General features: G+C 50.8%; 2 protein-coding genes and 1 long non-coding RNA gene across 8 annotated transcripts; 1 reads left to right on the forward strand and 2 right to left on the reverse strand.

Moving 5' to 3' along the window:
- Window positions 1-1,778: 1,778 nt before the first annotated feature.
- On the reverse strand, window positions 1,779-12,998 carry LOC123388654. The gene is made up of 2 exons (XR_006603123.1): window positions 12,951-12,998; window positions 1,779-1,924 (listed from the first exon to the last, which is right to left on the reverse strand). It is a non-coding gene; the product is annotated as an uncharacterized LOC123388654 (long non-coding RNA).
- Window positions 12,988-51,845, reverse strand: ZFYVE27 (zinc finger FYVE-type containing 27). 6 transcript variants are annotated; one of them, XR_006603122.1, is made up of 15 exons: window positions 51,635-51,845; window positions 50,227-50,424; window positions 45,894-45,964; window positions 44,271-44,457; window positions 41,384-41,479; window positions 40,930-41,042; window positions 40,053-40,192; window positions 39,416-39,487; window positions 38,025-38,045; window positions 37,717-37,861; window positions 32,671-32,717; window positions 32,289-32,370; window positions 14,723-16,567; window positions 13,823-13,903; window positions 12,988-13,030 (listed from the first exon to the last, which is right to left on the reverse strand). XR_006603122.1 is itself a non-coding variant. In XM_045068470.1 (14 exons), the coding sequence occupies exons 2-13, from the start codon at window positions 50,421-50,423 to the stop codon at window positions 16,401-16,403; spliced, it is 1,338 nt and encodes a 445-aa protein (XP_044924405.1). In that variant the 5' UTR covers window position 50,424; window positions 51,635-51,845; the 3' UTR covers window positions 13,823-13,903; window positions 16,385-16,400. The 6 variants fall into 6 exon arrangements, 5 of the variants coding, with proteins under 5 accessions (XP_044924405.1, XP_012910115.1, XP_012910117.1 ...); XM_045068470.1 differs by lacking the exon at window positions 12,988-13,030 and having other exon boundaries at window positions 16,385-16,567; XM_013054661.2 differs by lacking the exons at window positions 12,988-13,030; window positions 13,823-13,903 and having other exon boundaries at window positions 13,918-16,567.
- SFRP5 (secreted frizzled related protein 5) lies at window positions 16,756-22,357 on the forward strand. The gene is made up of 3 exons (XM_004749751.3): window positions 16,756-17,624; window positions 19,694-19,771; window positions 21,251-22,357. The coding sequence occupies exons 1-3, from the start codon at window positions 17,102-17,104 to the stop codon at window positions 21,595-21,597; spliced, it is 948 nt and encodes a 315-aa protein (XP_004749808.2). The 5' UTR covers window positions 16,756-17,101; the 3' UTR covers window positions 21,598-22,357.
- Window positions 51,846-60,743: the final 8,898 nt, after the last annotated feature.

Here is a 60,743-nt window from a genome sequence, read left to right on the forward strand (position 1 = left end):
CAGGCACAGGGAGACGCGGGTCCCCACTCACAGCCTGGCCCAGCGCCCCCTGGCCCAACCCTCTCCGCAGCACACTTGCTGTGACCCTTCTGTACCGCTGGCCTTGGCCCGGCCTTCCCACCGGCACTGTGACAGTCTGCATCTGACGCGGGCTCCCAGTGCCTGCCGGGGCTCTGGGCACACAGGAGGCACTCACTCCAGGACACTGGTTGAGTGGATCAGAGTGAAAAATGGTAACTTCTCTTCCTCCTCCAGATCCCAGGGGCCACAGGTGCTGAGATACATTCTGAGGCCCAGGAAACTCCATCCTTTCTCCTCCTCTCCCACGGCCTCATCTCCTGGGCTCCAGGGCCCCAGACACTGCTCCCTTGCGGGGGATACGGGGAGATGAAGCCCACTCTTCCCAGCTGTGCTGCGAATCACCGCATTCCACCCCACTGAGACCTTCCCAGACAGAAGCAGCACCTGCCCGGCGGCCTGGCGCCTCCCACATTCCCAGACACTACACCTGCTCCCTCTGCTGGCAGAAGTGGGCAAGTGCATGGAGAGCCGCGCTCTGGGGAGATGCTGGCAAGGCAGGGAGGGCAGAAGAAACCTCTGAACCTAGAAAGACCCAGGGTAGGAAGGTGTTAGGGGAGGTCAGGAGCCTGCCTGAGTCAGGCCCGTGGGCTTGGGAGCCCGCTGGCTCGGGAGCCTGGAGTACATTACCTCCACTCCACTCGCAGGGCTGGCGAAGCAGCATCAGGCGGCAGGTGCTCTCTGCTGAGCATGGGCTGGTTGGGAAACTCCAGACCAGGAAGGAGACATTGCTTCCACCCGGAGAGCACATGACTCACAGGGGAGGCAGCCCTCGAGCTACCTGGTTTTATCCCGCGATCGTAACACCTAGTGCTGCATATACGCCTACTACACATGCCCCTCGTCTATGCCTGCCGCAGTCACGCCGGGTGGATGCTATTACTTCTGCCACAGGATTGAGGAAACTGAAGCACAAAGTAAGCAGCAGAGGCAGAATTCGAACCCCAGTCAGGGCATCTCTACAAGTCCTTGTTCTTCGTGTGACCTGTGCACGCGTGCCTCATATACTCTTTCTAGTCCTAATCCAAGAAGGCCTCACTACTCTTGATGGTCACGTGGGGCTTCAAAGCCAAGGCTGGCTCAGGTGCAGCTGAAACTAGGGGTAGCACCTGGGGTGGGGAATGGCGGAGTCCCAAGATAAAGCAGCACGATGGGCACCTCCTGGCTGTGTGACCTTGGGCAAATCACTTAACCTCTCTGAACCAATACATTTTCATCTGCAAAAGAAACATCATTCCTGACTTAGAAAGCAGTTGTGGGGATTAGAGATTCCTGGTGTCCAGTTCCCAGCACGGAACACCTGGGCCCAGAAGAGCTGTTGCTGTTCGTGGTTACAACAGCGTCACCATGGGTTCTGATATTCCTCCCTTCCCTCGAATGGGGGCCAGCCTTGCTGCTGATGAATGGAGTCAAGTGCAAGTGAGGGTGGGTGCTTCAGAGAGCAGGCAGTAAAAGGTACATTCCCTCCATGTCTGCTTCTAGATCAGTCGCTCCAGGGAAGCCAGCTGCCATGTTGTGGGGACACTCGGGCTGTCCATATGGCTTCCGTCTCGCAGCCACATGCGTGAACTTGGAAGCAGTCTTCCAGCCCCAGCCAACAGCTTGACTGCAACCTCATCAGAGATCCTGGGTCAGAACTACCCTCCATTCCACTCCTGAGTTCCGAACCCACAGCCGCCGGGGAGATCATAAACGTTTGCTGTTTTAAGTTTGTCGTTTATTAGTTATAAAAATAGAAGCAACATCCTTTAGAATCAGCATCGTTGGACAGCCGCTGCTGGGGAGTCAAACTGCCCCAGGCTCCTTCACAGCTGTGATCACAGGGACATCTGCATGGAAGAGGTTCCTGGCCATGAAAGAAAGAAGGATAACTAATACTTACTGAGCACTTGCCATCAGCCAGACATGGAGCCAAGCACTTTCCATTTATCCTCCCAACACCACCCTCAAGAGGGAAATACTATCACCTTCATTGCACAGATGGGGAAACTGAGGTACCAAAGGTTGAATTACCTACTGAAGACCACACAGGGCAGGACCTGCATCAAACTCCAACTTCTTAACCGGTATGCGGTGGGGCCTCCTGAAGGGCATAGAGGCTCAAAGGCCATTCCCCGTTCCTGTCCCACACAGGCCCCCGCCACTGTCACCACACGCTTGCTCTCTCCGGTGAGCGTGGCTAACACGGGCTCCAGGACAAATCCCACCCAGCCTGCGTGCGTCCCTTAGCCAAGCCAGTGCTTGTGTCCTCTCTCTCCTGTCAGGAGAGCCCATCCTCCCTCAGTGCTGTCACGGAGCATGTTCACGGTGAAAGAGCCCCCGTCCCCAAGGCATCTAGTCCAGCACCCCCTGCCATTTGTCCAGACATAGAAAGGGGTCCAGAGAGGTGCAGTGGCTCATGTAAGGACACAGAGGCAATCAGGAAGCCCTGAGCGGGGCTCAGGTCTCCTGGCTTCTCTCAATCCAGCCTGCACACAGGGGTTGCCTTTCTCAGCGACACCTGCCCCAGGGTCCGCTGTGGGCACCATCCACCCACCCAGACACCCAGGGCTGGAACCAGAGGCCAAACTTCCCAGCACCCTCCGTGGTCCCAGCCCCTGAGGGAGCCAGGAGGAGGGGGCTTATCTCTACCTGTGAGGCGGTGTTGTCTCACCCCACCCCCGCCCTCCCTGCCCGGCTGTCTTGATTAATGAGCTGGTGCTATCTTATCTCCCAGCTGCCGCAGTTAGGGATTACTGGGTAGTGGCAGGGCCCCAGGAGGACACATTCTGCCCCTCAGATCAACCTGAGAGGTCCGCAGGAGGGCGGGGAGCGGGAGGAGAGGGCACCGAGGGGTCTGTTCTCCAGCTGCCATCTTGCTCTCCTACTTGAACTGAGTCACTGCAGAATGTGTAAACCACTCGAGACCACGCCTAACGTGTAATAGGAGCTCAGGAAATGGTAACCACTGTTACTTGGGGCTAGTGTCAACTCTGGGAGTTCTTGGGCCTGTGCCTACTCTGGGGCTGACCTGCCCCACTTGGCTAGCCAAAGTCTCGACCACCCACCAGTCCATGCGCGAACTAGGAAGGGACCTCCCACTCCAGCTTCAGATGCACCATCTATAAAATGGGCCTAAATTTGGGGTTTAGAAACAGGGTTGCAGGTCTGATAGTATTTTATTGAGTGACCTGACAGCGGGTTTAGGGATTTATTTATCCAGCTATAAAGCTTTAGAAAATCCCTTCCCACTCAGCCTCAATTTCTTTGTGAACATGCTGTTATGATCTCTGGCCTCCCCACAGCTGGGCTAGGATGAAACTTCTGGAAAGCTGTTGGGATGGCTCCACGTCTATTGGGAGTGTGGGCTTTGGGTTCCCAGAGAGGGTGAGACACCATACTCTGACCACAGGGTTCAAGTTGATGCATGTGGCTGCTCCCAGAACCAATCCCCAAATCTAGGCTGTGCTCTGGGAGAGGAAGGCCTCCCGAGTCACGGACTGCCAGGCTACGGCTGATCTGCTGTGCCCAGCTTACTCCACTGCCTAGGTGTGATTGCTCGCGCTCCCCAGGTGCCCGCCTTGGGTAATCAGTCATGTGGCCCCGAGGCCGAAAGAACAAGGTTCTCTTCTCCCCGAGGGATGGAGAGACTCCAATCTAACCTTGAGCCAGTGGCCAGCACATCTGAAGTCAGGCAGTTAACTCCACCAGGCGCATGTGGGGCCTGCACCCAGAACCCCATGGCTCAGGGGACTCCCACCGACCTCTTCCCTAGCTTTCTCAAGGAGCACATGGTCGCTCTGTAGGAGGCAGGAGGGATGTGAAGATGAGTGAGGGCTGGGAGGGGAGGGGGGAGTGAGGGGGAGGGACTTTCAGATGAGTAGATAGGATAAGGGGAAATGGATGAATGAAGGGGAGGAGGAAAGAAAAGCAGCTGAATAAAAGGGAAGAGTGGACCAATGTAGGAAAGGAAGGAAGGATGCTGTAAGAGAGGCACGAAGAGATGGATAGATGGACAGAGGGATGGATGGATGGAGGGATAAGGGGTAGGATGAAGAAAGATGGATGTCAGAGTCTCACTGGACCCCAAACCCCACTGCTTTACTGGGTACAGCAAATAAGAAGCCCAGCAGAGGACTTTATTTCCAGAAGGGCATACAGATGAACTCTCTGGGGCCCCACAGCCAGTCTTCCCTCCCCCACTCCAAAGACATTCCTAGGACCACTCCTTTCCCCTGATTCTCTGCCTCTTCCCACTGTCCCTTCCCAAAGGGCAAAGGGCAGCACAGCCAAGGAAAGCTATCTGCTATCAGCCCCATTTATCCCAGCGCTGTTTACTCTGGGTCTGCAATTAACAGAGTCTCTTTCCCAGATCAATTAATAGTGGGGGGCCCAAAGAGGGCACTGGGAGCCCCGACAGGCCAGGTTACTTATGGATGAACAATGGGGAATGGATGGAGCCTACTCCCTCATCTTGTTCTGATGTGTCCCGTCAGCCACCCCTTCCTGACTCTCAATGAGGCAGTTCTCAGCTCAAAAAGGCTGACAGGGGATGGTGCTAGAAAGCCCTGCCTCCAGTTATGTGGGTGCAGCTGGGGTCCCAGATCTGCCTTCATCTAGGCAGCTCCCAGGATCAGGGTGAAAAGACCAGACAGCCTGTGGTGAAGATCTGGGCCTAGGAAGGGACCAGACCTGGGTTCAGAGACTCATTTCTTCCCACTTAGCAGCCTGTGTGAACTTGAGCAAGTGACTTAATCACTCTGAACCTCTGTCTTCCCCTCCATGAAATGGGAATGATGGAAAGACAGAGCTATGTCAAGGTCAAGGGTGCTGTGAGGATGGAATGAGTTCACAGAACATGTTCGTCATTGGCCACAGCTTTGAGCTCCTCTGGGGACCCTGGGGCACATGTCCCCACCTCTTTATCCTCCTAGCTCCTTCTACTCTCCCCCAGGGTCCTATCAGGGACCAGCAAACACCTGCAGGTTCTGTCTCGTCACTTGCCCGGCAGGACTCGAGAAGTTCCTGGCTGTCCAGTACAGTAGCCACCAGCCCCACGAGACAATTTAAATTAAAATTAACTAAAATTAATGATCCAGCCATTAGAAAGGACTGCAGCACTGACACACACTGCAACACAGATGCACCATGAAAACAATCTGCTCAAGCGAGAGAAGCTGGCGTGAAAGGTCACATGCTGTAGGATTTCATTTACATGCAATGCCCAGAATCGCCAAATCCACAGGGACAGAGAGGGGCTGGCTGGCTTCCAGGGGCTGCGGGCAGGGGGCACGGGTGCTTCACATGGACAGAGTGATGAAAATATTCTAGAACTAGACGCAGTGGCTGCCGTACACTGTGAATGTGCTATCTGCCCCTGAACTGTTCACGTCAATAAATGGCTGATTTTATCTTATGTGAATTTCATCTAGCTAAAAATGTTCAATTAACTTAAAAGTTCAGCTCCTTGGTAGCACAAGCCACATCTCCAATGCCCAGGAGCGACACACAGCCAGTGGCTACCACACTGAAGAGCACAGATAGAACAAATTTCTACCACTGCAGGTTTTTAAACAAATGTGATTCTAGGGGCACCCGGGTGGCTCAATCAGTTAAGTGTCTGCCTTTGGCTCAGGTCATGATCTCAGGGTGCTGGGATCGAGCCCAGTGTCAGGCTCCCTAATCATGCTCTTTCTTGTTTTCTCGATCTCTCTCTCTCTCTCAAATAAATAAATAAAATCTTTAAGAAAAACAAAAACAGGGGCACCTGGGTGGCTCAGTAGGTTAAAGCCTCTGTCTTCAGCTTAGGTCATGATCCCAGGGTCCTGTGATTGAGCCCGGCATCAGGCTCTCTGCTCAGCAGGGAGCCTGCTTCCTCCTCTCTCTCTGCCTGCCTGTCTGCCTACTTGTGATCTCTATCTGTCAAATAAGTAAATAAAATCTTTTAAAAAATAAAAATAAATAAACAAAAACAACCCTGATCTCCAGGTAGTCAAATGATAATAGTGATAAGACTTCTTCACGTCCATTACCTTCTCCGACCCTCTCACCAGCATGGCATCATTATTTTCCTTTAAGAGGTGGGGAAACCCAGAAAGGGGATGTCCAAGCCTGAGCTTGCACAGGAAGTGATGGGACAGGGATTTGGTCTAGGGCCTACAGGTATCAGGTCCGGGGACCTCTCTGCCTCCCTCAGAGCTGGGCCCAGAAGTGACGACTCAAGTCCCTGACCATCTGGCTGTCCTGCTCACATACCAGACTTGGTTTTGCCTCCCGTCTGCTTTGTCCTGAATGGGCACTGGCACCAGACTCAAATGGAAAAGGGTGTGAACGGGTGCAATCTGGAAGGTGAAGGGTGTTTAGTTCCTGTTTGCAAAAAATGTGGGGAAGAGGACTGACTTATTGCCAAGTGATTTGGAATTTTCACAAAAATTCCAGGAAGCCAGAGGCTGGGTAATGCGAGTGGAGGAAAGAATGCACCTTTCCCTGACCCCAAGCTGCCGGGCCACAGAACCCGGTCAAGAGGGCACAGACCCCTGTCTCTAGTGGACCCTGAGCTGTCTTCAGAGTCCTTGGGGTGGCTGGCTGGGGAGTCGGGGAGGGGCACACTTCAGGCTAAAAAGGCCTAGAAATGTTCCTGACCTTGGCACAATCCAGACCCGTGGGGCAGCAAAAAACACGGAATGTCGGGGGGAGTCAGAGCTCTGCTGGGTTCCATTCGTCACTGTACTGCCTGAGTGACCCAGACATCGTTCCTCAGCTCTCTGAGCCTCAATTTCCTCCTCTGCAAAACGGGGACTGATCACACAGACCTCCTTCAGTCACTGAAGGATGAAGCAAGATATCAGATGTGACTCCCAAACCTGGTAAAGGAGAATTATCCTGCCGGGACACCCACAGCTCTCAGCCACTGTCCTCATGAGGACCTCCCAGGAAGTGCAAACCTCTGGAAAGTCTTCAGACCAAGTCCCTGCTGATAATAATACTAACAGCAGCACTGTGCCAGGCTCACTGAAGCAGGATTATGAAATCCCAGACGGAGGGACAGACTGGCTGCCCAGTCGGTGTGCAAATGTGTGTAGTGCCTCCGGAAGATTCCCAGCTGTGTGACCGCAGGCAAGTTCCTCAATCACCTTTGATTTCTCATCTGTAAACAGCAGTGATAAGAACATCTGCCTGTTGGCATTGCTGAGAGGTTTAAATGAGATGATAAAGCACTCCTGCCCGGCCCAGCCTGGGATGCACAATGTCTGCTAACACCGGTGTTAATCAGCTGGGTGCTGCGGAAGGTGAGAGGGACAAGTACCTCCCTAAGCTGACCCCCAGGCACAGGAAGCAGGTTGTAAGGAGCCTCTAGAAGGGAGAGTTCTTTCATTTCAGCCTCAAGGAGGCCCATGAGCCTTGGAGAATGGCTGCAAGCAGCTGGGGGAGGACCCCTCCAAGGCCAGCGTTTCTCATCCTGGTCCCCAGGCCACTGCCTCAGATCCACCTGGGATGACATGTGTTCAACTAGAATCTGCAGGTGACCCAGCAGCAATCCGAATGTGGGAACCTCTCTCCTCCCCTGGCTGTCGGGTGTGCCGTGCGATGGCCCACGTCGGCCAGCCCAGTGCAGGGAGCCCAAGGAGGCCAGGACAATTCACAGGTAACCCCAAACCTCATCGACCCATTGCACCTCTAACAATCCAACAAAAACAGAACCACCACGGGGCATACGCAGCGGTGAGGTCTAACACCAGGTACAGCGCACGGACGGGAACAGATGCCCACCAGTCAGAACACCCAGAGTAGCGGAATCGGGCCCCACCAGCGGCATGAGCCCCAGGGAGAGTTCACGCTGGACGGGCGCACTGCGGGCTCTGGGAACGCCCCCTGGGTTGGGCTCTGGGCCCAGCCCCAGTCCTAACCACACTTGCCCCCTCTCATCTATTTTATCTGAGGGGTTCCCACAAGCCACATCATTTGAAAACAGGATCGCCTTACTTTAAAAACACCAGTGGTGAAAAGCACTGATTTATGAGTGCTTCTCCACAGGGTCTCTCTCTCAGCCTTTGGGACAGGACGACTCTTGGTCGTGCAGGGCTGGGCTGGAGTTAGGCATCCCTGGCCCCTGCCAATAAATGCCAACATCAGCCCCAGGCTCCCTCACCACCCTACACAGGCAGGGTGGGGCCGGCTATCCATGCAGCTGAGAACTAGCCCAATGCTCCCCAGCTTTATAGCTGAAACAACTGGGCCCTGAGAAGTCAAGCAACCAGCCCAAGGCCACAGTGCGGCAGGCGACTGGAGAAGAGGAAAACCACAAATAGTAGCTTGAGACCAACCCCACCAGGACCTCAGGTTCCCAGAGGTGGGGAGGAGGCAAGTAGGGACCCCTTTTCAGAGAGGCTTGTATGAACCCCGACACCCTAACCCGCCAGCCGGAAGAACAAGGGCCAGGTAGCCCCTGCCTTGGCCTGAACCCTCAGCACAGAAGAGCCATTCTGAATCCAGGAAAAGAGCTGAGACCACCTCAATGGCCCTCAGGGCAAGCGTCCAGCAGTTCCCAGGCTCAGGCCCCAGCTCCCTCCCAGCAGAAGACAATTGCTCCATTGGGTAGGGTAGGGGACTGGAGATTCCCTGGCCCTGCTGGGCTCCTCCCCACCAGCACCCTCTCCTTAATGAGGCCATTGTTTGCCCAGGGTTCCCCCAACAGCTGGCCCCCACTCCTACCACTCGTGCCCTGGGTTTCCCCTCTGCTGTCCTGCCCTCCAGCACCTCCTGGGGGCTTCCTGACTTCCTCCCCTAAACCCTGAGCACAAAGGCCCCCTGGGGCCTCTCTGACCTACAGTTCCCCTTGCCAGGCCGCTCATGTCCCTCACCCAGCCTCTGTTTTCCAAAGTAATCAAAGATGCATGGGCTGCCAATCTACTCCTGTTCAGCATGAGAGAAGGAGCTCCATCCTGAGAGCATGTAATTCCAGCCAAAAGCAAAGAAATCTGTTGTTTTATTTACAGGCAAATGAACCGTTCTGTGTTGATTTGGGGAAACATGGAGAATAGTTTATGAACCTTTATTAGTGCCTTCACACACCTGGGTGGTCAGGAACCACCGGAATAGCGAATAGCTTTCAAAGGAAACATCTTAGAAATCTGGGGTCCTAAGGGCCCACACAGCCGTAGCTGGGCTGGAAGAGTGGAGGCTGTGCACACGTGCCTTACCCGCGCCCCCCCACACCCCGTGACGACACAAAACTCCAAACACTTAGGCCGCAGCACTTTTAAGCATCTTCAGGTATTTCTCATTTAATCTCCCCCCACAAGCCTGCAGCAGAAAGTGCCTGCTTTGCCAACAGAAAAACTAAAGCACAAGGAACTGTGTCTGACCTGAGTTCCCACAGCCCACAAGTGGTGGAAGCAAAGCATGATACGAGGTACCTTTGACTCTGTGTCCAGTGCTTATTCTCCTTTCCACAGAGATGAGGCTTTGGGGGCACCTCTCTACTTCCCCACAGGGATGTTGTGCTAGTGTTCATGTACTTGTGCGTTGCATAGCTGCCCCTCTAGATCTTGAGCTCCCTCAGGGGCAGTGGCCTGGCCAACCAGGGTCAAACCTGCTGACAGCCTCGGTCACTTGAGTCCCATGGAAGTCTCTGGCCCTAGGACCCTCCTTTTCTGCAAGAGAGTTGGGGTCAGGGCTCAGTAGGATGGAACCTCTAGCCACTTCTCACATGTAGGCAGGAATACACAAGCCACAGAGGGAACTCCAAGTTCTGGTTCTGGTTTGTAGCTGTGTGATTATAGTAAGTTACAGAACCTCTCTGGGTCTCAGTTTTCTCCTATTAAATGGGGGTAATAATACCTATTGAGATCATGAAAGGAAAGCACAGATACCAGGCATGATGCCGGGCACCTAGGATGTCCTAAACACATGTCGGAGAGAGGGGAGGGAAAGAGGGAGAGAAGTCAACATGAGCCTTGGGGGCTTGTCCCTCACCCCCAATCCCTGAACAAGCATGAAATACTCCACAACTGGACTTCCCTTGGTCCCCACCTCTCCTCACAGTCACCCTATAACCCTCCTGATCTTCCTTGGGCCTCCCAAGAATTCCAACAGAGACCAAAAAAAGGTTAGCGGAAGCTAGCTCCAGCCTGAACCTGGCTCGCTCCAAAGTCTCCTTTCTTCTGACACTTCCTCCCACCAAACAGTTGTCCACCCATTCAGTCATTCATTCATACAGCATTTATTGAGCACCTGTTATGTGCCTGGCAGTGCGCTAGGAGCAAGAGAAATGGAGCTCTTGCCCTTGTGGAGCTCTCTGTCTACAGGGATGCCAGAAATTAAGACAATAGACCCAATGCCATGATGACCAACATGAGGAGGCCACAAAGGGGAGTTCAGGTTCCATGAGCAAGCCCAGTGAAGAGGTCTAGCCTTCCAGAGTCTTGGGAAGAACTTGACACTACAAACAACCAGAGCATCTGAGGGACCAGAGCTGAAGGGAGAGGCTAACAGGTCAGCAGTGTGAAGTGACCGGTTCCCTCCTACAGAGCAGAAAATGATGAGACCAGAGAGCAGCCCTGAGCAGTGAGGAAGGACAAGTGGGAGGAGGGAGAGCACAGGTGGATTTAAGAGAAACTTAGGAGCAAGGAGCAATGGAATTTTGGTGTCTAAAGACCACTGTCAGCCAGTCTCAATAGTATTAACTAGCAACTGTGTGTAGATAGCTTTTCCTGTCTGCACTGCCATAAGCAATTGTTAAATGAACTCTAATCCTCTAAATAATCCTAAAAGGAATTACCATTATTATCCTCATTTTGCAGATGAGAAAGCTGAAGCACAGAGAGGTTCAATAACCTGCCCAAGGTCAAGTAGCATTGCTGAAATTAGAATTCAGTCCTACTTCAGAGTTCTTGGCCTTAGCCAAAACATTTAGCTGCCTCTCTGATATGCTTCTAGCTGCGGTTGCCTACTAGCCAGACCCTGGGGGCCCCAGGTATGCTGGGAACCCAGGGCAAAAGCCTCCTCTACACCCCCAGCCCTGGCCAGAGAATACCAGCAGTGCCCATCCACACCCCTCCTGCTGCACTTCAGATAGGCTTCCTTAAGCTAAGATATGCCCCAGTCCAAGACAAGCTTGCCTCTGCTTTGGTTCCAGTGAGACTCACCGATGATATCCAGTGAGTGTGCCTGCCAGTGTCCAGGGTCATAGAAGGGAGGACCGTGACTTGCCTCCCTGGCCACTTAATTCAATGACAGTGAGCCCAGCTCCAGCCTCTCTGTGAGCAGGACCCCATGGCTACCAGGGCACTCAGAGATCCTTGAAACATGCCCCCCCCCAAAACTGCTTCCCAGAGCACAGTCTGCACAGCAGGAAGGCTCTGTGGGTGGGGCTGGGGACCTCTGGGGCAGATGCTGACTTTACAATCAACAAACCTAAATGATGGAAAGCGAAACAGTGCTGTAGTAAGAGGACTGGACTGAGAGTCAGGAAGGCCAAGTTCTAGTTTCCTCTTACAGACAATGGTTGGGATGGGGGACGTTGAAGGGCAATAGCAATGGGGCCCTGCTCGCTCTGTGAGTTCTCCTAATTACATAGGCCACTCAGGCTGGACTTCTTGCTGAGCACTCAGGAGCCCCTGCTGTGAAGACAGGTATTCCCAAGGGGGAGCACTGAGATCATAAAAGGCAGATAATTCCCGAAGACTCTGAAATAAGGACAAGATTCTGTCTCATCACCTTGGGCATCACAGCCCTCCTGGGAGGCAGGTGAACCTGGGCCGGTGGACCGTGCTCACAGGCTAGGACCGAAGAGGCCCCACCTTGGGCAGGCAACAAAGCCAGCCTCACCCCCGTCATCCTCTCCACCTCCTCCTTCTTCCTTATTTCATTTGCTCCTCAGGATGGCCCAGAAAATGTGAGCAGAGGTGGTCCTCCCCATCTCACCAATAAGGAAACTGACACTGAGCATTTGGGGCTGGGAGGACTTGCTATTAAGTTGAAAACACACAACTGAGATCTTTTAAGTCCAAGCTTGGTACACTCCCCACTGCCATGCACTGCCCCTCCCGGTGGGGCCTTGGGAGGCATGAATGGGGCAGATCTCCCACTCATGGCTCCATTACCATGCTAATCACAATGCTCCCATATGCCAGGCACTCTGCTGGGTGCTCCTCTCTTCCCTTGCTTCCGTAAATCTTAACTAACACCCAGTAAAAAAATGTTCTTCACCTCAGTCTACACATGAAGAAAACAAGGTTCAAAGTTCAACAGACATACGTCCAAGGATGCACAGCCAGCAAGTGGCCAGAATTCGCCACCAGTCAGTCTGACGCAAAGCCCAGACACTTCCTGCCACACTACCTTGCCTTTGTGTGTCCATGTCCTCCACAGGATGGGAACCAAGACTGTTTCATGCATATGCCTGGCCCGCAGCAGGCTCTAGTTTAATGTTCGTGCATGGAATGATTATTCCCAAGACAAAGCATTAAAAGGAACGAAGAAAGCTATTTCATACAGATAGAAATTATAATCCAACCAGAACAGATAATGGTCATGAACCCTTATGCTCGTAACAACATAGCTTCAGAGTATATAGAGCAAAACTGATTCAAAAAAAGGAAAAAATAGGGGCGCCTGGGTGGCTCAGTGGGTGAAGCCTCTGCCTTTGGCTCAGGTCAAGATCTCAGGGTCCTGGGATCGAGTCCCACATCGGGCTCTCTGCTCAGCTGCTCAGCAGGGAGCCTGTTTCCCTCTCTCTCTCTCTCTCTGCCAGCCTCTCTATCTACCTGTGATCTCTCTCTGTCAAATAAATAAATAAAATCTTTAAAAAAAAAAAAAAAAGGAAAAATAGTAAACCCACAATCAAAGTAGATTTTATACACCTCTATCGAAAATGAATAGAATAGGGGCACCTGGCTGGCTCAGTCAGTGCAGTATGCAACTCTTGATCTCGCGGTTCTGAGTTTCAGCCCCATGCTGGGTGTAGGGATTACTTTAAAAAAAAAAGAAAGAAAGAAAGAAAAGAAATGAACACAATAAGTAAACCAGCAGTTCTTAAACTTTCTGGTCTCAGGAACCCTTTACACTCTTAAAAATGAGTGAGGTTTTAGGGCATCTGGGTGGCTCAGTCACTAAGTGTCTGCCTTCAGCTCAGGTCATGATTCGAGGATCCTGGGATCCAGCCCCGCATTGGGCTCCCTGCTCAGTAGGAAGCCTGCTTCTCCCTCTCCTAGTACCCCTGTTTGTATTAACTCTCTCACTGCCTCTCTCTCTCTCTCTGTAAAATAAATAAAACCTTTAAAAAAAAAAAAAAGATTCAAGTGTTTAAATTACAGACCTTTCATTTAGGTGTTTTTTTTTTTTAAGATTTTATTTATTTATTTGACAGAGATCACAAGTAGGCAGAGAGGTAGGCAGAGAGGCAGGCAGAGAGAGAGGAAGGGAAGCAGGCTCCCCCTTGAGCAGAGAATCTGACGTGGGGCTCGATCCCAGGACCCTGGGATCAAGACCTGAGCTGAAGGCAGAGGCTTTAACCCACTGAGCCACCCAGGTGCCCCTCGTTTAGGTGTTTTTACACTTAGCATGTTTAAAATTAAAACTGAGCAAAAGTAACAAAAATAAGTAACAAAGTAAGAAAAATAAACCAGTTATATGTGAAGATAAATAACAAATTCTGTGAAAAATAAGTATATTTCACAAAACAAAAAATAGTGAAAAGAGTGGCATTCTCTTGATTTTTGCAAATCTCTTTCACATTTGGCTTACTAGACTCAGAATTTCATACCTCCTTCTGCATTCGATCTGTTGTTGCATGTTGTTTTGGTCACAGTATATGAAGAAAATTTGGCCTCACACGGAAATGTAGCTGCAAAAGAGAATAATATTTTAAAGCCTTTTCAAACACTGTAAATACTCTTCTTTGATACTACTAAAAAATTGCCATGTGGCCATTCCTTAAATGTTGGTTGTAATGTAGAACCTGAACCTGAATTGTAACGTAGAACCATAAACTTTTCTTACTCTGTTACCTTAAGTTCCATTGATCTATCTTGTACTTAGAGTGACTCTTTAAATCGCATACAATTATGACCTTGTAGACTCCCTGAAAATGACTTGGGGACCCTCTGGTGAACCCTGACCACATCTGGAGAATCGCTAAAGCAGGCAATAAAAAGGCAGAAAAATGTAGGACTGGATTACATGATTAGCAAGGTTGACCTAAGAAGTATCTATGTAAAACTTTGCTCACAACAAACCACAAATACACATTTTTTTTTTTAACAGACTGTCCCTTCTATCACCTGGGGGCAATGTGCACCTGGACAGACCGCAGAAGCTCCATGATGGAGAGAGGCCCAGCTTGCCAGGTGCTCCACACAGCTGCCCAGGCCCTGGAACAGCCTCATCAGGAAGAGGCATCACATCAGAGTGCAGAGCCAAGGTCACCCACTGGCTCGGCCGCAGCGGGAGTTCTTTCCAAATGAGTGCCTCATGGCACAGCTCCCACCTGGGCTGCATTCCCATGAAGGCCTTCCCTCCTTAATCTCACCGTGTCAGGGAGTTGTCAGGCAAAGACGGCCCAGCCTCCTTTTCCCCACAGCTTCCAGACTGGCACCCCTGCCCTTAGGAGCCCCCAGAGCTGCCAGGTACAACTCACCTGGCTCTTCCCCTGTGCGGTTCTTACCTCACCAACAGCAGGAACAACGCCTCCTGCTGTCCGGGCCAGGCACTGCGCTGCTGAGACCAGCAGAGGCCCACCAGCTGCCTAGGGAGCCATCACCTTGCCAGTCACCTGGGGAGCGCCAACACCCCCTACCAGTGCCCAAGACCACATGTTCCCCCGCAGAAGCCCTGCCAAGCCTGAAGCAGGGATAAGAGTCAGCTGGAGCACAGGGAACAGAATTACTGCTCAGGGGCCCAAACCACAGCCAGGACCAAGGTATCCCAGGGAGCCTGCAGAACACACATCACATTTTCACTCCCAAGGCATACATCCCTTGGAGATCTTCCATTCCTAGGTGCCTACCATGTGCTGGCACTGTAAGGGGGGCTTTCCTTCCATGAATCATTTTGTTTGCCCCCCACAATACCTGTTGAGCAAATGGATGGTCAGAATAGCTAAGTACTTACCCAAGGTCACTCAGGGAATATGCACTCGGACTTCAACCTGGTCTGCAAAGTCCAGGCTCTTGTACCATCACTACACTCTGCTGCCTGTGCCGACAGGGAGGGGTCCTTTACCTTCTGGCAGGTCATCCAAAGAACCTCTTCATGCTCTTTTGCCTGAACCCACCCTGGGCTCTGTCTGCTGGATGTCCTTCTGTGTCCTCTGCCCTGCCTTTTGTCTTTTTCTCATGCTAGAGCAGATGAAGCAGACTTCTGCATTTCTGGATCCCTACCTGTGGTGTATATATACATCACACCTCCACACCTGCACTCGGTAGGTGCTTCGTGTGTGTCTGCTGAATATTAAGAGGAGTACTCCCTCACCTCCCTCCGTTACCACTGCAAGGACAGATCCATGGAAGGCAGGAGCCTTGGAAACATTCAGGAGGATAGGGGGTAGGAGGTGTAACAGCAGAAGTGGAGTGGGGGCAGACCCAACTCCCAGAGTGCCCCAAGCCCTCCTGCAAGATGCCTTTCCAGAGGACCCTCCCCCCCACCAAAGACTGGGGAGGTCAGGTCTCAGGTTGGGCTCTCAACAAGAAGCTCCCCTACCCTCAAGTATTCCTCCAAAGCTGCTCCCACAGGAAAGCCAACGGAAGGCAGGCCCCAGACAGGAGGAAAAGACCCCGAATATGGGGTTCCTGAATACTCCTCTCCAGTGCCTCCCTGGATAGCCTCAATTCCTTCCTCCTTCCACAGCCTTTCGTGGCCTGGGCTGGAATTTATCTTCCGGCAATGTAGTTAAGTCCTGGTGTTTGGAGCCCAAACCTGGATTCAAATCCTGACTCCCTCACCCTTTGTGACTAAGGGCCAGTGACATCACCTGAAGGCCCTCAAAGCCAGCCAGACTGCAGATTCAGAATCCAGACTTCCCGAGGTTACCCGGGTTCTGACTGTGGAAGCAGACCACCAGGGGTCAAGTCCTGACCCCTATCCTCACTTCACTTTTCTTTGCCTGGGTACCTTTATCTGCAAAGTGAAGATAATAACAGTACCCACTTGCCTTATTAGAGCATTACTGTGAGAATTAAATGGGGTAACTTATGCAATGTGCTTCGAACAGACACTCTTAAGTACCCAAGAAGTATTAGCTATCACTAGAAATAGTCGGCGATAAGGCTGTGAAGGGCTGCACAGTGTCCGCGGCACCTAGAGCTCACTGAATGGCAGTTACGATTACCTTCGCCCCCACTAGGCTACAGTGTCCCTGGAGGCAGGGGTCCTGAGTCAGATGCATCTTTGATTCCCCCGCAGCCAGCAGCACAGTGCCCGGCACCAGACAGGAGCTCAAACACAGGCTTGAGGGCGGTCGGGTGAAGAACTGCCCTCCTGGAACAGGAGGGTGTGGGCAGCCAGGAGCCTCCTGCCAGGAGAAGGGAGAACCGAGGTGTCAGGGAAGAGAAAGCAGAGCGGAGGGGGAAAGGCCGAGCCGGGCAGATAAGCAAGGGAAGTGAGTGAGAAAAGGAACAGGAGAGGCTGTGGCGGAGGGAGATAAGGAGGAAGGATGGAGAACGCGATCCGCGAGGAAATGCCCAGGGAGGTGAGGGAGCCCCCCGGAGCGGCGCAAGGCGAGCCCCGCGCTGGTAGCGGAGCCGGTGCGCCGGAGAGGGGCGCATGAGCCGGCGCGGGGCGGGACTCGCGAGCGCCGGCGGGAGGGGCCGTGGGGGCTCCACCTAGCCTCCTCGCCTGGGCCCGGGGGCCGGGCGGCCGGAGATTGGCTGGGGCGCGCGGTGAGGCCGGGGCCGGAGCCCCGAGGTGGGAGGTGCCAGGATCACTCGGAGCGCCGGGGAGCGGAGCGAAGGCTGCCACCACTCGGGCCACCTCGGCGGTGGCGGCGGTTGCAGGGGAGCTGCGGGGCGGCGGGTGCACTCCGGGCCAGCTGGGGACGCCGCGCACCATGCGGGCGGCGGCGGGGGGCGCGCGGGCGGCCGCTCTGGCGCTGCTGCTGGGGGCGCTGCACGGAGCGCCGGCGCGCGCCCAGGAGTACGACTACTACGGCTGGCAGACGGAGCCGCTGCACGGGCGCTCGTACTCCAAACCACCGCAGTGCCTCGACATCCCCGCCGACCTCCCGCTCTGCCACACCGTGGGCTACAAGCGCATGCGGCTGCCCAACCTGTTGGAGCACGAGAGCCTGGCCGAGGTGAAGCAGCAGGCGAGCAGCTGGCTGCCGCTGCTGGCCAAGCGCTGCCACTCGGACACGCAGGTCTTCCTCTGCTCTCTCTTCGCGCCCGTCTGCCTCGACCGGCCCATCTACCCGTGCCGCTCTCTGTGCGAGGCGGTGCGCGCCGGCTGCGCGCCACTCATGGAGGCCTACGGCTTCCCCTGGCCCGAGATGCTGCACTGCCACAAGTTTCCCCTGGACAACGACCTCTGCATCACTATGCAGTTCGGACACCTGCCTGCCACCGCGCCTCCAGGTAGCGCCGCCGCCACCGCCCCCGCGCGCTCCGACAGCCCCGTGCGACTCGGAGGGGCCACCCCCTTACACACACACACACCCGCCTTCTCTCGCCCTGCATGCCCCAGGAATTGCACCTCCGCCCCCTGTCCCCCCCACCCCACCAATCTTGCAGCCTTCTCAGACTCCCAGAGTAGTGCCTCCCCGCAGCTCTGGCCATGCTCACTGGTTCTCCCCATTCCGATTCCGTTCCTGAAGACGCCCCTGGCATCCCTCCCAACGCTCACCTTCCAAAGACGCTGGAATCCCTGCGTAGCCCCAATACTGTCCCCCTATCCAGAGGCGTCCCCATAAATGTCTTATGGCCTCTCTCAGCCTAAGAATGCCTAGAGTCGCTACACAATGCCCAGGCCCGTTCACCTCCCAACACAGCTCTGGACCCCAAGGCACCAAAACAAGACTCACCAACCCCTCCTCATGCAGGGGGCCTGGCGGGGGAGGAGGGCTGAGGGAAAGGATATGGGGGGAACTGTGGGCTAAGCGCATTTTCCTGCTATACCCACCCCCCACACACCATTTTCCATGCCTGGGAACCCTAAATTCTCCCACTCTCCCCCCTAATCCCCCAGGCTAGGAGACCTTGGGGTAAAGCTCAGTGCAGAAGAAAGAGCAGATTGCCAGACTCTGCCACTAACAAGCAGCCCTTAGGAGTTGCCTAAACTTTGAGCCTCAGTTTTTCCATAAGTAATATAGGAAGTGAGCTCAGGTTCCAAAAACTGTGAGCTCCTAAGTGCCACCTCCCACCCACCCCAAGTCCCTAATTACCCCTAATTCCTCCCTGGTCTCAGCCTCCCTTCACTGTGCACCTCCCACCCCCAAAACTCCTTGCAAGCAGAGTAAGGCTGGATTGGGCACCAGACAGGAGAACCAGCAGTGGCACTGAGCAGAAGACAGAAGACTGGGCAGTTGACTCGAGAGCCTAAGGAGTCCTTGATGCTTGGACTCCCCCAAGGGGCAGTATTGCTTTCCCATCTTCTTATCTGATGCAACAAAAGGCAACTGGACTCCACCACACCCTATTCCCCCTCTCCCCCGCCGCCAGGGCTAACTTCATCCACGTAGTCCTTGGTCCTACACCCCCATGTCCCTCCTGAGAGTCACAGTTGGGTAGGGGTCCTATCACGGGGGAGTGTTGAGAGGGAAAACCTCTATTCTTAGGTTGGAAATGGGACCAGGAAGCAGGGGAGAGCGAGCCAGCTCAAGCACGGATAGCGCAGTCCCTACAGGGATCCCGGTCTGGTTCCTTTTCTGGTTTCCTTGGAAGCCATGCATTAACAGCCTGGAAGACAGGGAAGTCCTGGGCTCAGGCTCAGAATCCTACCAGGGCCTGCCCTCTCTGAAGCCTGCCTTCCCCTGTGATGGGGCACCCAGTTGGAGGCAGAGACATAGGACAGAGGGCAGGTGCCATGTGGGCCTGAGAACCAGAGGCAGCCTGAAGGGTTTATGTGGCCCACAATAAAACTGAAACTATTTCATATAAAAATTAAGACCTTGGGCTTCCTTTGAGACCCCAGAAGTCCTGGCAATGCTAAGGTGCCCACCTTAGAGGGTGATGCTCCTCAGTTTACCACAGGCCTTGTCCTGCCCGTGTCACTTGTTTCCCCTCCTGCCCAGACCCTGTGTTCCTAGGAAGACCCTGTAGACAACCCCCATCCTGAGTTACAAGCTCAGTTCGCAATAGTATTGCAGACTTGGGTACCCACTCTGGACCTCAGTTTTCTTTTCTTTAATAGGAATACTTCAGAGGCTGAGGATTAAATGAAACAAAGTTTAGAAGAAGACAATGCACATTGTGGTGGCAGGTGCCAGGGTCACAGAGCAATTGTGCCCACCGGGGCAGTTTTGTCCCCCAGCAACCTTGTCTCTTTTGAACCTCACAACTACCCAGTGAGCACCCTTACCATCATCCCATTTCCTGATGAGAGTGGAGGCTTGGCAGGGGGCGGTGGCTCCTCAGGTGGCGAATGGCTTTTGGGCTCCGATCCCCTCATCAGCCTCCCTCGACCCCACCCCTGCTTCTCTCTTCAGTGACCAAGATCTGTGCCCAGTGTGAGATGGAGCACAGTGCCGACGGCCTCATGGAGCAGATGTGTTCCAGCGATTTTGGTGAGTGTGGAGCCCATGTGCCCACTGCCCCAATTCTTTTCCTCCTTGACACACGCACCCACACACGAACACCCATGTCCATACCCATCATAGTGAATACTAACAGTTTTTGCATCCTGGGTCCCTTTTAGAATCTGATGAAGACCATGAACTGTCTGGCCAAAGAAATGCACCTCATTTTGTAGGTCATCCCAGAGGCTTCAGAAGCCCCTCAAGGCCATGGTCCATGGGCCCCAAACCCCACCCCCGACCAAGCCTCCTGCAGCCCTCCCTTGGCACCTGGCCGCAGAGGGCCCTCCAGGGCTGGATTCTCTTTAGGAAAAGCAAGATAAGCCTGGAGATGGCTGGGGGCAGCAGGGAAAGAGCTGGGCCCCAGGATGGAAGTGAAGCACCCTCGCCCCTGGGCGCCTCTGCATGGTACCCAATGCACCTCTGGCCAGGGGAACCGTGGTCACTTGTCCCACGCCTTCATCCTGGAGCCTCTCCGTTCCTGGGACAGTGAGCCAAGTCTAGTCAGGACCACACGACCCGGCATGTGGCCTTTGCCAAGTTGGCTGCTGTTTTGTGTCTTAGCCTCCCTGTCTGTAAAAAAGAGATAGCAATGAAATCCTTACTTCAGTCTTCTAGGTCATTAGTCCGTTTGGAAAGAAAATACTCCTATTGCAAGGCGTGAGTGTGTGTGTGAGTGTGTGTGTGTGTGTGTGTGTGTGTGTGTGTGTTCAAGAGAGAACAAGAGAGTGGTTAAGGAAAGAAAGAGAAAGATTGAAAGAGATTTTACAAGTTTCCTTCCCGGGGTGAACAGAGTCATTCTCGGGCATCTCCCTGGCTGCTCACAGAGATGGGGGTCCAGGGGCGTGAAGAAGTGGGAGATGAGCCTAAGTGACCTTCCCAAGTTCCAGACTCCCAACCCCTAACTATGTTAGGCTCTCTACAGCCACCGTGTGTACCCTGGATGGTCACCCCGACCACCCTCTTGCCTTCAAACATCTCCCCCTCCCCCACCCTGCAGACACACCACAGACATACTGTCCAATATCAGACACACTGCCCCAGACACCACACTCCCACCCGTACCATACAGTCTCACAAAGGTCACAGTGGTGTGTTCACACCAGCAAGAGCTGGTCATGTGCACGCTGCTCAATCCAGCACCCCATGATGTGGTGGGCCCCAGTGGCAGGGCACAGACCTCATGGAAACCAGCCCATGCTACAGAGCAGGACCCCTCCCCAGGGCCAGCTGTCAAACATTTACCAGCCCACCCACCATGACTACATACACACACACACACACACACACACACACACACAGAGCCAGAAATCCCATCTGGAAGTTAGCCCAGGGATCATGAAGTCCACCTCCCCGAGGCCCAGGGGCGGAACTTCAGGCACAGGCACCCACTGGGGGCCTGAGAGCAGCCTGAGCGAACCCACCCGTCCTCACCCTGCCCCTCCGTCTACCCTCTCTGCACACACACAGTGGTTAAAATGCGCATCAAGGAGATCAAGATAGAGAATGGGGACCGGAAGCTGATTGGAGCCCAGAAAAAGAAGAAGCTGCTCAAGCCAGGCCCCCTGAAGCGGAAGGACACCAAGCGGCTGGTGCTGCACATGAAGAATGGCGCCAGCTGCCCCTGCCCGCAGCTGGACAGCCTGGCCGGCAGCTTCCTGGTCATGGGCCGCAAGGTGGACGGGCAGCTGCTGCTCATGGCCGTCTACCGCTGGGACAAGAAGAATAAGGAGATGAAGTTCGCAGTCAAATTCATGTTCTCCTACCCCTGCTCCCTCTACTACCCCTTCTTCTACGGGGCCGCCGAACCCCACTGAAGGCCGCTGCTCCCTGCCCCACCCAGCCGGCTGTGCCTTGCCCTCTCCCCACCCCGGGGGGCACACTCCCTTCCTGCCCACTTGGCCTCACCCCTATTCCCAGGCTGACCCAGCCCCTGCCTGAGTGGTTTCATGCAGTCGTTACCAGCACAGGCCCTAAGGAATGGGCATGGAGCCTGAGCTGTCGGTGACTGAGGGGCTCTGGGGCCCCTGGGGCCTTCTTCTCTTCGGAGCAGGGCTTACTCATTTGGGAAGGAACCCCAGCGTTTCAGAAAGAGTGGAGGAGAGCGAGGGAAGCTCTGAGGGGCTCTGAGCAGCCCAAGGAGACAGTTTCCTGAACAGACCCTGGTGTCAGCTCCCCTCTGACGGTGGTGAGGCCTTGCCTTCAAGAGGAAAGTCTCAGTAGTAGGCTGACCTATCTGTGGGACACCTCCCTACCCCCATTGCCCACTCGTGTCATCATAGTTCCCCAAAGGAGAGGCATTAGGGCCACAGTGCCCTCCAGCCACAGCTCCCCACCTTCCCCATCCCCTCCCTGCTAGACTGGAGACAGGCCCAGCCCGGACTCCCTCCCAGAGGCCGTTTTTTAGGGTTCATCCCTCAGCCTCTGCATGTCCCCATTACCCTGATGATGATTAAATTATCGCCACCGCTGCAAGGCCACAGGCACTAGACCTGACGCAGGCAAGGCTCAGTTTCTAATTTTTTTAAGTTTTTAATTAAATGAAAAAAAAAAAAAAAACCCAAGTTGGTTTTGACTAGGTTATTTCTTTGTCAGCTGGCCCCAAAGGTGGGGAGAGGAAGGTTCAGAAGGGACTTTTAGAAAGAGATTCTTTGTCATAGCCCATGGCCCATCCACACAGACGTACCTGCCAAAGAACAATGCCCCTATTCTCGTAAGATCCCCTGAGAGCACAGAGTGATGATCACCCTTCTCATCCCCATCACTGTGACAAATGGAGATGACCGTCCTCTTGTTCCTGAAGAGGAAGAGAGACACCAAGATCCCCAGCCTTCTCCCATGGCCAAAGGGCTCCCACAGTCCCACAGCAAGTCCCTGACCTTGCCTCCTCCTCAGATCCCAAGAAGGCTGCACCACAGGGAACTACTCTGAAGAGCCAAGGGCCTAGAGGTGTCACCTCCTACCCCTTTGGCACTCAGACTGCCCCTGGGCACCCGCCCCCCTGACCTGCGGGGATAACGGTGTAGACCTGTGCCACAGGAACCAGAGGGGCAGGAGCCCCTGGAAGCCAGGGAGAAAACACATAAAAGCTCGGGCCCCACCCTACACCTACTGTATCCGAATCCACATTTTAACACATAAATCTTCAAATCATCTAGAGAGCTCTTGCCAAATAGGGGGCCCCACTCCACAACTAACTTGGAATCTCTTGAGGGTGCTCAGAAATCTGAATCTCTAGGTGCTCCCCGGGGTGTATGCAGCCTGCGTTGAAGACCGCGATCTAGATGAGCCAATAGCTAAGGCAGCGGCGGCGGGGGGGGGGGGGGTGCAGTGGTTGCTGGGGTGACCTCAGGCTGGGTCTCGGTCCTACATGCAGGAAGCAGTGCCTATGACGACTGAGGGCTTCTTCAGCGAACTCGGAGCAGATGGTGCTGCGCCTGGAGCTGAATGGGGCAGGGAGGGCAGAAGGCCTAAAATGGAGGGAACAGGCTCCTGCCACTCACAACATCCAGCCTCTGGAAAGAGACCCTGGGGGTTTGTCAGCAGATGCTGAGGGACACGGCAGATGTATCCAGGGCAGGGAGCTGGGGATGCCCCCAGAGCAGCTTTCCTCACCAGTGAGGGTCCGGCTGCCCAGCCCAGGCAGGGCTTCCTGCTCCTCCAACACAGCGCAGCTGCGTTCTCTTACGAGGACTTGGCTTCCAGGGCTCTCATAGAAGCACGATGACACAGAGAAACGAGGAAGGCCAAAGGGCCCCCATTCTGCTGTGGGGCCAGGGTGAGCTAACAGGTGGTCTGACAGCCTGCCCATAAATCTCCTCCCTGGGCAGTCAGGTGGCCTCGCCACAGGTCAGGAGCAGCAGAGGCCTGCTTGTTTCTCCTCAACTCTGAGGAAGCCACCGCCACCCACCTTCACCCCAAGCCTGCCCAGCCCACAGCTCCCTGAATCTGCCCCTTGTCTCCCAGCCTCCTACCCCGACCAAATATTTATGGACACTTCTATGGTCAACCAGGACCAGGAATTATTTTTCCACTGAACAGACAGGACTCCAGCTACTTCTGGCGGGAGCACAATACTGACCTCTGTCAGGTGCTGGCAGCCAGCGAGATGGAGCAGGCAGGGGAGGGGCTCCCCTCACCCATCCCGGGAAGCCCCAGTAAGACAGTCCTCGGCCACCCCCAACACAGGGGTCTGGCTCTGCTCTGTACATCGGCTCTGTCCCCAACATCTGCTGTCAGACCCCCCAGCAATCTCTCCCTGGGACAAAGAAGAATCCTCCCCAAAAGGAGGGGAAGCCCCACAAGGCCTGAGCCCACCCTTCATTTCCTTCAGCCACAACACACTCCCTCCTGGCTGGTCTGGAAACAGACAGCTACTGCTGTCCAGCGAGCATCTGGGCTGTGTGTCAGCGAATGACTACATCTGACAGAAACTCCAAGAAACAGTGGGGCTTCTGCACACCAGAGGGCTAGAGACAGACAGGTGTGAGGTCCGTGTCCCAGGCTCATTCTGTCTTCCTGCTCTGCCAGGAGACAGCTTCTGTTCTCTTGGTTACAAACAGTGCCTCCTCCTCCCCACTTCTAACCACATGCCAGGCAGCAAGGCAGAGAAGGGGAGCAAACACAGCATGTCAGCTGCCTCTGGCCCTTTTGATCAGGAAAACAGTAATTTCCCAACAAGTCCCACCTGGTAGATTTCCACGTTTAGCTCCCCGGCCAGAACTAAGTCACATGGCCAACTCCAGGTGCGAGGAGGCAGAGGAAGTCAGGTGTTTCAGTTGGATACAAAATCAGAGTTCTGATAAAGAACAGGAAGGATTTGGGGCAGGCTGCTAAATATTCAGGATCTGGGGTGCCTACATGGCTCAGTCAGTTAAGCATCCGACTTTTCATTTCATCTCAGGTCATGATCTCATGGTCATGAGACTGAGTCCTGCATAGGGCTCCACACTCAGCTGGGAGTCTGCTTCTCTGTCTCTGTCCCTCTCCCCACTCTAAAAAATAAATAAATCTTAAATTAAAAAAAAAAAAGAAGAAGAAGTACCCTGGATCAGGTTGAAGAGAGGTAGTAGAGCCCAGTTTTGGGTTCCAATCCTGTGACTTGGTGACCATGTGACATTGGGAACACTGCCCAACTACTAAATGACAGAATAATGTCTATTTCACAGGCTGGCTGAGTGTTAAGTGGGAATAACATATGACAAGTTGCTCAAACCAGTGCCCAGCATTTAGAAGATATTCATTAAATGGTAACTGGTATTTTTATTAACCAAAGGCCTTGACCTGGCTAGCATGGTGCCCATACATAACAGTACATTCCTAACTGATTTATTAACTAAGAAACCTACTGGCAGGAAGGCAGGAAGAGGTAGGAACATCTCATCTAAAACCCAGAGTTGTTACTTTCAGGACAGAGCCTATACTTGGCGTTTTACTTCAGAAAATACACCCCTCTGGGCACCTGGGTGGCTCAGTGTGTTAAAGCCTCTGCCTTAGGCTCAGGTCATGATCTTGGGGTCCTGGGATCAAGCCCCACATTGGGCTCTCTGCTCAGCAAGGCGCCTGCTTCCCCCTCTCTCTCTGCCTCTCTGCCTACTTGTGATCTCTGTCTGTCAAATAAATAAATAAAAACCTTTAAAAAAAAAAAAAAGAAAGGGGCGCCTGGGTGGCTCATTGGGTTAAGCCTCTGCCTTTGGCTCAGGTCATGATCCCACGGTCCTGGGATCGAGCCCCGTCCTGGGATCGATCCCTGATCTAGCCCCGCATCGGGCTCTCTGCTCAGCGGGGAGCCTGCTTCCCTTCCTCTCTCTGCCTGCCTCTCTGCCTACCTGTGATCTCTGTCTGTCAAATAAATAAATAAAATCTTAAAAAAAAAAAAAAAAAAAAAAAAAAAAAAAAAAAAGAAAGAAAGAAAAGGGAAAAAACAAAACAAAAAAAAAGAAAATACACCCCTCCCCAAGGGGTATGTAAGCCAACAGCAGGGAGAAGACATAATAAATTCCAAGCCCATGCTGGGTGGCAGGCACTATTCCAAGCACTCTGGGATTCTTATTTTTTTCTTTTTAAAGATTTTGTTTATTTATTTTACCAGGGCGGGGGTGGGGGGAGGTAGGGAAGATAGAGCAAGCAAGCGCACCCCTATGAGAGGGGAGGAGCAGAGGGAGAGAAAGGATCCTCAAGCAGATTGTGTGCTGAGCACACAGCCTGACACGGGGCCCAGTCTCACGATCCTGAGATCACACTGACCTGAGCTGAAATCAAGAGCTGGACGCTCAACCAATGAGCTACCCAGGTGCCCCTCACTCTGGTATTCTAATTCAAGCCTGCCAACAGCCCTCAGAGGTAAGCATTACTACCCCCGTTTTAAGGAGGAGGAGGCTGAGGACCAGAGAGGTTCGTGAGCTTACTGGAGGACACGCTTCAGAGTACACAGTAGTGGTCCATGTAGTGGTACTAGGACTTGACCCCAGGTTCTCAACCACTATCCTACCGCCTGCAGGAGCCGAAGCCCAGGGGCATGGGGGAAGGACAGACAGCAAAGCTTCAGCCACCCTGCCTCACAGGAAGATTTCTGCGAGCCCTGCTCAGGTCCCACTCCAAGGGCCCTGACAGCAACAGAGGAGCCAGCCTCTGACTGCGGCTTTGCTCCTGACCCAAAGCAGCCCACCCCTGACCCCACCACCCCTCCTCCCTATGCATCCAGGCTCTTGAGGCCCACAAAGGAAGCTCACAACCCACAACTGTTTAGTCGGCTGTAATCCTGGCTAAAGTTCACTCTTTGGGAAATCCAACGTGGGGGGTGGTTGCTGCTGGAATGTATGTGGCTGGGACCCAGTATCCCAGCCCAGACAGCAAGCTCTGCTGGGGCCCTGAAGAGAGCAAGCAGCCAGGGGAATCCGGAATCCCCAACCCCCAGCTGTGCCAGAGAATGGAATGTGCTGCTCTGGGGTGTTGAAACAGACCCAACCAAGGGGGGTGGTGCTGGGGCAGGGGAGCTCCTGCCACAAGGCTGCCTCTGTTCCTCTGGACGCTGAGCCCACTTTGCTAGGGCTCGGGATGGGCAGGCTGCTCCTGTTAGCTCAGTGGCTCAGAAGATCCTGGAGCTGGTGGGGGCAAGGCAGAACAGAGGGGAGTGAGGCAGGATTGTATGTTCAACCAGAGTTTCTCTGATAATGCCTCTTCGAGCACCTGTGGCACAATTCACACCCCAGTTCCATGGCTTACTAGCTACATGACCTTGGGCAGATTACTTAACCTCTCCAGGCCTTTGTTTTACTCATCAGTGAAATGGACTTAATAACAAAACCTAGCTTTTGGTAATGTCTTGAGGTTTAAGAAAGAATGACAAGCTCAGCATGTAGGTGTTGGGATGCCTGGGCTGCTCAGTCGGTTAAGCATCTGCCTTCAGCTCGGGTCATGATCCAGGGTCCTGGGATCAAGTCCCGCATTGGGCTTCTTGCTGAGCGTGGGTTCTGCTTCTCCCTCTGTCTGCAGCTCTCCCTGCTCCTGTTCTTCGTCTCTCACTCTCTGACAAATAAATAAAATCTTTTCCAGAAATTAATAAAGAACATCCAAGATACAGAAAAGAAAAGTAAAGTAAAGTAGGTGTTATCCTGATCTCAGAGCCTGCCACCAGCTACAAGATAGATGCTGGAGCCAGGGCCTCTCAAAAGTGGCGCCTGGAAGGTTCCATGAAGACAAGGGCATGAAAATGGAGCTTCGTTGGGCTTTAGCCCTGAGGACCAGGAGATTGATGGCTACAAATCCTGAAGACCCCGAAACCAATTCAAAGTCTGCCAGGGCTCACCACAGATTGCCCCCCATCCCTACCAAACCACAAAAAGACCAACAGACCCATCAACTTAAGCCAGGCTGTGGGTGCTACCTGTGTCCCAAGTCTGTCCCAGTGGGGACCAGAGCTGGAGCACAACCCAGCTACTATTCCTCCCAATGGGTGCCAAAGAACAAAATGGAGGCATCTTTTAACTCAGGCATCCAATTCTATTATGAGCAGTCTGCCCTCTCAGCCACCACACATCCAGTCCTCTCCACACTGTGGACCCCCACCAGCTGCAAGACACAATCCACCCTCCACAGCTTCATTTTCCCAGTGGTACCTGCACACCTGCAAGTTGTCACTCCCCAGACTGCTCTCACTGAGGCCCTCACACACACTGTAAAGGGACAAAGAGGTGGCCCTTTGGCTTCCTTTCGGTGTGAAGACCCATCCAAGACCCCACGATAAAACCCGTGCTTCCCGAGCCCTGGTAGCCCGTGTCCCAAAGGCTACTCATGCCACAGACTATTTCACCAACATTACGCGTTTTTGTTTTTCCCCAAAATAAAATAGTATTGTCTCTGCTTTTTCAAACTACACTCTGGCCTCAGATTCTTTCCTGAATAATAATCTAAGATTAGTCTCTGGTTTAAAAACACATAAACCAAAAATTGTTCTAGGCCATCTGGGACAGTCAGATTGCCAGAATGGCAGGAACAGGCTGGCCTTTGAAAATCACTTCCTGTGCCCCAGGGCCCATGCTCCATGCCTGGAGTGGATGGTCTCAGGAACTCCTCACAGCAGCCCTGTAAGGTACAGATCAGTATCATGCACTTTACAGAGGAAAGTAGCACCGAAAGGCCTAGGGGCAATGCCCCGTGGCAATTCACTCCAGCGTGGCTGCCACTGATGGCAGAGGAAGGCCAAGTGTGGGACTTGCCACAGCAGTGCCTACTTCTGACGGCCAACAGACTGGCCCTGGCTAACAAAGGCTGCTCCTGCTCTGAAGAAGGCCCTCCCTCTGACACCGTGGGGAAGATGCCTCTTCAAATGGATGTGCTGTCCTTCCCGAAGTGAGGGGCTGGCCTGGACGACTTCTGAGCAGCCTTCCAGCTGAGACACCCAGGACATGTGCCATGCACAAAAGCGCCTGCACAGCCCCAGCTGCATCTCCCTTGGGCCTGCACCATCGCTGCTGTCCTTTGGTTCCAAGGCCCCACTTCGCCTTCCTCCAATGTCTTTACTGTTCCTCTGGACCCAAGCTGCTGAGGCCACTTTGATACTTTTTCAAGAGAACATTGTCTTCTGTAAAAACTGCCAAGAAAAGGTCCTGCCTGCTTCCCTGTCTCTCGAGGCCCCTTGGAGCTGCTGGGGCTCCCCCATATTAGAAGTCCGTGAGCTAGGCAGAATCCCATCTGGACCAGGCCACTGCCTCTGCGAGCTGTGCGGGCATGGGGCCATGAGAACACGGCTGTGACCTCACCTCAGCCCTGATGCAAGGTCTCTCCTGCCGTCCTCGCTGCCCCAGCGCTCCGTCTGGAAGGCATGGCTCACAGCCAACCCTAGTCTGCCAAGTACCATGCCAGACCTTTCACTGCCCCTACTCAGCTTCCCTTGGCCTCAGTGTCCTCATCTATAAAATGGGGGTGAACAGTGCCTACCTCATAGGACCATCACTACGCATAAATAAAATGTGTATAAAGCACTCACCACTGTGCCTGGCACCCAGTACACACCCCACAAACTCTGCTTTCAGAGAACCGCTTATCTGCCCTGTCTCACAGCCAATCCTCTTCTGGCTGGCTCTCAGCCTCTACAGCGCCGATCCTTTTTTGCTTTCTAAGAAGGATTAGCTAAAATCCTTCCGTTCTAAAGCCTGCACTGCTTAGTGTTTGACTAGTCCTGGTCCTAACCCCCAACTGCTCACAATCTGGTCACAAGACAGAGACTCAAGTCAATCCGACAAACACGTGCTGAGCCCCGCCTGCATGAGGCACAGAGCTCCTCCCCCCACCCCCCCTGCAGACTCCACACCCCCTCCAGCCGTGTCCCACAGGCACAGCTCAGGCCTGCAAACTCAGCCCAGGGCAAGTCTGGCTCTCTAGCCTCACAGAGAGGGTTAGCGCAAGGACCAGGACAAAAACGTCAGAAGCTTGAGGGCCTTTTTATTGACAATTCTCCATATACACAGAGATCCTTTTTGTTCCTCTCCAGTGTAAATAAAGCACAGAGTATTTAACTCTCATCTGTTAACAAAGGAGCCCAAGGAAGGGGGTACACCAAGGCCTGCCTGGTTCCCCAGGGACTTGCACCTCCCTGGTCTGTCACAGGACCCTAGCTGCCCAGCCCTAAGTAGCCCCAGAAAGCTAGCCTGGGGCGGTCTTGTCTCCCCAGCCTGCCTCCTTGGACACCTGCTCAGCCTCCTATAGGTCCTGGGTCCCCAGCAGCCCATGACTCCAGGGAGGCATCCTGGGACAGAAGCACCCCCTCCTCTCCATCCCCTTCCTTGGGGCACATGTTCCCAGGAACTATGCAATAAATAAATAAATACTTCAAAAAGGCAGAGCAACTCCAGGGGACAGAAAGGATGCCCGAGCCAGCTCAAGGCTTAGGGAGAGACGCTGGTGCCCTAACAGTCCAGAAGTGAACATAAAATTATTGAAGAGAAGATGGGGACCTCAGGTGGCCTTCATCCCTAAGTGAGACTGTCCTGCTGAGGAACAGCATCAGAATCGAGGACCTAGCCCGGAGGGATCCTACATTTCCCAGGCCCCCAAGGGTCAAGGGCTTCAGGACCTCTGCTCTCCCTGCCTGTCTCACACTCCATGGGACAAGGGGCCAGGGAGGCAAAACATAGTTCTGGGCCAGAGCAGGGGTGCCTGAGGCTTTGAGCAGGAGAAGTAAGAGTGATCTGAACACCTGGCATCTACCCAGTGGAATGTCACCAGGGTAATATGTAGGCTGAGACTCTGCAAGTCAAGGTCTCTGCAAGGTGAGTCTGATGTCCTTGGAGATGCTGGGGCTCCCTATGTTTTGCTCCACTTAATACTAAAGGATTCTGACATGCCCTCCTAGATACGGCCTCCTCTGGGAGAACATGGAAACTTCAACCCTGTTTCTAGGACTTTTGGTCTTACTAGCTCTGGCCATACACCCTCTGGTGGAGAAACAATGAGATGCTGATGCCTGAAGTGACATTCAAACAGCAGAGTTGGGCCATGCCATGCCCAAGCCCTCCTGCAGGCTCTCAGAGGCCAAGGGACTGGCCCAGGAACAGCAGAAGAAGAATCTCTTCTCCCCATCTCTGATCTGTGGTCTCCTAGAATTGTGAGGTGTGGAGAAACGCCCTGATGCTCAGAAACCCCTAGAGACCAGGCCTAGCTCACTACTGCCCTCTAGTTTATATTCCCCGCCCAGCTCTGAGTCCACTAATTCAGCACAGGACAGAGGAGGGCAAACACGCGGGCCCTCCAGGGGCTCCTCTAACCTCTGGGATTTGAGAACTGCCATTTACTAGCCGTCCGCAAGAGGGGGGAGCAGCTCCAGAACCCAGCTGGAGACAGCGAGGAGAGCGAAGGGAAGCCTATTTGCCCAGCACACACTACATGGGGCTAGGGATAGGAGAGTGAGGTCTGCTGCTGGTCCCAGGGACCGACGCCCACTTTAGACCCCAGTCCCTCTTCTCACTTGCTCAAGGTCTGGTTACACGAGGCACACACAAACACAGTCTCTCTCTGGGCTTCGGGGGCTGAAAAGGAGGAAGAACTTGGTGAGACGCTTCCTCATGTCCTTTGGTTCATGACCCCCAATACTACTACCATTTCCCAACCCCCAATGCCCCACACAAGCCACCCACCACCCAGCCCACATCCTCGCTAACCCAGCTCCCTAGCCTGCCCTCAGACTCCACTTTCCATGGGGACTGGGGACTTCAGGAGTGACCACAGCAACAGCAGGCCTCTCCCCCAGGTGCCCTGCATTAGAAATGATTCTGGCACCAACAAAACACCACTAAAAAGTTCTTTAAATAAAATACCAGAAGAAAATTTTCCAACATGTTTTAACGGTGGTTATCCCTAGGTAGTAAGAGTATGGATTATTTTTTTCTTCCTTCTTCTTCTGTATGATAATCTCCAAATCGTCTAGAATGAGCATATGCTACTTGCATGACCAGAGAGAAAACCAGAAAAGCCTCAATTTCAGATTACAGCACATTAGAGGCAGTGTGCAGAACATGCTCCCACTACTTGTAGAACCTGCATGTGTGTCCGCATTTACCCTTGTGCACGTGAATCCCTTCCTTTATCTGTATCTTTTGCTTACAGCGAGTATGTACTGCTTTTTCATTTTGTTAAAAGTGTTACTGAGTTAATGAGAAAAAACAAAATTCAGCACAGTGGTTTCCTCTGGGGAAGGCAGGGCGGTGCTGGGGAGCCTGGGTGGGGGGCGACTACTGCTGTTTTTTAACTTCAGCAAAGCAGCCACAGATATTCAGTATTATGTCTCATAATTTGGATACATTAAATATATTCTTTTGCACACATAAAATACTTTGGTGTTTTGTTTGTTAAAGGACAGTGGAGATGTTTCTCCAGGGCAGACAGGATCCCTAGTCCCCCTGCCTTCTCACTGGCCCCTTGCTCCCTTTCCACACTGCAGCAGCCCTTGGAAGATGCAGGAACCAGCCAAGCCCTCCCAATGCCCTGACCCCTGGCCGCCTGCCCCACTCACCTGTGGCCCCCATGGAGGACTTGGGCACCTTGAAAGAGCAGCACCGAGAGCAGAAGCTGTTTCCACAGTTACTGCAGCTCCGCTGCAAAAAGCCATGGTCAGTATCAGATGTGTCACCCACACCCAGAGTCCCCCTCCCTCCCATCAACTGATCTCACCCAAGGAACCTGGGACTACCATAGGAATGCCCAAGTGGGGCAGGACAGAGCAAACATGACATCCAGTGGGAAGACTGGTGAAGGTGTGGGCACAGGGACAACAGATCCCTGCTCACCTGAGCAAACCTCAGACCCCAGGCCCAGTGTGGCCCAATGACTCCCCACCACTCACTCCCCTGCATCTCATCCCAAGTCCCCACACACATATCCTCAGAGAGACTCACCCTCTTCTTCAGCACCGAGAAGGTGGCCGAGCAGCCCGTGCAGTTCCCTGACAAACAGAGGCAGCAGTTCAGCCTTGACCTAGTCCAGGGCTCTTGACTCTCCCCTGCTTCTGGCTCTTCTAAATGGGACCACTCAGAATGGCAGCCCAGCCCAGACACCATAGCTGGGAGCAGTGAGCAAGGGAGCAAAGTCCAGGGCACCTGGGAGCTCAGTCTGTTAAGCATCTGCCTTCAGCTCAGGTCATGATCCCACAGTCCTGGGATGGAGTCCCACTTCGGTCTCCTTGCTCAGTGGGGAGTCTGCTTCTCTCTCTACCCCTCCCTCCCACTTGTGATCTCTCTCTCTCACGCTCTCTCTCTAAAATAAGTAAATAAAATCTTCAATTTAAAAAACAAAAGGGGAGCAAAGTCCAGATCTGGAGACAGAAAGGGACTCAAACTAAGAAGGAAATTCCCAGGGTGCCTGGGTGGCTCAGTTGGTTAAGTGTCTGCCTTTGGCTTAGGTCCTGATCTCAGGGTGCTGGGATCAAGTCCCACATCAGGCTCTCCACTCAGTGGCAAGTCTACTTCTCCCTCTCATTCTGTGATCTCTCTCGCTTTCACTCTCTCTCAAATAAATAAATAAAACCTTAAAAAAAAAAAAAAAAGGAAAAGAAAATGAAAACAGAAGGAAAATTCCCATGGTCCCTGAGAATCCATGTCTCCTATACACAGCTGCCGGTTCATGAGCCCTCCCAGGACTTAGAGGCCCCACCTACAGGTCCCACCAAAATCGAAAAGCATCCTGCAGAATCTGAAAGCACACCAAGCTAGGGAGGACCTGACAGGTATCCTTCAGAGAAGGCAGATCCAATGAGCTCAGATGAAACCTGCCTGACACGACCCTCTCCTAAGTGTCTCTTAACAAATAGTCTGCCCACAGATAATGCAGAAATGCCTTGCACCCCAGACTCCTGCTTCCTGTCATCTGAAGATTCCAGAAGAGGAGCTCAGAACCAGGCACCTTCCAAGACAACGTGCAGGGCAGGGGCACAGACACTGTGAGTGGTGGGCAGGACGGAGCAGGGAAGGGCCGCAAGAGACTCCACCCAAACCACCCCCCACATGATGCTCAAGTTTCCAGACCATGCCAGAAGAGTCAACAACAGCTTAGCAAGTGCATGGGAGGAGGCAAGGAGTGCAAGAAGAGGAAGGACAGGCAGAGAGGGAACCAACCGACAGTTCTTTCAGAGGCCGCTGTGCTCACCACCCACCCATGCTCCCAGGAAAATTACATACGGAAAAGGCGGCCTGCAGCAAAGACACAGTCTACAGAAGGGGGCACGTGCCAGTGAATGAAGGGAAGCAAAATGCAGAGGCAAACTGAGGTCTGAGGAGAGGAAAGGCCGCACTCTGCCTGATGGCTTCACCAAGCTCCAGGAACAAAAGCAAACCCTGAAGAGACCAAGAAAGTTTCCAAAGGCTATCCCCAGGAACCCAAGCTATCGTCTGAGGCAGCAGGGGAGAAAGCCTGGGGGTCCATGGTGGGCATGAAGATGCTCCCGAAAGGGGATACAGAGGCTAGCCCTGGGACTGTGGGCCCAGAAGGAAGCTGAGCTGGGTCCTGAAAGCACTTAGGAGTGGATAAGGCGGCTACTGGAGTACGTGTCTACAACCTGAGGCCCAAAGGCCTCCTGCAACCTGGCCAGAGCAATTAGGAGCTTCAGGAAGCACCACTAGGCCTCTTGAACTACCTATGTAGCCAGGTATGGAGCCCCGGGCCTCACCTTCAAGCAAAGGCCCAGAGGTATATTGACAGCTACATGTGGTCCCTTCCTGTCCCACCAGAACCTCCTGCAGCCCTTGCTACAGGACACTCCCTGTGTTTAAGGAAAGATGGGTCCACCCAAGCTAGAGCAAGGAGAAGCCTGAGGCCAAGGCATGTAAGGTGAATGCCATTGCTGCCAGTTAGCACCTGGCCTCTGGACAGCATAGCAGGAGCTGCTGCCCTGATGCCAAACCAACAATCAGGCTACTCTAAAACTTTGTCCCCCACACAAAGAATGTGGGCAAAGTAACCCACCTTGGGGTACCCGGGCAGCTCAAGCAGTTAAGTGTCTGACTCTTGGTTTAGGCTCTGGTCATGATTTCATGGGTCGTGAGATCAAGCCTCTCCCTCTTTCAAATAAATAAAAAAAAAATCAGGGCACCTGCATGGCTCAGTTGTTAAGCATCTGCCTTCAGCTCAGGTCATGATCCCAGTGTCCTGGGATTGAGCCCCTTCCCCATGCCCCGTCAGGCTCCCGGCTCAACGGGAAGCCTGCTTTCCCTCTCCCACCCTCCCTGTTTGTGTTCTTGCTCTCACCGTGTCTCTCTGTCAAATAAATAAATAAAATCTTTTAAAAATAAATAAATAAATATTTTCTATTTTAGGTTTTATTTATATATTTGAGAGCGAGAACATGAGTGGGGATGGGGTAGGCAGAGGGAGAGGGAGAAGCAGACTCCCTACCAAGCAGGGACCCCAATGCAGGACTCGATCCCAGGACCCTGAGATTATGACCAGCACTTAATCAACTGAGACACTTAATTAACTGAGCTACCCAGGTGCCCCACTAAATAAATCTTTAAAAAAAAGAAGCAATCCATCTCTGCTTCTCCTTAGCAAAGGGGACAAAGGCACGGGGCAGAGGATTGAAGCCACTCAAAGACTGACACTCAGGCCCAAGTCCAGGATGGAACATCAGGGCCAAGGATCCTGGGGCAGCCATGTGGTCTGGTGAAACCAACATGTACTCACTGCACAAGCCTGAGCCAAGGAGGGCTTAGGATGCTGACACCAGCTCAAAACAGGTATATGGAGGAGAGCAGCCCTGTTCCAACATCTACCAACTCTCCCTGTCCCCACCCTCAGCAAAGGGCCTGACTCACCATGTAATGATGCCACGGGAGCAGGAAGGAGCCTAAGATTTCGTGGGCCCTGCCAGGGTAATGGTCAAAGAGCCTCTGGGACAGAGCAGGGCCACGAAGAAGCCCCTGAGCAGCCTGTCCTCATCTGTCCCTGTCCCCGCCCTCCACGGGCAGCCAGAATGGAGTTGCCCTGAATGTGGCTCACCTCCCCCTAGCCTGTGGGAGCCAGACCCAGAAGCAGAGCAGCTGCACCTGCCCTCACAGCAAGGAGTCTGAGATCATCTCAGGAAGAGGATATCGAGCAGTCTTAAAGAATGGGAATTAAAAGAGGCTTACCAAAAAAGCAGCATTTTCTGCCCTTGCCAGCCTCATGTGAACCTGAAAGGCCTTCACCCAACCCAGCTGGTACTACCTGAACCAAAAACCAAGTATTAAAATAAGACATAGGGACGCCTGGGTGGCTCAGTGGATTAAAGCCTCTGACTTTGGCTCAGGTCATGATCCCAGGGTCCTGGGATCGAGGCCCGAATCGGCTCTCTGCTCAGCAGGGAGCCTCCTTCCCCCCTCCCCCGCCTGCCTCTCTGTCTACTTGTGATCTCTCTCTGATGAATAAATAAAATCTTTAAAAAAATAAAATAAAATAAGACATAAAACCAGAGGACTTCAGACACTAAGGCAAAGGGAGCATGATGAGTGAGAAAAAAATACAAGAACACAGGAGCCACATCAAATGGCTTGGATTTGAGTCATAGCTCAACCATTAACTGGCTGAAGACATAAGGCAAATCACTTTTTCTCACCTGAGGTTACTCACCTGCAAATGAGAATGTCTAAAGGCCTTGACTTAAAATTCATACACATGGATGAATCACATGCTACAACAAGAATACGAATTCTTGCATAGTGTCACTTGGAACTTCTGGAACCCAGATGCTCCTAAGCCCCTAAGAACTGCCTGTCCCTATCGCATCTACCATCTGGACTAGATGAGACCGTGTACGTGCAAGTGCACTGAACACAGTGCCCCGGAGAAGTCTGTGATCACCACAAACAAAAGGGAACTGGAAATGACTGGGGCGCACTCACAGAGCAGAAAGAAGAAGCATGCCCAGGACCTCTAATCCTGGAGAACAAGGGCCCTGGTGCCAGAGGGGCAGGAAGGCAGGCCCCTGGATGCCCTGGGCCAAATTCCTCAAAAGAACCCCACGGCTTCTCCCAGGATGCAGACTCTAGAACTCACTCCCACCGGAATGAACAGCATAGCCGCCCCATCCTCCTGGAGGCCAACACCAAGCACAAGCAAGGCTCTTCCTCCAGACCAGCATGACCCCCAAGTCACCTGCTCTCTTCAGCCAGAACTTTATCTGGCTCAGCAACTGCTCTCCCGGTCGGAGCCGGGCTTCCCACCATGCTAACAGTCATGTCTACCTTTCTCCAAAGCTGCCTTCCTTGAGCCGCCCTTACCCTCCCAGTAAAATAAGGACTGATCAGTCCACAAACTTGGCTGAGGAGAAGGGACCTCGGGTTTCTATCATGTGCAAAGGAAGATACTTTTTGCTTCAACTTGTTTCAAGCCGGACAGGAAAGATCCAGAGAAGCTGCTAGGCACCTGCGGGACGGACCAGGACCCCTCATGTTCACACCCCCCTTACTAAGCAACCTACTGTCACCCAGCCAGCATTGTGCTACCACTTAATAAGCATCACCAAATTAGAGACCTCCAAGAACCCCATGAGATAAGAATTGTTATTACTGCCGTTTCTTAGAACGGGAACCTGAGGCACAGAGAGGTTATATCGTTTGCTCAAGGACACCCAGAAGAGCTGGGATTTACCCCGGGGGCAGTCGGACGCTACATCTTGTTCTCAGCCATCCTGCCACACTGCCTTCTGGGCCTCTGCCTCAGGATGACACCACTCTCCAATCCTGGAGTGGCGTTTCTGGAACAGAGTGCCTCAACTTCCCTCAAGTTAACGTTCAAGGAGGACAGAGGAACAAGAAGGAATGCAGACTCACTCCCTTGGCAGTGCCACTGTTTGCCTGCTACCCTCTCTGGGGCCCGGGCACATGGCGTTACTCCTTACTCTCAGTACCCACAGTTCCCAAACTCTGGCCCCACGACACCCACACAGCCCCCTTTCTCAGGCCTGGCCGTACCGAAGTTGTTGGAAGGGCAGCGTTTGCGAAGTCGCTCCGTGAGCCGGGACACCTTGCTGCGCAGTACCTCATTCTTGCTCAGAAACCCGTTGTCCTGTAGGACCAGCTCGTCTTCCGCTGGACACGGGGCACCTTCGTCATCCTCCTGTGGGAACAGCTGCTTCCAGTCCTGCCCACCTTGTGGCAGGGCTCCGGGAGCCACGTGCAGATGCCCCCAGCACAGCATACCCCACGAGACACAGGGCCAGCCAGCTCGGTCAGCCTCCCCCTGCCCAGTCCCTGCCCGCCTCACCAAGGCTCCTACTTACCAGCACCACCAAGTGAGTCTCCTGCCTCCCAAGGTGTGCAGGAGAAAGAGAGAAAACAGAGATAGACAGCAGGAAGGACGCCACCAGGAAGGGTCCCACAGGCCGAGAGAAATACAGAAGCGCCCCTGAGTTCTGTCTGAGCACACCACAGAGGATGACATCCACAGAGGCCCCCGGGGGAGGAGCCCAGCATCGCATCAGCTTGAGAAAAGCTGGGTACTATGGTTTCTCAAACTGGGTGAGATAATTCACTAAAAGTAGCTCATGATTTCAATAGAACAAAAAATATCCCTTAAAATGTATTTTCAGAAAACTTTTGCTCCATTTAAGTTTTACATATTTTGCAGACATAAGTGTGAACTAGGCCAAGATGTAAAATGTGTTCGCTACTGTGGGTCAGGAACAAAAGAGCCCGAAGACCCTGGCTGTCCTCACTCCCTCCACCACCACCCCGAGATGCACAGTCTACAATGGCATACTCAAGTCTGGGAGAAATCATTAAGCAGCTGAAAATGTAAATGCGGATGTGGGTGAGGCTGAGGTGAGAGGGAAGTGGGCTAGGGTAAATCACAGGCCCGGGGCAATGCACAAGACCCCTTTTCTCAATACTGCAATTTCCCCCTTTACAGAGATAGGGAAATGACATCCTGCTCTATGGAAATGCAACAGCACAGCTGTGACAACAGCCACCACATAAGCACTCAGTGACCGGGGACAAGGAGGGTGGGGGCAGGGGCTTTTCTAAAGGGGACAGTCACTCCTCAGCCACACTGACCACTGCACACTCGGGACTACCAGAGCTGCTGACTGTTCAGAGAAACTGAAAATCCAGACTCATCACTGAAATCTATCCATTTGTAAATATTTTTAAATCTTGGATGCCAAATAAAATGCTTCTACAAACTATCAGTTTGAGTCACTGTCTTAAAATCAGGAAGATTCTGACCTAGCCCTTGGCCTGCAACCACTTTCTCCAGCTTCCCCCCCTCTACCCGCCAAAGAGACATCTTTCGAATCTCATTCTGCATAAGAGCAGTGAGAGACCTGGGCCAGTGCCCTCCCCAAGTCTGCCTTCCCCACAACCAAGGCACCAAGCCCAGAGTCTCCAGCTTAGCTGGTAAATGATCCAGCCCCCGATACAGGGCACTTCCCAGAGGCTTCCAGAGCCATCCTTGCCCTAAGCACGCATGACAGAGGAGTAGATCAGTCAGAGAATGGAAGGAAGCTCAGAGATACCCTTTCATCCAGCGAGCTCTAGCTCACAAGTTCTGGCTTCTCATCTGGATAAAGAGAACTGAAAAACCTGGATTTGGGATGTGAGAAGCCACCCAGCTCCAGACCAGCTGGCTTCCCGCCTGATCAGTAGAGGGTGGTAGGGAAGGGCCACCCACCTCAATCGCATCTTTGAACTCCTCATCGGGCTCAGCCTCCTCAGCCTCCTCCACACTGCCGGGCGTGAGGTCCTGGGAAGAGAGACTATTACAGAAGGAGAGGGGAGCCCTGCCCCCAAGGCAGAGGCCACCAGCTTCCTGAAGCCAACTTCCAGGTTCCCTAAAACATCCATTCCTGCCCCAGGGGAAATGGCACACATTCGAGAAAGAGTCATGAGAAGGAGGGCCCTCTCTGACCTAGAGGGACAGCGACCTGGGCCCCACGGTGGCTGCACAGCTCAGGTGCTAGAACCACAGGGCCTGGTCTGAGTCCTGCCTCCCCCCCAATACTGGCACAAGCACTCTGGGCCTCAGCCTTGTCCCATGCAGCAGCAAACCCTCTCATTCTCGGAAGCAACCTACACCTCACCCAGTAGTACCTCTAAAGTCCTTACATCAGCAGAGTAAGCATTCAACAAAGCAAGCAGTAGCTGTTATCATTACGCTTATCATTATTAAACATTTCTGAGAAAAGGAGGCCAGGGAAGCAGCAGGAACTGTGAAGAGGCCAGGAGCTCCGGGGCATGAACAAGCTGGGAACCAGAAGGCCCCATCCGCTGCCTGCAGAAGGCTCTACCCTCTGGTGGGGGGCGCTCACCTCTGTGGGCGTGGGTGCAGGTGTGCAGTCCCGCACAGCACACTTTTCCCCAGCCTCCAGCAGTGCCGGGCTCTCAAAGACGCTGTCTTTCTGCTTGGGGTTCAGCCGCTGCTGCAGACGTGCCCTGTACTCAGACACCACTGTCCAGGGCAAGAACAGAGTGGGGGCATAAACAGGATGGAATGAGTGGTACTCTGGGGATTCCCCCCTTCTACAGGTAGCTGGCCTCTTGCACCAGCCTGCTCTCAGCTGCAAGAAAGTCACCCTCCTAACTCTGAACAGATCACCTAACCTGAGCCTCATAAGCAGAACAGGGCTACCCCCAACCACCCCATTTGACGGCTACAGGGGGATTAAATGCACTGTGTTGGATGAATTACGGCTTCGGTAACTAATCACCCAACTACGGGAAGGCAAACAAACACAGCAATCAACCAAACACGTGTGCAAACCCGGGCTTCTGTGGCTCAGGGCCTCTCCAGACTGCCTCCCCGCTTTAGAAGCTAGACAGCAGACTAGAACTCCGGGATCACTCGAAGTAGCCCCTCCAGGTGGCTGCATCCCAGGATGCGGGTGGCAACACTGGGAAAACATCCCTCCCTCATCTCCCAGAAGCCACCACATCACATAAGTAGGGATTCACCAGTCTTGGGAAGGGAGAGGGACCCCCCACAGTAGCAGCCTCCCCCTGGATGCCCCCTGACATCTCAGATGCAGAGCCCAGGAGCCCTCCCAGAAACTACCCTGGTGTGGTGCTGCCCCCTTGTGGAAGGCACAGCAAACGATGATTAGCTGGAGGGTTGGACAAACCCGGGAGCCTAATCTAGCCCCCAGAGCCTGAGCCTCTGCTGAGCTGTCCAAGCTGTCCGAGGCTTACCTCGGAAGAACTCCACATTCCCCAGAAAGAGCGTGCTGTTTAAAAGGGCAAGGACCCAGCACAGGGGCAGCAGATAAAGCATGCAAACTGTGCCCAGAAGAGCCCCATAGAACCTGCAACGAAAGAGAGGAACCACAGCGTCAGAAACTCCTAAGATCAGAAGGAAATCACTCTGGAACACAGCCACTCGGCAACAGGCACACTTCATAAACATGACATCTGCTAATCAAACGAGTGGGTGAGATTACATGGTGAGTTACATTTCTACTCTCAAAATATTTTTACCACACCTAAAAGGTGACTAAACAAAAGCAGTACATCCCAGCCCACAAGTTCACAGGCAGGCCTACACACAAGAGTCTCAGAGGCTCTCCCCGCCGAACAAGGGGAGCAGGAGCTCCCTGCCCTGGCAAATCCCTGCAGGGCAGCGGTGGGGGGAGTGGCGTCCACTCACTGTGAGGATGCGGTGGGGTTCTCCCAGTGCAGCACACGGTAGGCGGCCTCGCAGGTGCGGCACAGGCGGCTCAGGAAGGCCTCCAGCTGGATCAGGCTGTGGGCACAGGGCACTGCTGTGAGCCAGAGCTCGGAGCCACAGGAGCTAGGACCTCACGGGCATAGCTAGCTAGCCAGGGACAGCTGGTCTCTTCGAACCCAAAGGCGGGGCAGAGAGCTCAGAAGAAACTGCGTACGTTTCAGGCCCCCTTTTGGAACCCCTACAGAGATGCAAACAGGACAAATGTTCCTGCTTGGGTCTTTTCCTAGCTGCTGGGTAGGGCCAGCTGTTTAACTTCCCCAGGCTGAGAGACAATGAGGAGCAGGGAACCCCCCTCACAGACAGACATGCTATAGCTGTAGGATAAATGGCAGGAGAGAGCACTGTGTCTCCACCTGGGCTGTAAGGCAGACTCACCTGGAGAGGTTTTTTTAAATGGATCCACCCCCAGAAGTAATGAATGCATGCTGCACCCAGATCTTGGTTTCTGAAAGGCCCGGTGGAGAAATGGCTCATTCCAGAGTGGGGGCAGCACAAGCGTAAGATGACTCTGAATATTATATGCGCTCAGAAATGATGGGTGGCTCCGGCGGTTGAGCACCCAGCTCTTGATTTGGGCTCAGGTCATGATCTCAGAATTATGGGACCAAGCCCCGCATCAAGCTCCGTGCTCAGTAGGACATCTGCTTAAGATTTTCTCTCTCTGGGCTGCCTGGGTGGCTCAGTGGGTTAAGCCTCTGCCTTCAGCTCAGGCTATGATCTCAGGGTCCTGGGATCTCAGGGTCCTGCATTGGGCTCTCAGCAGGGAGCCTGCTTCCCTCTCTCTGCCTGCCTCTCTGGCTACTTGTGATCTCTGTCTGTGAAATAAACAAATAAAATCTTAAAAAAAAAAGATTCTCTCTCTCCCTCTGCCCCTCCACTCCCACCTTCCCACCCCCATGCGCATGTGCTCCCACACTCTCTAATAAATAAATAAATCTTTAAAAAAAAAAAAAAAGGATGGGACATATCAAAAGAACACAGAAGCCAGTTCAAAAGAGCTCCTAGGTCAAACCTAAGACAATCTGAGATCAAAATAATGACAATAATGGATTACAACCTATTAAATAAAATTAAGAATCTCAAGTTAATACTGATAAGACGGAAGAGCTCTTTCTTAGAGTAGATGCTGGCTAACAACGCCAATTAGAAAATCACCTTCGCAACTATCACAGTAATAAAGTGTTAAAGACAAGACCCAACAATGGCCATTTTACAACAGAGAAACCTTAACCAAACAACCAAATTCAGCATCTCCCTTAATGGGACAGACTGACATCATACGCCTCCTGATACAATACACTGACAACACACTGCTTGTCATATTCCTGCAAAAAGGCAAAACCTCCACCTAATCATAAGGAGCCAAATAACCCCAAACTGAGGGAAATTCTACACAATAATAAGCTCATCCTATCTAAAAGTGTCAAGGTCATGAGAAACAAAGATTAAGGAAACTATTCCAGGTTACAGAAGACTAAGAAGACATAAAAACTAAATGTAATGTAGGACTTGGGACTGGATTCTGGATGAAGGGAAATGTATATAAAAAACCTTATTAATACCATAGGTAAAATCTGATTATTAACTACCTATTAGATAATTGCAAGAATGCTGATGTTAGCCATGTAAAATTTCCTGATTTTAATTATACAATTATAAATACATAAGAGAAAGTCTTGTCCTTAGGAGAGAAGTATTTGGAGTAAATAGGCATGATGTCTGCACTTACTTTCAATGGTTCGGAAGGAAAAAAAGTAACATGCAAGAGAAAAGCAACAGAGGAAGCCAATGTGGCAAATGTAATCACTGTTCTAGCTGGGCACAGGGCGTCTGGGAGTATTATTCTTGCAACTCTTACTTGAGTTTAAAGTCATTTATTTGGGTGCCTGTGGCTCAGTGGGTTAGGCCGCTGCCTTCGGCTCAAGTCATGATCTCAGGGTCCTGGGATCGAGTCCCGCATCCGGCTCTCTGCTCAGCAGGGAGCCTGCTTCCTCCTCTCTCTCTCTCTGCCTGCCTCTCTGCCTACTTGTGATCTCTGTCAAGTAAATAAATAAAATCTTTTAAAAAATAAATAAATAAAGTCATTTATTTAAAAAAAAAAAAAGAGTGGGGGGGTATTAAAAACCACAGAGACCCAGACCCCACTCCAGAAAATGGACTCAGACAAGGTCAGGCCCAGGCCTCCGTTTTGTTTTTAACTTTTTTTTTGAAGCTTTGCAGTTGCTATGGTTAATGTTATTCAATGGTCTTAACGTGGTTCTTCGGAAGTACCAGCTCTGTCACATTTAGGAAGCTTCCTGATAGTGTAGTAACGATGACTAACCCTTATTGGAAACTTCCTGGGTACTGGACACTCACTCATTCAGTCTTCACAACCACCTATGAGGCAAGCCTACTATTATGCCATTTAACAGGTGAGGAACCCGAGGCGCAGAGATGCCACAGGTTGCCACACAGCCGGTAAATGGAGGGCTGGAATTTGAACCCTGGCCGTGGCTCATGCATGCATGCATATGCTCCGTTAAGACCCAGAACTGTCTCTCTAGTGGAAAGAACACAGGTTGTTGTGAAATCAGCTAGATCTGGATTCTCATCCCAGCTTGGTCCCCTTTTCGCCATGCAAGCCTTTTTCTTCATCCATAAATGGAGGATACTAACAGTAGCTACCTCCCAGAGCTGTTCAAAAGATGAGAGGAAAGAACCCGACAGATGAGAGGAAAGACCGCCTCATACAATGCAAGCACTCAGTGTGGTGGCCGCTGCCACTGTGACCACCTCCCACCACCCCGGCCCCTTCCATACTCACAAGCTCTTCACCTCAGCCACAGCCTCGGGGCGAGACAGGCGAACTTTCTGGAGGTCCTCCTGCCTCACGCTGTGATACTTCCTCCGCATCAACTCTGACTCAGGCAGCTGTGCCCGGCAAACCTCCTGAAGGTAGCCCAGAAGGGCGGGCACTGAAATCATTAGGGCACCCACGGAGTACCATGCACCTACGGATCAATAACACTGCAGGTAAATGAGGAGCAAGGACCGGGGGCCTCTGTCCACCTCCAGGGCTCTGTCCAAGAGACCTTCCCTGATCACCTCAGGTGAAAGAGTGTCTCCCCTGCTCACTCTCCAAGCCTTTAACCCAGCTTTATTTTCCCTCACAAAATTTTTCACCACATGACTGATTGATTATAGACATAGTTGCTTTCTCCTCCATAAAAAGGATCTTGAAGGCTGGGACTCCATCCAGTTTGGTCACTACGATAGCCCCAGACTCATTTTCTTTTTGTTTTTTAACATTAACAAATCTATGCGAGCACACAGTAGGGGGCTCCTGCCTGGAGTCTGGCCGTTAACAGATCCCTGTGACTGACATTCTGACCTTTTAGACCACGGGGCAGATTGGAAGCCTTTCATTTGGCTTTTAGAATACCACAGACACACCACTGTGGACTGAGAAATGGGGAGGTTGAGAGAAAATCCAAAGAAAGACCTTCTTCCATGTAGCATGGTACCCCCAAAGCAAGCTAACAGAGCACTGGGCACACAGTAAATGCTAGTTAAGTATTTGTCATTGGACAAACAGATAATGGAGGTCTTATGTAAAAACTGGGTTTTCAACCCACTGAATCCACATCTCCCTAGGAAACAAAGGAGACACTTGAGAAATGCAAGTTTGACAGAAGAATGAATACATGAATAAAGGACCCAGTTCCTCAGAAGACTCTGTCTCGGGCCTTTTACACATCTCCCCCCAGGGGTTTAGCTTTTTATGCAGCCACTTGTCAGTTCAAAAAGGAAAAGGCCTGGGTCCTGGTATATCTTGTCACAAACAGTCCCCAGGAGACATCACTACCCAAGATCTCTAGAGCCACCCACCTGTCCACACATCTACCTCAAAGCCTTCATGCCACAGACCCCTCAGAGCTGGTGACTGCTCAGCAGCCCCCTCCAGGCTCACCAGCTGAGCCAGAGGAAATCAATGGATGTGGCAAAAATCTCTTAACCTCCCTGACACCTTCACCACATGTCATGCCCTCACTGACCCTGGAATCAGCTTAGAAATAAAAATGGAAAAAGGTTAAAACACCAGCATTCAGTCAAGAAGGAAACAATAATAATAGCTACAATACACCAGGTCCTTACTGTGTCAGGCGCTGTGCTAAATGTAATATACAGGCTACCTCGTTCCTCACAACTACTCTCTGAGGAGAGCACTATTATTATCCTCCCTTTAGAGATGAGGAAAATTAGGCCTTGACAAACAGATTAAAGAACAATCCAGCCAGGATTCTAGCCCAGAGTGTGTCGCTCCAGAGCCGGTTTTCTGACATCAAGCAGACAGGGAAGGAGGCCAACTCCATGGCAAGACAAGGCGCCACTTCTTGGAATTCCTTCCCACATTCATTCACAAAAATCCCCTGGAATCAGTTCTTACCCTCATTCAAAGTGAGGAACAAGACGTTGAGGCCCAGACAGGTCAGCAAGGAACACAAAGGCGTCTGCCACCTACAACACAAGAAAGTCCTGGTCACTAAAGATGGCCACTCCTCCAATTTGGGCGTGAGAGGGTGGGAGGAGGAGATGGCCATCACGGGTGGGTCATCAAGAGGAGGGAGCCTGGAGCTCTGAGTGTCAAAGAAAAATGAGAAGTGTCCACTTACGTGGATAGGGAACTGGGAGAGGAGTTAAGGTCACCCATTAGGCCCCAGGACAAGAAAAGATATCCTCTCAGGACTAGAATACCTAGGGAACTTTCTCCCAGAAGGAGAAAAATTTATAAAATAAATTTTAAGAAACCCAGTTAATACTGTTTAACTATGTTTTGTAATGTTCTGGTCTCTTTAAGAGGTGACAATGATGAACTTTCTTCTTGAAAATGTTCATTTATTCTTTGTACAACTTCACAGGAACATATATATATTCGCTGTGCAAGATTCATCTAATACAGAAATCAAAAGAACAGAATGTGAAGGATTTATGTGACCGCGTTTGTGACTTCACTTATTTCTGAAATTTTGAGATCTTAACATGGCAATCCAAAAGGAGAAAAGATAATGAAGATTTTGTTGTAATAGATCAAAAAAGAAATGGAAACCGGGGTATAGCATTCTTTCAGCAGACATGCCCTAAGTGAACTGGAACATCTGGAAGCACATGCAGAACCAGCACCCCCCACCACCACCACCAAACAGCAGTGCAAAAGCCCTCAAAGAGGAAAGGAAGAAGACCAGAGACTTGAGTTGCTGAGGACAAGCAAATTCTGCTGGCTTCATCCCTGACAAAGGACATTTAATAGGGGGAAAGGAGCAAAGATGTAACAATGAAAGCATGGATGACTAAATTCTAAACAGCAGTGTAGCCGCGCCTGGGTGTCTCAGTTGTCAAGCGTCTGCCTTCAGCTCAGGTCACAGTCCCAAGGTCCTGGGATCGAGCCCCACATCGGGCTCCCTCCTCAGAAGTAAGCCTGCTTCTCCCTCTCCCAATCCCCCTGCTTGTGTTCACTCTCTCACTGTCAAATAAATAAAATCTTAAAAAAAAAAAAAAAAAAAAACCAGCAGTGTAGCATTTATAAGGTCAACCAACTGAGGGAGAGTCAAAGAGAAATAAACAGGTTTGTTGCTGGCAAGCAATGTATTCAGAACTTCAATGTAATTTCTTTTGCTGTGATTGAGGTATTTCGGTTCCTAAATGAGGTTCACTGATTTACGTGCTTCTATTTTTTTGTGGGGGAAGGAGGGCATGGAAGAGCAGAGGGAGAGGGAAAGGGAGAATCTCAAGCAGACACCCCTCTGGGCATGGACTGAGCCAACACGGGGCTTGATCTCACAACCCTGAGATCATGACCTGAGCCAAAATCAAGAGTCAGACACGTAACCAGCTGAGCCATCTAGGTGCCCCTTTTATTTTTTCATAGAAGTTATTAGTAAGGGAATGAAATGACCTCTGTCTGCCTTCCTCTGGAAACCCAGCATCCCCCACTATGCCACCCTAATTAGGCCTCAGAACCAACTAGTGGCAGCTATAAGCGTAAGAGCAAATTAAAAATCTGGTCTAAAGCCAACTCCATTTCAGAAATAAAAACATCATACAGCCACTCAAGTCACTTACACTATAAAGCCTCTCCCATTCTTTCTCATGTCTTTACTGACACTTTGGTCACAGAGATCCACCTACTAGAGTAGCTGATCCCAGAACTGAGGAGTCTGTTAAAAATCTACTGCAGCTCTAGGCTTCACACTATCAGACAAAGCTCAAGATTAGGTCCCTCTTGAAAGTCAAATCCTCTTTACTAAGAAAAGAACAATCAAAAGCACAAACTAATCTGACAGCCATTTTCACAGACCAGTGCTCTGTCTCCCAGTGGCACAGAACCACAAACTCCTGGGGGCTCTTTAGGCCAAATGCCGTTCCCCCTCCATCCAGCTTTAATGAATCACACCACACCCTCAGATTTCTAATTTCATAAAACGGAAAAACCCGAACATACGAGTACCAAGAAGCACTAAGAGACCAGTGTTAGAAAGGTGAAGGGGCAGGCTGTATTTAACTTCTGTGCTTTGCCACAAAAGAGTAAAATACACATACATGCACATACACCTGCGTGTGTGCACAGCAGAAAACCCCAGGGCCCATCCCCTCCACTAAGGAAAACTAAAATTCATTTCAGCTATATGGTCATGGTGGGATTATAAATCAAGCCTCTCATACCATCATGTCCCCTATTCCTTGCACCAAGGAGACAGTGAACTAATGGTAGAGAATATTGCTATGAAATATAAACTAGCTCACCTCTAGCCTAAAGCCATAAATAAAAGGGATTCTGGGGGCACCTGGGTGGCTCAGTGGGTTAAAGCCTCTGCCTTTGGCCCAGGTCATGATCCCAGAGTGCTGGGATCGAGCCCTGAATTGGGCTCTCTGCTCAGCAGGGAGCCTGCTTCCTCCTCTCTTTCTGCCTGCCTCTGCCAACTTGTGATCACTATCTGTCAAATAAATAAATAAATAAAATCTTTTTTAAAAAATAAAAATAAAATAAAATAAAAGGGGTTCTGAAGGGAACAAGAAAAATGTAAGGCCTTGTTCAGAGAGTTAAAAAATAAACCTCCCACTATTTCCAGACTGAGGTAAGAATGATATTCAATAGTACTCTTAGAGGTTAACCCCACTCCACTCACCCTATCTCTTACCTCTCTCAGAAGACTGGAGAGCTTGATGAAAACTAGAAGCTTCTCCCTTAGAAATAAACATGTGTGCACGTACCAAGTTTTACATGTAGTTTCAGGAGGTTGTGAGCCCTAAATTAGCCCCACTCACAGGTTCTAAGTTATGAAGGGTTGCTCTGTAGGACAACCAGGATTTACGTGGCTCCCTATATTAGGAACACATGACTTTTGAGGGGGAGGGAGTTTCACTTGAATATGATCCAACCTTTAAATCTAACTTCTAATTTGCACCATGAGGAAGCTACCAGCAAATCAAAGTAGGAAATTCTTCAGGACCGTCAGCTCCGTCTCCAGCAAGTCAGTATCATGAAAAGGAAACCATTTTAGATTGAAAAAGAACTTAAGGGACATAACAACCACATAGACTGCGACCCTGGACTGGAATCTGATTTGGCCAAAACGTGACATTCTTGGGACAACTGAGAAAATCAGAACTGGGTATAAGATGCTATCAAGAAATTACTGTTGGGCGCCTGGGTGGCTCAGTGGGTTAAGCCACTGCCTTCGGCTCAGGTCATGATCTCAGAGTCCTGGGATCGAGTCCCGCATCCGGCTCTCTGCTCAGCAGGGAGCCTGCTTCCTCCTCTCTCTCTCTCTCTCTGCCTGCCTCTCTGCCTACTTGTGATCTCTCTCTTTGTAAATAAATAAATAAAATCTTAAAAAAAAAAAAGTCACGATTTAAAAAAAAAAAAAGAAATTACTGTTAACTTTATTAGGTGTGATATTGCTTTTTCTCATTAAAAAAAGTCCTTATTTTTTAGAAATAAACTGAAGTATTTAGGGAGTAGAATAGCATGTATCTGTAATTAAAATTGTTTAAGATAAGAAATAGAGTGAGCTGAAAAGAGAAAAGGAATCATAGAGGATGAAAATCAAAGCAAAATAAGAACAAAAAATTTGGAGCTCCACAATCCTAAATTAGCAAAAGGGGTACCTGCTTATTCACAGGTATTTGTATTTAGTATGTTCAAAATTACAAACTAATTTTAATATTAATTATGCTAGTACTGAGAGAGAAGGAGAAAAAAAAAAAGGGCTCCTTTAAGATTTAGAAGGCCTAGGGCACCTGGGTGGCTCAGTGGGTTAAAGCCTCTGCCTTCTGCTCAGGTCATGATCCCGGGGTCCTGGGATCGAGCCCCGCATCAGGCTCTCTGCTCAGCAGGGAGTCTGCTTCCCTTCCTCTCTCTCTGCTTGCCTCTCTGCCTACTTGCGGTCTCTGTCTGTCAAATAAATAATAAATAAAATCTTTAAAAAAAAATAAAAATAAAAAAGATTTAGAAAGCCTGATGTTCGAGGCTAGTTAGCAGTCCTGAGGTGTGAGCTTACTGAGCGACATAGCAGAAACTCTGGTGAAAGACCATATGGTTCCCAGGGCCCTGCCTTTCCCGAGGTGGGTCTGGAATCAACCCAGGGAACCAATGGACTTCCCAGAACCACTCCTCTCTAAGGCAGAAAGATAGCCCAGCAACTGCCTAAACGCTCAGCACAACTATGGAGCAGGAAAGCAGAAGGTCTAGATGGTCAGAGCAACTCTGCGAAGTCTGTTACCTGAGCAAGTACCGGACACCATCACCTGCATCCTTCAGGGGTTCCAGGTAGATCTCCAGCCTCTTGTAGGACAGGACCAAGTTGAAAAGATCAAATGCCGGGGACTTGGTAGGGACAGATGGAGACTCCAGGGGAGCCTCAGGCATCGCGCTGGGGCTCACCTCTGGCCCACTCCCCTCACGCTCTGATGTCTGCATCCTGCAACCATAATAATTCCTGACATTTGCACTGTACCTACCACCATTTGGTGCCTATAATAAACCTGTGAGGTAGGAAGGGTTACAGGTGAAATACCCATTTCACAGAGAGAAGACATATTCAGCAGAATAAAGTGAATTGCCCAGATATAAAAATCCTGTTCTTTTCCCCAGAGATCCATCAAGAGTCTAAACCATAAAGACGGAGTACTTATGGCTGCTAGGAAGAGGCAGTCTGATGTCTAGAAAGAAAAGATGACCTGGAATATTTTCACCTACTCTTGACCTGCTTAATTCCTACCCACCCTTCAGGTAACTGCTGAAACACTGCTCCCTTGATCTGAGAGGATCTTGGCAACCACCCCAGTCTGGAATGGGAGACCCTCCCCAATGATCCCAATCATGCACTTGCCCTAAAAGCATTTATTTCACTAAAGTAAAATTTTGGCTTTCTTGCCAGCCTGTGCTTCTTAACTTGGAGCTCCACCAGGTCAAAAACTATGTCTTCCATTTACCACTGCTTTTGCACACAGTGGAAGGTTAATTAATGCTCACTGAATGAGTGAACAAATTGTCCATCCTCTAGGACTCCCATGCTTTCTCCTGCCCCACCACATCTTCTAAAGCTTCCTTCTCCTTTCTGTTCCCAACAACTTCCTGGACCATTCCTGCCCATTACCCTCCCTTTTCCCTCGAACCCCACAGGGCAGTCACCTCCTTCCATAAGGCCCCGTTTCCACCTCCCCACTCCGATGGGGAGACCCTTACCCTCTTCTTAATTTCAAAGTCCTACCCCAAAACCTAAAAAGAAAAGGAGGGGACGGGGACGGACGGACGGAACCTTGACACACAGCAGCATAAGCCAGTCCCTCGCAGAGGACTGAGACCTGACCGGGACTGGGGGTGGGGATGTGACTAAGGGGCCACTGGGAGCCCAAATACCCGCAGGCCACGCTCGAACTAAAGGATCCAGGGATGGTGCAAGGTAAAAAGCCCTGGAGAGGGTGAAGGTGGTCAGCGCTGGCAAAGGCCAGGACTACCACCACCTCTGCAGCCCACGGAGCCGGCTCGGGCCCTGCGGCCCAGACCGGGAAGGCCACGCCCAAAGTCGCTGGGCCAGCAGGTGGTGGCCCCCGCGACGTCCAGGCGCCCAATTCCGCACAGTCGGTAGAGACCCGGAGATGGGGCGGGAGGGGTGGAACTTCACCTACCCGGTCGCAGGGCTGCTGGGGGAGGGGCGGGGACGGCCAGGGACCACTGGAAAAGCCACTAGGCCCCGAGGCGTTTCCTCAGGACCGCCCCACCCCTAGGACGCGCCTCTTCCAAGGGCCTCTCCGAAGTAGCAAATCCGATAGCCTCCTCTGCCTCCCCCGCCGCCGCCACCGCTTCCGGGACGCGAATTGCTCTGCGGCGGCGTATCCGTGACGTCATTACGCCCGCCCCGCCTCCTGCTCCAGCGTTTAGCTCCGCCCACTCTAGTACAGGTGAGCGCCCTCTTCAGCAGTGCGCCTGCGCGTCTTTCCTCGCTGACCCCGCCCAGATTCAACTGGGTCCATGAGTGACTGCGATTCGCGAAGGATTGCGGAGCAAGAGGTTTACCACCGTGCATGTCACCGCTTTGGTTCAAATCCAACACATTCGTCTAAGCAGGGGTCGAATGTCTGTACCCCTTCTCTGGCTGACCCATCTGGGGGTTATCATTTACTCCTCCAAACAGCTGGAATGAAGACAGATCCGAATCCCCACACCGACTACTAAACTATAGTCGGAAATCCTCCTACTTCTTAGATGGGCCTGGCCTTGTTGCTGGTCCAGACTTGTCTGCTTGGACTCAGCCTCTTCTCCTTCAGGATGAGTCTAGAAGTATAGAAAGATTTTTTTTTCTTTAATATCTTAGCTACCTGAAATTCCCCAGGTAGTTAAGTAAATCAGTCATTTACTCCAAAGGCAAATTTTGGTTTCTTTGCAATTCCTTGTTGGGTGGTCCTGGACCACTGGCCTCACGCTGCCTGGGGTCAATAGTATTATTGTTTATTTCTTCTGGCAGCTCTACAATTGAGAGATATTATTCAAGAATTAGACATTATCTGGGGGGAACTCTGGAGCATATAAGAAGGTTCTAAAGACCAGAAAGGGTCAACAGTATGGCCAATATCAATGAACAAAGGCTCCCCCTGGTAACTACACACTGGTCAGCTAGACTCTGCTTTTGGGACTCTAACTCTGAATTTTGAATAATAAAGTTATCCCAGTTCCTTCTTTCCCTTCTCCAGCATTCTGAGTCTTCATTCTTCGCCCCAAATCCTAGTGTCACTGGTAAGTGAAAGAGACTGAAGGAGAAAATAAAATAGTAAAAGAGGATAACTAATAACTTGACATTTTCCTAAAGATTAGTCTTTACATCTCTAAGCGAGGGTGTGTATGGCCCACATGATAGACTCATAAACCTCACTGTGGCCCTTGGAGAAACACTTGTGGGAAATGCTAGGTGGAAGAAGTTGGGAAGAAGGAGTGGGGGGCGCCTGGGTGGCTCAGTTGGGTAAGCGGCTGTCTTTGGCTCAGGTCATGATCCTGGAGTTTTGGGATCGAGTCCCACATCAGGCTCCCAGCTCCATGGGGAATCCACTTCTCCCTCTGACCTTCTCCCCTCTCATTCTCTCTTTCGCCCTCTCTCTCAAATAAATAAATAAAATCTTTAAAAAAAAATGAAAGAAAGAAAAACAAAAAAGTGTGGGAAGAGAAGAGACTGTCTAAGCACATCCACCTCCACCAGATGGCTCCCTCACCCACTCTTACTCAAACCTTGGGCGAGTCGCCTTTTAACTTGGAGTTTCTGTCTGTGGTCTCTTCTGTCACCATTTCCACCACATACCAGATTTCGTCACACTTCAAGCTGTATTCATTATATCTTTCTGTGTAACAAATTATTTTAAAACTTACTGGGTTAAAACAATAATAAATTTATATTTTCTCACATTGAGTTTTGGCTTTTGGGTGGTTTGGTCAGGAAATGGAGAGCAGCTTCGTGGGCAGCTTTGGCTCCCACTTTCATGAGATTGCAGTCAGCTGTGGGCCACAGCTGCCATCATCTGAAAGTTTAATGGGGCTGGAGGATTGGCTTCCACAGTGGCTTCCTTACACAGCAGACAAATCCAATGCTGGCATTCTTATGCTATTAGGCTGGGAGGAAGTTTCAGTTCCTCCTCACTTGGCACTCTTCAGAAGGCATCTTGAGTGCCCTCTTGACATGGTGGCTGACTTCCTCCGGAGCAAGAAATCCAAGAGGGAACCACAAGATCTTCTATGATATATCTATCCTCAGAACTCACACACCATCATTTGCACAATATCCTACTGGTTTTACAGGTCGGAACTATTCAATGTCCCAAAGTGTAGTGGGAGGCTTATACAAGAGTGTGACTACCAGGGGTAGTCACTGGGGCCAACTTGGAGGCCAGCTTGAAGGCTAACTACTAGGTGCTGCTCTGCAAGCTTGGAATACCCTTCCTCCTCCACCTGACCTCCTCCCACACACCTTTCAACACCCAGCTTGAATGTCAAGTCTTTTGTGAAGTTTTACCCAAATAATTCCTCCTTTCCTCCTTTGTGTTTACACAAAGCTCTGATCCTATTAAGCACCTATTACTTTTGTTTGTTTGTTTGACAGAGAGAGAGATACCACTAGTAGGCAGAGAGGCTCCTGGAGGAAGAGGGGGAAGCAGGCTCCCTGCTAAGCAGAGAGCCCAATTTGGGGGGTGGGGGGCTGGATTGCAGGACCTGAGATCATGACCTGAGCCCAAGGCAGAGGCTTAACCCACTGAGCCACCCAGGCGCCCCTAAGCACCTATTACTTTGCATTTCAACCTATCTCTAGAATCTCCTTTTGTTCCTGAGAGCAGGGAGACTACAATTTAACAATATTAGCAGCCCCAGTGTCTGCCAAGTATAGGGCTTTGGCATAGTAAATATTCAATGAATGCTTTTTTTAAAATAAATAAATAAAACAGAAAATAGCAAGAGTTGGTAAGGACGTGGAGAAACTGGACCCCTTGTGCACTGTTGTTGGGAATGTAAATAGTACATCCTTTAAGGGAAACAGTATGTCATGTCCTCAAAAAATTAAATACAGGATTATTTTATGATCCAGCAATGTCACTTCTGGGTATATACCCAAAAGAACTGAAAGCAGGGTCTTTTTTTTTTTTTTTTTTTTTTTTTTTAGATTTTATTTATCTGTCAGAGAGAGAGAGCACACAAGGAGGGGAATCAGGAGGCAGAGGGAGAAGCAGGCTCCCTTCTGAGCAAATAGCCTGATGTGGGACTCAATTCCAGGACCCTGGGATCATGACCTGAGCCAAAGACAGATGCTTAGCCAACTGAGCCACCAAGGCATCCCTGAAAGTAGGGTCTTAAAGAGTTATTTATGCATCCTTGTTTATAGCAGAATTACTCATGATAGCCATAAATGTGGAAGCAACCCACGTTTCTATTAATGAATGAATGGATAAAGAAAATGTGGTTTATACATACAATAAACTATCCAGCCTTAAAAAGTAGGAAACTTCTGGGGTGCGTGGGTGGCTCAGTGGGTTAAGCTGCTGCCTTTGGCTCGGGTCATGATCTCAGGGTCCTGGGATCGAGTCCCGCATCGGGCTCTCTGCTCAGCAGGGAACCTGTTTCCCCCTCTCTCTCTCTGCCTGCCTCTCTGTCTACTTGTGATCTCTTTCTGTCAAATAAATAAATAAAATCTTATGGGGCGCCTGGGTGACTCAGTGGGTTGAGCCACTGCCTTCGGCTCGGGTCATGATCTCAGGATCCTGGGATCAAGTCCCGCATCGGGCTCTCTGCTCAGCGGGGAGCCTGCTTCCCCCCGCCTCTCTCTCTCTGCCTGCCTCTCTGCCTACTTGTGATCTCTGTCAAATAAATAAATAAAATCTTTTAAAATAAATAAATAAATAAAATCTTAAAAAAAAAAGTAGGAAACTTCTGACATGTGCTACAACATGAATAACCCTAAGGACCATGAATGCTGAGTGAAATAAGCCAGTCACAAAATGACAAGTACTGTACCATTCCACTTTAATGAATTACCTAGAGTAGTCAAATTCGTGGAGACAGAAAGTGGAATAGCTGACACCAGGGCCTGGAGGCAGAGAAGAGTGGGGAGTTATTGTTTAGTGGAAACGGACTGTCAATTTTGCAAAATGAGGAGAGATAGTTGTGCAACGTGAACATACTTTAATACCACTGAACTGTACACTTAAAAAATGGTCAAGATGGTAAACTTGGTGTTATGTGTATTTCGCCACAATTAGAAATTTTTTAATGAAAGAATGATGGATGAACAAAGTGTAATATATCCATTCAGGGAAATATTAAACAGCCCTAAAAGGGAATGAAGTGTTCACACATGCTACTGCATCGATGAAATTGAAAACAATATATCACATGAAAGAAACCAAAAAGGCCACATGCTGTATGAGTCTATTTATTTGAAATGTCCAGAATAGACAAACCTGTAGAAACAGGAAGTAGATCAGTGTTTGCCAAGCTCCGGGGGCCAGGGGGCAGGTGAGCTGGGTGGCGCAGGGGAAGGGCAGGAATTGGGAGCGACTCTTAGCAAGTACAGGGTTTCTTTTTGGAATGGTGGAAATATTCTGGAATTGGATAGTGGTGATAGTTGCACAACTTTGTGAATATACTAAAACCACTGATTTGTACACTTTAAAACAGACTTTTTGTTACATTGTGTGAAATGTTAAGTGACGCACACCTGGATGGCTCTGGCATTTAGCATCTGCCTTTAGCTCAGGTCATGGTCCCAGGGTCCTGGGCTCTAGCCCAGAGGGGAGTCTGCTTCTCCCTCTCCCACGTCCCCTGCTTGTGTTCCCTCTCTTGCTGTCTCTCAGTCTGCCAAATAAATAAATGAAAAATTTTTTTAAAAAGTAAATGAGGGGCACCTGGGTGGCTCAGTGGGCTAAAGCCTCTGCTTTCGGCTCAGGTCATAGTCTCGGGGTCCTGGGATTGAGCCTGCTTCCCCCTCTCTCTCTGCCTGCCTCTCTGCCTACTTGTGATCTCTCTCTGTCAAATAAATAGATAAAATCTTTTTTTAAAAAAGTGAATGAATTAATAAACATTTAACTGGTATGTATTTTTAGACCGTCTTTAATATTTGCATTTTCTCTAGTGTTTACCCTTAATATTTGAGCATAGTTTTTGATTAAAAGCTTACCACCATTGCTCTGAAAAGAGTTCAATAAATAGATTTTTATGTTCTTGTACCTGGGAAAGAAGTGCTCTTGAGTAATGAGATTCCCAGCTGTGAGGCAGTGAGTTGCCAGACAAACACAGCAAGGAAATGGATGTCTGCAGTTACATTCTGACTCAACAGCTCTTGGCAGCCATGAAAACAACCATTCATCAAACACAGGCACCAAAAAAACCTCACAGAGCAAAGCAGTGAAAATCTCAGCAATAAAACCTTGTGGCCTCCTGTGAAAGAGACAGTTAACTGTCCACCAAAAAGTCTTGTCTGCCCCTTCATGGTAAGAGTTGCAGCTGGGCAGCAAATGCCCAGCCAGGAACTACATTCCCAGCCCCTTGCATATAGAGTGGGTCATGTGACTCACCAAAGGAAACGAGTGGAAGCGATGAGTATCACTTCCAGACCAAGGCATTTAAAAATCCAAAACCTCCCCCTTCCTCTCTTCTCCCCAGTGCCAGCTCAATGCAGAGGGAATAGCCAGGCCACAAGGTGGACAGAGCCCTAGTCCCTGAATCATTATAGTAGAAAGGCGTCCACTGACCTGGGATAGCCACAATGGACAGTTATATAAAGAAGAAATAGATTTGTATGTGAATAACAAAGAGATTTTTATTTAATTAGGTTACCAAATTGTTGGAGAGTATTTGTTATGCAGCTATAAACATCAATATTTGTTTATTTCACTGAATGACTAATTATTATGTGGCTTTCAGGGGAATACAAAAAGGAATAGCCCAGAATTCCTTCCTCAAGTTGTTCTAATTCTAGGAGCACTTGGCTGGCTCAGTCAGTAGAACATGTGACTCTTGATCTGGAGTTATGAGTTTGAGCGCCTGATTGGATGTAGACATTACTTTAAAAATAAAAATTTTTTAAAAAACTCATCCTAAATTGGAGAATTTGATGGGAGACAACTAAAATAAATACGCCACCAGTGGACTGTTGGAGGTGACCCACCAAGAAAAATCTTAATAGACCAATTACCATTAAAAAAATTGAAAGAATTTGAAAACTTCCTCAATGGCGTCAAGCCCAGATTCTTTTGTAGCCAATTTTTATCAAACCCATCAATAAAATGATTTGTTACGTTATTCCAAACAAAACAAGATGGCAAACTTCCCAAATGATTCTGTGAGTCCAGAATTACCATCACTGATACAAGTGCCAGGGAATAGCGCGCGCGCACGCACACACACACACACACACACACACACCCCAAATATTATCTGGAATATAGCCAATTAAAAAATACTAAGAATACAACTGAATCCTTCTACTGCTAGCTATTTATGCAAGAGGAATAAAGGCATATGTCCACACAAAGATTTGTACCTAAATGTTCACAACAGCTTAATTTGCAATAGCCGAAAACTTAAAGCAATACAAATGCCTGTCAACAGGTGAATGGATAAACGAATTATAACAGGATAATACACGTGATAGTAATGAACAAACTATTATTACCACAGTAGAATGAATTAATCTCAAAATCATTAAATAAAAGAAGCCAAATACCTCCCCTTACCCCAGAAAAAAAAGTACATATCATACATACATATTAGAATTATAAACTAATCTCTAGTCACGGAAGGCAGATCAATGGTAGCTTGGCGTGGGGGAGATAAGAAGGAATTACCAAAGGGCACAAGGGAGCTTTGGGGCTAGTATGGATATGTCTATTGTCTTAAATGTGGTGACAGTTTCATGATGTGTACATATGTCAAAACTTGCCAAAATGTACATTTAACCTATATGCAGTTTAATGTACATTAAGTATATCTAATAATCTGTTTCAAAAAAGAAATATCTAGGGGCGCCTGGGTATCTCAGTCGGTTAAGCATCCAACTCTTGATTTCAACCTAGGTCATGATTTCAGGGGCATGAGATGGAGCCCCACATCGGGCTCCACACTGGGCAATGAGCCTACTTAAGATTCTCTCTTTGCCCTTCTCCCCACCTCGTGAGCCCAAGCACTCTCTCTCTCTCTAAAAACAAACAAACAAAACACCGAGGTAAACACTTCCCTCTTCTGAGCATCATCTACAAAATGCAGGTATTATCTGAACTGTTTACCAGTTCATATAAGGATGGGATGAAATAGATGTAAAAATATTTTGCAAATTGTGAATACAAGAATACAGGGACATTGAGTAATCTTTATTATTGTTAATGCCATTATCAACAATAATCTTATTGTCATCACCATCATGTTCACTGCAAAAAGCCTCCATCTACCTTCTGGCACCTATGTTAAGATCACTAAGGTTAAAAAAAAAATCACAGAGGTAGGTAATTCTTTTTTTTTTTATATTTTATTTATTTATTTGAGAGAGAGAGAGAGCATGAAATGAGAGAGGTCAGTGGGAGAAGCAGACTCCCCGCTGAGCAGGGAGCCCAATGCGGGACTCGATCCTGGGACTCCAGGATCATGACCTGAGCCAAAGGCAGTTGCTCAACCAACTGAGTCACCCACACATCCTGGTAATCCATTTTTTGATAAGATTTTGATTTTTAAGTGATCTCTACACCCAACATGGAGCTCGAACTCACAACCCCAAGATCAAGAGTCACATGCTCTACCAACTGAGCCAGCCAGGCACCCTGGTAGTTCATAATTTTAACTTAAAAAACAAACTCTGCAAGTTCACCAGTTCCTAGCGATGGCTGGGAGGACAAGATGACAAGCTAATAAATACAACAGAGTTTACAGTTTACCAGGGAAGTGAGGAAAGATGTGTTGTGAAATGCCCAGATACAGAACAGCAAGGGAAGCCAAGCACTTAGAAACACCGCCCACCCCGCCCACCCCTGCCGGGGTGCCCAGACAAATTTTGAGTTGAGTGCAGTCATGGAGGGGCCTGCAAACACATAATGAGGGGAGTCTGTGAACATCTCACTCCCTACACCCGAGAATCCAAGGTCAGTTCATCGCTCTGTAGATGGCCTGGACCCTCAAGAAACAAGATGAGAAGAGGGCATCCTCCTTCCAGGCTGAGAGGAGGCAGACGGGAGTGCTGCTAGGGACCTGGACCAGGATCAGGACCTACTGCTAGGTTCTGGACCCTGGACCACAGAGCGAGGTCCAGGGAATCAAAAGGAAGGCAAAGAAGGACCTTGGACTCTGGAGAAAAGAGGATCCCGACCTTCACATAGATGACAGTGACTTTTAACAGTTCTGTGCTATCTTTCGGGACAGCTCAAATCGGACCACAAGAAAGAACAGTAGAGGAGTCAATTTCTCATTTCTCAGGCAGGAAGACAGCCAGGGTGGAATTGGGGAGAAGGGAAGTAAGATTTCTGAGCATGTACTGTGGCTCAGGTCTGCACTTGACAAACATCACCCGAGGTCCTCCCAACAACACAAACCAGCTGAGAGCTGACCTGCAGAGACTAGTTGCTGGGTTCACTGCTCTGGGTGCCTCGTCTCAGTAAGCCCTTCCCATGGACCAGGGAGGCATCTACGTGCATTAACCTCATTTAGGGAGCGATGAGACAGAGGAAGAATTTAGCAAATTGCCTAAGAACAGAGGGAGAGATTGGCCTCACTTCTGACGTCACAGGCTGAGCTCACCTCAGAATTAGAGCCTTTCATATTAACCGCCTAGGGGACACAGAAGGAGCCAGCACAGAATACAGAGCAAGACTTAGTAAGGCACGGGGTTCCATATCCAAGTCTGGGATTAGGTCACGTGGCCATACCTGTGGCACAAGGTCTCAGGAGGAGGGAGGGCTGAGTGGAGGGACACGCTGAGTCCTTCCTACGTCAGGCAGACAGAGAGAACCTGGAGAGTGGCTTCAGCACAGTGAGTGGGTTAAACCTAACTTCCCTGTCAACCGAGAAGGGAGTAGCTGACATTATTCAGACTTGAATGATACCACTTTCTTTACAGTCTTTCCTCCCTGCCTTAGCTCAAAACATAGCTATTAGAAAACCCAGAAGCTCTCGGTGGGGTCTTTGGATGGCTGGGAGAAACAGTCTGTCTCCTGGGAAGTCCTCTGAAACAGCAAGGCATGGCGGCCCACACTTGAGTTTTAAATCTGGTTTCTGTCACGT

Source organism: Mustela putorius, unplaced genomic scaffold (genome assembly GCF_011764305.1).
Source record: "Mustela putorius furo isolate JIRA1106 unplaced genomic scaffold, ASM1176430v1.1 tig00003909_pilon_pilon_pilon, whole genome shotgun sequence".
NCBI lineage: Eukaryota > Metazoa > Chordata > Mammalia > Carnivora > Mustelidae > Mustela > Mustela putorius.

What these genes read in the sequence shown, in the direction of transcription:
- SFRP5 (XM_004749751.3), top strand. Translation starts at nt 17,102, where the DNA reads ATGCGGGCGGCGGCGGGGGGCGCGCGGGCGGCCGCTCTGGCGCTGCTG. An exon ending in GCCTGCCACCGCGCCTCCAG is followed by an intron (nt 17,625 to 19,693) that starts GTAGCGCCGCCG and finishes TTCTCTCTTCAG; the next exon opens with TGACCAAGATCTGTGCCCAG. An exon ending in GATGTGTTCCAGCGATTTTG is followed by an intron (nt 19,772 to 21,250) that starts GTGAGTGTGGAG and finishes GCACACACACAG; the next exon opens with TGGTTAAAATGCGCATCAAG.
- ZFYVE27 (XM_045068470.1), bottom strand. Translation starts at nt 50,423, where the DNA reads ATGCAGACATCAGAGCGTGAGGGGAGTGGGCCAGAGGTGAGCCCCAGC. An exon ending in AACCCCACCGCATCCTCACA is followed by an intron (nt 41,043 to 41,383) that starts GTGAGTGGACGC and finishes CTTTCGTTGCAG; the next exon opens with GTTCTATGGGGCTCTTCTGG. An exon ending in AGACTCACTTGGTGGTGCTG is followed by an intron (nt 37,862 to 38,024) that starts GTAAGTAGGAGC and finishes CTGTTCCCACAG; the next exon opens with GAGGATGACGAAGGTGCCCC.